Genomic DNA, 60,948 nt, shown 5'->3' with positions numbered 1-60,948 from the left:
TCATTAGAGCCATTTTCATCATAGCGCTTGATGGTTTTTGCTATTGCACTTGAAGAAACTTTTAAAGTTCCTGAAATATTCCGCATTGACTGAATGTGTCTTAAAGTAATGATGGATTGTTGTTTCTCTTTGCTTATTTGAACTGTTCTTAACAAAATATGGACTTGGTATTTTACCAAATATGGCAATCTTCTTTATACCACCCCTACCTTGTCACACTGATTGGCTCAAATGCATTAAGAAGGAAAGAAATTCCACAAATGATCTTTTAACAATGCACACCTGTTAATTGCAATGCTTTCCAGGTGACTCCCTCATGAAGCTGGTTGAGAAAATGCCAAGAATGTGCAAAGCTGTCATCAAGGCAAAGGGTGGCTACTTTGAAGAAACTCAAATATAAAATATATTTGGAGTTGTTTAACACTTTTTTTTGGTTACTACATGATTCCATATGTGTTATCTCATAGTTTTGATGTCATCACTATTATTCTACAATGTAGAAAATAGTAAAAATAAAGAAAACCCCTTGAATGAGTAGGTGTGTACAAACTTTTGACTGGTACGGTATACATTTTTTTTTTTTACAATACAAAGCATACACATACAAATAACAACATAAAGACGCTCACAAACATTCATATCACACCTGCCCAGACCCACCTGCTCACACTCTCATCTCCAGCGCCCGCATCACTCTTCGCCACATGGCCTCAAACGGCATCATTTAATTTCTCTCTATTGCCCACATACTTTCAACACTTGGTCAAATTGTGTATTGTCTATTCCATTGTGTTATCGATTGAGGATGGTTAGATTACCAATTTTGAACTATACGTTTTTTCAAGATGAGTATCCCTCTTATGCCATGTCTTGAAATATTCAGACAGACGGATTAAAAGTACATTTACATTGTAATACTTCTGACAGCCAACATTCTAACTCCGCCCATAACTTTTGGACTTTATAGCATTCCCAGAATGCATGGTTTATTGAGTCATTTTTTTCTCTCCATTGTTCTGTAGAATTTGTTCATTTTGTCTCGTGTAATAAATTCTATGCATAAATGTATATTGGATTAAGCGCACATCTTTTCTCTAACTGTTAGTTATGTTCCAACATTCCCTCCATCTTGTGCCTATATCAGTCATATATCTTTTTATGTATTGATAATATTTTCCCAGACTAAGTATAAGCCTACTCCTGGACTAAGATTAAGCCTACTCCTGGACTAAGATTAAGCCTACTCCTGGACTAAGCATGCTTAATAGAAAATCTCAAATGAAAGTGCTTTTTAGTCCAGGATTTAACTCAATCTGGGTCTGCGAACAGTGCCTAATCCGGCCCTGGGTTTGGTAAAGGAGGATGGGCATTTTCTTCTCATGAGACCAGGCACCTGAGTTTCCCTAATTCTATTTGTGTCAAACTAAATTGTAATAAAAAGTTAATTCCTCTCATGACTCTTTTTACCATGGTTGAGGTCGAGGAGATATCTTGAAATAGGGAGAGAAACTCTCTCAGATAATTGAGGTTAACAAACATTTGATTTTGCTATGTGACTGGCTCCATCGTATCCCCACAGCCCTGTCAGTCAGTTAGTCGGATATTCAATCGGATTGGTCTGTCTGTTACAGTCAGCTCAGTGCCATAGGCGTTTCATTCCTCGTTCTTGCTATTTATCCCGTCAATCCCTGATCCGTCTCAACCGAAAACGTCAAAGCGGCGGCTATTCACGTAGAAACTCACGGGGCTTTTACAGCGTAGTGACCAGGAAACATGCCTACATTACGCACTTAGCGCTAGAGATCCAACCGCCGCAGGTGAGGTCAAATGCAGAGGGAAGGGAAACCGCGTCGTTGTTGACAGGTGCAGTGAACAATCATGTCTAGCCTTACCCGACGCGGAGAAATGGAGACTGACAAAGTGGTGTTGTGTGAGAGCCTTGCTATATGGGTAAGTATGTCAATGATTTCCGCTGTTCATTCAGAGAGCGCTCTAAAAAGCGTCTGATTGCATGAATGTCTACTGTCTTACCGATGACGGTATCGTTTACCTATGGCAGGTAGATTAGTGTTTGCCCATTCATAAACGCAAACCTTTAGGCTAAGGAAGGTTGCGCTTTAGGAGCCACGACGCTTTCTCTAAACCAGGGATGGGCAACTTTGATGGGGGTGGGGGCCACAAAAAATCTGCAGTCATCATGACTCTGTTTACCCACATCCATACACACATGCAGTCACAGCTGGTCCTAGTTTTTTGGGGGCCCAAAGTGAAACGTTGTTGCAAGCAAAACGTTTTAGCAGCCCTCTTAACAGCAGAGAGAAACAATTTTAAGTATTACGGTTAATTACCTGCAGTTCTACACATTTTGCCATGGGATGTAGAGAAATGTGCAGTTTTATAGTTCAATTCTTGCAATTCTACACATTTTGCCTTAGGGTGGGGAGAGATTTGCAGTTTTGTATTTGATATCTCAGCGAGGGTGACTAACAAAATCAATGGTAAAAACCAGTAGGTAATTTAACCATGATTACTACAAGTTTACATACCTGGCTAAACTAATTTACCAATCTAAATAATGTTAGGTGACATGGGCTAATTGAGTGACTGTCAGTGACATAACATGAGAAAATGCTGATGCACAACCAAATTCCATAATTTATTCTACTATACTAACTCGAAACATACATTTTGGGTCAATTGATCTGCTGGTCTAAACATTAACACACATCACTAGCAGTATGGTTTTGGAAACTTATCTTTCATGTCAGTGAGAAATTTAAAAATTTCATAAATCAAAAGGTTCAATAACTACACACCTTTTTATAGGGTTATGGTTAGTGTTCCCACACGGCCATATCTCCATGTTACATCGCTTGTTGACAGAAGACAGACGACCACCTGTGTTAATTAGCTAACCTGCGCTTAAGCCTAACTGGGCAGGAAGGGTAGTTTGTCAATTAGAGGCACACAGCATATGGATCTGTGCAAATGTTATTGTTATTTTACCTTTACTTAACTAGGCATTTCAATTAAGAACACATTTTTACTTTCAATGACAACCCACTGTTCCTAGGCTAACTGCCTTCCTGTTCAGGGGCAGTACAACAGATTTTTACCTTGTCCGCTCGGGGATTCGATCTTGCAACCTTTCGGTTACTTGTCCAACGCTCTAACCACGAGGCTACCTGCCGCCCCAAATCTGCTACAGTAAGTGTATTTTTTATTTTATTTGAATAATTATTTCTTTCTGATATGAAACATGTTTCGAAAACCATTTTTCAAGTGATCATTTTTTACCTTTCTAAACGTTAAAACTAGGAGGTCGACCGATTATGATTCTTCAACGCTGATACCGATTATTGGAGGACCAAAAAAGCCGATACCGATTAATCGTCAGATTTATAAAAAAAAGAACATTTGATTTGCCATTTTTATTTGTAATAATGACAATTACAACAATACTGAATTAAAACTTATTTTAACTTAATATAAAACATCAATAAAATCAATTTAGCCTCATAAATAATGAAACGTTCAATTTGGTTTAAATAATGCAAAAACAAAGTGTTGGAGAAGAAAGTAATATGTGCCATGTAAAATCGGTCGACCTCTAGTATTAGCGCACACCCAGCTAACTAGCTAGCCATTTCACATTGGTTACACCAGCCATTATGCTGATTGGCTTGAAGTAATAAACAGCGCTGTGCTTGTGAAGAACTGCTGGCAAAACGCACAAAAGTGCTAGAGAAGAAAGTAATATGTGCCATGTAAAAAAACTAACGTAAGTTCCTTGCTCAGAACATGAGAACATATGAAAGTTGGTTCCTTTTAACATGAGACTTCAATATTCCAAGCTAAGAGGTTTTAGGTTGTAGTTAATATAGTATTTATAGGAATTTTTCTCTCTATACCATTTGTATTTCATATACCTTTGACTATTGGATGTTTTTATAGGCACCATAGTATTGCCAGTGTAACAGTGTAGCTTCCATCCCCCTCCTTGCCCCGAACCAGAAACACATAGACAACAGTCACACTCGAAGCATCGTTACCCATCGCTCCACAAAAGCCGCGGCCCTTGCAGTGCAAGGGGTATAACTACTCCAAATCTAAAAGCGAGTGAAGTTTGAAACAGTATTAGCGCACACCCAGCTAACTAGCTAGCCATTTCACATTGGTTACACCAGCCATTAGGTTGATAGGTTTGAAGTCATAAACAGCACTGTGCTTGCGAAGAGCTGCTGGCAAAACGCACGAAAGTGCTGTTTGAATGAATGATTACGGGCCTGCTGCTGCTCAGTCGGACTGCTCTATCAAATCAGACTTAATTATAACATAATAACACACAGAAATACGAAGCCTTTGGTCATTAATATGATCGAATCCGGAAACTATAATTTCAAAAACAAAAGGTTTTTATTTGAATTAAATACGGAACCGTTCTGTATTTTATCTAACAGGTGGCATCCCTAAGTCTAAATATTCTTGTTACATTGCACAACCTTCAATGTTATGTCATAATTACGTAAAATCCTGGCAAATTAGTTCGCAATGAGCCAGGCAGCCGAAACTGTTGCATATACCCTGACTCTGCGTGCAATGAACGCAAGAGGCTACTCGTGGCGTGCAATGGTTTGAGCGTTGGACTAGTTAACTGTGCGGTTGCAAGATTGGAACCCCTGAGCTGACAAGGTGAAAATCTGTCATTCTGCCCCTGAACAAGGCAGTTAACCCACAGTTCTTAGGCAATCATTGAAAATAAGAATGTGTTCTTAACCGACTTGCCTAGTTAAAGGGTATAATTTTTTAAATAATCGGAAATCGGGGCCCAAAAATACAGATTTCCGATTGTTATGAAAACTTGAAATCGGCCCCAATTAATCAGCCATTCAGATTAATCGGGTCGACCTCTAGCTGATACCATTCTCTTTTACATCTTACTTTGTAAAAATAAGCTGTTATGGTACTGTTTTATTGACTGACTATTATTAACCAAATGTATTGTAGTAACAGAAACGAAAACATGCTACGGTGTTGCAGTAGGCCTTTAGAATAATTGAAAACATCTTTGACGGTATCCAAGTTTATGAGCGGGAAACAAATGATGCCAGTCAACTTGCACCGCTGGCCCATCGAAACTATACTGAAACTAATTTCTTACATAATACGATTTGGCCTATAGACTTACAATAATCTGATGAGTGATATTAGGTTTATCAGTTATCAAATTGTACACGAAGAGAATGGCTCATCTTGTAATTGACAGATGCAGGGAAAGGAGCATCACTTTATCAAATCCTCCTTCAGTCACATGCAGGTAAAACATTTTCATTTATATAAAGTATCAGAAAGAGCATATTCTGCAGTTTCTATTACACTTTTGTCAAATAACTCAACTGTGACTGAGTTGAATGATGAACTGAATGATGATGGTGAAGAGGGTGATTGAATTTAGAACAATGTAGTGTAATGAGGAATTGTGGGCGGTCTAATTATTTTATTATGAATGGAAATGGAATATACTTTCCCCTGGGAGTGTAACGTGCAATGTGTGTAGTTCACAATGGCAATCCGGACCAAATGAATGGACGCACTGACACAATTTAGACAAGTTGGAGTCTGATGGCGCATCTGATATTGAGCTTGAAATCGACGTTGCTGATGAAGTCTTCATCTGATGTTGACTTTGAGCCTCCGCCTCCGATGCCTGAGCCTCGCCGCAGAAAAACCATAACAGAGCCAACGGAGTGAGGGATCCCAACTGCCACGGCGAGACAGGAGTCTGGGAGGGATGGCACGGTTAGGGTAGAAAAGAGTGACGAGTTTGTGACATGAAGATGTTGCAGCCCATCAGATTGGACTGTTGCTTATGCGCACAGAAAATTGAACAGTACGTGGGACATATCTATGGATGAACTCAAAGCATTTATTGCACTCTCGTACTGGATGTCCGCGGTGCCTACGGCGGAAAGAGCATGGATGTGGAGTCATTTTAGTCTGATAGGTATGAGGTGGAGTTTCACCATGCCGCGCAACCGATTCAGAGAGATTATGCGACACATGCGGCAGGTGTACACGAAACAAGGCCCATGAAAACTGTGTGCAGAGCGACCGATTTGTTTTTCGGTCTTGCGCACGCAAAGCCCAAAGCTGTGTGATGACTGTGGGCCGGAAGCATAAAGAGAAGACTAGATTGATTAATGCGTTAAGGCACGTGTATAAGAGCAAAACAGTGTTTGATACAGTCAACAAATTACTGTTGTATATCTTGTCATGAATATTTTTCTACAAATATTTATGCAATTCATCCTTTACAATTGTTCATGCACTGGTGCTCTTGTTTATGAATACGCAAATCATTTCACCTTGTGCAGCTGGCTGGTTATATTATCTTTTTTGTTTCTACTTTGTCAAAAGAAGCTGTAACTGGACTTGATGTACTATTCGTATCTACAAATAAAGTTGATCAAATGGATTACACTGTTTGTATCATATGGGAAACTAAAATGGGCTGGATGCCAAGGGAAGCCAGCCCCCCCCCCTAAAAAAAAGTGGCAATTTAAAAATATATATTTTCTTTCGGCATCCGTCTCTCTACGTGTAGGCCATCTGATGCTGTCTAGTCCAAACGAGGATGACATTGTTGCCGCCCGTAGCATTGAAGGCAAGGGAAGCCGGCGAGAATCTGGCCTCTGTAAGGAAGTGCTATTTCTTATGCAAATGACCAGCTTACTGCTATTAAATTGCTATAACTGAGACAACGTATTTTCACAGTGAAACATGTTAGGTCCCATACAGGATATCTTCCACACGCACACACACGTACACACACTAACTGCCGAGGACATACAGATAAGACATACACCCACACATTGGGGGGAAGAGACACAGCCTTGACTTGCAGACACAAGCACACACACACAATCTCCTTGCTAGCCGAACATTGTGTGACTGAGAACAGCCCGACGAGACCCGGAGGAACGACGGACGGCTCAACAGGACCAATCCAAGAAGACAACACCTCAACTGTGGCCAACCAAAAGACCGTGACTTCCAGACTCAACCTACTTTCTGTACTGTACATAACATGCTTGCAATCTGTTATCGGGGCTTCTTTCTGCTGGTTCCTTGGTAGCCAAATGAATGAGCCCGTATACGTTGTACCAGATATCTTTACTCTGAATAAACTGTCGCTTGTCATATAATTGACCACCTTGTCCGAATCGATCCTTGACCGACTCACCCTATCTACATATCCCATTATCAACACCTCCCTTGACAAAAAAAGTACACAATGTGTCAATCAGCGAACTAAACTGAGCGAGCTCGACTGTGAATGGTCCTGCCGCAACATGGGAAGCTCGCTTAGATTTTGGCGTCACTCCTATCAAATCCCATTGAGGACATACATCATTGACAGAAAAACTTGAATTGCTGTATCTCGTTGTGTTGTCCTCTGGCTGGTGGCTAGCGAGCTAGCTAAAATTGGGCCTTTCCATTAGCCATGGATGGAGATAAGGATTTGGACTTATAGTTTTACTTAATTCTCTGTACTGGCCAATGATTATAATCAAACCATCAGAATCGGCTTGGCTTTCCCAGTGATTTTACCCACACACCGCTACCGAGTGGGTATACGTTGTATACCTGCTGTGTATACCCTCAACTGTTAATAACCGAAACCCACGTTAATCACTCAGCACCACTGTTTTCTCAATTAAATTCAGCATAAAAAAGGAGCACATTTTTAAGTTTGTTCCAACTGAGCGAGTCTGACCACATACAATGCGCTTGTTACGAATCCCTTTTGGCCTGACAGTCTAGGGGGGATGGTAATGAGACCCGTAACATAACTCATGCAATTTATAATAGTGACAAAATGAGTGAGAACGAAATAACCACAACTTAAATCTACCATCAAACTCAGGGTTTATTGGAAAACACACGGTAAATGGGGGGAGCAGGAAAAAAGGGGCTGAGCTGGACCCAAGGAAATAAATAAGTATTCAAAAACACCCCTAAGAGACTCTTTCAACAACAACTAACTAACCAAAAAAATAGTGGGTGGTCCGCCCAGTTCTAACTAGTGTATTTAACAAAGTTTACCTACGGGTAGTGTATGCCCATGGGCGACTTGTCTTGTTTCCCCCTTTTCCCACCAGCAAACAAACACCATAACCAAAAACAATTCTCACAGGTGAGGACAAAGTGATATGGAGGTGCTCAAACAAAAAAGAGGTCAATACATAAAGAGAGAGTGAAACACAGAGACACGGCATTTACAGAGAGATCGAGCTCAAGAGCAAACAACTGAGAGGGGTTTTAAACCAAGGGAAAGGAACTGTGATTGGGTAGGAAACAGGAGGAGGTGTGTCTTATGATTGATTGGTGACTGATTGGGGAGTGATGATTTCCACCTGTGAGGGGAGAAGGAGAGAAAAGAAATACACACACAGGATACCTGCATCCGTAACAGCGCTTGATGGATACTTTTTGTCTTCTTCTAATGCCTCTTAAGGGGAAAGTAATCTGAAAGTAATCAGATTACGTTGCTGAGTTTGGATAATCCAAAAGTTACATTACTGATTACAATTAGAGGTCTCAACCTTTGTCACAGGCTTTCACCTCGTGAGCGAAGCCTGGGAGCTGAGGCTAGTGGTCACCTGACATCATGGAGAACAGTCCTGGAGGGTGAATTATTCACAAATCCACCATAACAGAGCCCATGACATGTGTTTGATGGTTCACGACAGGCTTTGCAACTTGATGCTATACGATGAATGCAAATGGAGATGGATATCAGTTTCTCCAACTGCCTCCCCCTTTTCTCATTCCTGTCCCAGCGTCTCCCCTTCTCCTCGGTCTCTACTCTAACCTGTGCTATTCTCACCGTTTGTATCACCCTCAGCTCCAGACCTTCAACACTGCAGCACCATGTACAACTGTAGAGGAGCTGACCACTGGAGCTGCCATTTCTCAGGCCCTGCATCAGATGTGAAGAACATGCATACACACACGCACAATTCACAGTATATGTCCAGGCTGCAGAGACATGAATTTATACTGACAGCCTTACCCTGGCTGAATATTAAACACACTGGAGTCGGTTATAAAGCCCAGTCAGATTCTGGGGTTGGATATTTTCTGATTTGAATACGGTTGTTTAGTAGACATTTTTTTTGTCCAATGCTTATGCGTGTGTGTGTGTGTGTGTGTGTGTGTGTGTGCGTGTGTGTGTGTGTTGTGTTATGCAATGCAGAGATCCAGCGTGGTTCAGTGAGAGTTGGCTTGGTCGCATTAAAGAAGATGCTGGGAATAACTGGAGACTGAAGGTGCTGAACTCCATACATACCTCTTTCTGTCCATCCCTTCTCTCCCCTCCCTCTTTCTCTCTGTACTTCCATCCCTAATTCCCTTGCAATCCTTCCTTCCTTCCTTCCTCCCTCCCTTCCTTCCTTCCTTCCTTCCTTCCTTCCTTCCTTCCTTCCTTCCTTCCTTCCTTCCTTCCTTCCTCTCTGCTTCCATCCCTCCTTCCCCTCTCCCTCCTTCTTTCCCTCCCTGCTGGCCCTGTCAGTATTTTAGCCAGCCATTGGCCTGTCAGATATCCTCTCCAGATCAGAGAAGACTCACTCTAAATGTTTCCATAGCTCACAGTGAGGAGATTCTTTGAGGTGTAAACTTAGTTTTTTTTGTAGAGTGAGTGTGTAACTTCTTTCTCCAGATGAACAACCTGAAGAAGATCCTTCAGATGATGGTGGTGGTGGTGGATTACTACAATGAGGTTAGTAGAAGCACAGATTTAAAACCCTTTATGTCTGGTTCTATTCTCTTTCTATGTCACCAGGTCCTGAGCCAGCAGATCTCAGACTTCTCCCTCCCAGACCTGGTCCAGGTAATAACTGTTTAATGTCTAGTTATAGCTGTTCTATTCTCTTTCTATGTCACCAGGTCCTGATCCAGCAGATCCAGGAGTTCCCCCTGCCAGACCTGGTGAAGGTGGCAGAACACTCAGACCCTATAGAACTGGGACGACTGCTGCAGCTCACACTGGGCTGTGCTGTCAAATGTGAACGCAAGCAAGGTATTACGCTTACACACACACACAATTCACAGTATATGTCCAGGCTGCAGAGACACACACACACACACACATGGTGCAGTCACAGACTGGCACCCAAAACAGAAACTATGTGTGCATATTAGTGTGTAATCCTCTCTCTTTCCCTTCCTTCCGCTCTCTCTCTTCCTCTCCAGAGTACATCCAGATAATCATGACTCTGGAGGAGTCCGTACAGCATGTGGTGATGACAGCCCTTCAGGAGGTGAGGCTTGGCCTGACCAGGGCCATTCTCTCTGATTGATTTCAAATAGTTTGTCATGCACGGTAAGATCTTACAATTACCCATTTGTGTTAAAAAAAAGCCAGTTACCAATACTGTGATGTCGATAAAGTATATGTCATGACATTTCTTTGGCTTTAGAAAGTCATTTTAGAACACCTGTGGTGTGTGAATGAGTAGGATTGACGTTGGCTCTAACCAAACCTGTACCATGTCTCTCTCTCTCTCTCTCTCTCTCTCTCTCTCTCTCTCTCTCTCTCTCTCTCTCTCTCTCTCTCTCTCTCTCTCTCTCTCTCTCTCTCTCTCTCTCTCTCTCTCTCTCTCTCTCTCTCTCTCTCTCTCTCTCTCTCTCTCTCTCTCTCTCTCTCTCTCTCTCTCTCTCTCTCTCTCTCTCTCTCTCTCTCTCTCTCTCTCTCTCTCTCTCTCTCTCTCTCTCTCTCTCTCTCTCTCTCTCTCTCTCTCTCTCTCTCTCTCTCTCTCTCTCTCTCTCTCTCTCTCTCTCTCTCTCTCTCTGTGTTAGCTGATGAGTAAAGAGAACATGGCCCAGTTTGGAGCAGAGCCACCGGGGGACGTAGAATCACAGCTGAGAGGAGGAGATCCACTGTGTTTGGCCTCTAATAGTCTGTTGTGGTGTTGCTGACAGTTCATATCTCTCTAATGTTGACACTGGAGGACCTGGAACAAGTGGTGAGAGGAGATCCACTGTGTTTGGCCTCTAATAGTCTGTTGTGGTGTTGCTGACAGTTCATATCTCTCTAATGTTGACACTGGAGGACCTGGAACAAGTGGTGAGAGGAGATCCACTGTGTTTGGCCTCTAATAGTCTGTTGTGGTGTTGCTGACAGTTCATATCTCTCTAATGTTGACACTGGAGGACCTGGAACAAGTGGTGAGAGGAGATCCACTGTGCTAGTATCTAATAGAATACTGTTGTCTTTATTATAGTTCTTGTTGTTTGCGTATCTCTCAATAGTTGACGGCTTGTCTTAGACTCTTTAATTAGGCCTGCGATATTGCTCATCTCTTCTTGGAGCTGCTGAAGTAGGCTTTAGAGCTGTATTGTTAAGTGTGTGTGTGTGTCTGTCTAGTTGAAGAAGGCTCTCGAGGACCTGGCAGATCTGATGGCAGAAAAGGAGGAGCTAGCCCAGCGCTGTCAGGAACTCGACGTACAGGTATATGCAGATTTTAAGTACTTTATTTGAATCCACAAATCACATTACCTCAAAGGATTCATACATTTCAAAGGTTGTTCATACGAGGACACTTAAGGAAACAAAAAGCACCTTCACCTCCACACAGCTAGGCTGCCCATAACGGCAGGCACGGCAATCTGAAGGTCACACACTGTAAGCCTATGTACGTGGCCGAGGATGCCAAATATCAATGACACACACACACACACACACAACCCTGGTACTGTATAAACTGGGTCTGTGTTATGTGCTGTGATGCCAGAGGCTATTGTCTGTGGCTGGTGTAGCAGAAGGGCTGTGGTTTTACAGACTAAGCCACTGCTCTCCCCCTACCTGCTCTCCCCGCCATACCCTGCTCTGCCTGGCTGGGGAAAACCATAGTACAGGACACATTTCTGCTACTGGTTACTGATTAGGTCAAGTCCATGTTGTATGGGCCTCTCGTGTCTCCAGATCGAGTTGTTACAGTAGATCACCAGTGTCTCTCTTCATGGACACACAGAGAGGTAAAGTCAACATGGCTACTCGTCGTCAAGGCGGACAAAAAACATCTAATGCCTGGTTGCAGAGGCGGATTAAAATATCTATACCCTGTCGTGCTCTCTGTCGCTAACGTATCACTCATTTAATCTACGTGGTGTGTTCATTTGTAGTGTTTGGGAACAGGTGGAGAGAAGACACTGGGTTGAATTACTTTTTTTTTAATGCACCCACACTCAAAGCTTCTATTCCCAAGTATTGTCTCTGACATAAAGCATGACTAATGAACAGAGGAGAGGCTGTGTCAGGGAGAATAACTAACCAGCCTTTCAACCTATTAGTCAAGATGTTGGTGTTGTTGAAGGTTTTGTGTGGCTTCACTGCACTGTACTTTCAGGGCGTAATAATGATGCTTTGTTTGTTGGAACAGTTGGCGAGAACGGGTCTTTCCCACTAGAGATCAATTGATGCTTATCACATCTCTCAGACTCTTTTAGTTACCTTTCTCCCCATTCTTCAGGCATCTGTGACCATGTGGTCCCTCCTTAATGGATAAACTGTAAAAAAAAAAAAAAATGGGGGTTGGAGCTTAATGTTCTCGCTACTAATTCATATTTTTGGATTGAGACACAGCCCACCTCTGACCCTAGTTTGACCCTGGTCAGGTGACGGTCCTTCAGGAGGAGCGGAACAGCTTATTAGCTGAGAACGACGTGCTGACGGACCGAGCCAATCAGCTGGACTCGTTTGATGACCCGAGCACGCCCTCCAGACGGAAACACAGCCAGCTACAGATACAGCTAGAGACACTACAGGAGGAGAACTTTAGGTGTGTTTGTGTCATGTGTCCGTGAAAACAAATCGCACTGGAACGACTCTTAGTTACTCATCACAGCACTTACAGATGTCTCTCTCCCTCTCTCTGTGTGTGTGTGTGTGTGTGTGTGTGTGTGTGTGTGTGTGTGTGTGTGTGTGTGTGTGTGTGTGTGTGTGTGTGTGTGTGTGTGTGTGTGTGTGTGTGTGTGTGTGTGTGTGTAGACTAGAGGCAGCTAAGGATGACTACCGTATCCACTGTGAGGAGTTGGAGAAGCAGCTGATCGAGGTTCAGCATCGTAACGACGAACTCACCAGCCTGGCAGAGGAGTCACGAGCACTTAAAGATGAACTCGATATCCTCAGGTGTGGTTGGTGGCGTTCTAGGTCGTTTATTTCAGTTGTAATCATCAGATCTTCTGAGATGTGCATCACTACCTGGAATGTGTATAAATGTGAGTGGGAGAGAGGAAGTGGTCAGTTTGATGTAAGGGTATGTAACCTTTATTTAACTAGGCAAGTCAGTTGAGAACAAATTCTTTATTTACAATGACGGCCTACAGTAGGAATGTGTTGTTTAGGCCCTTGCTTTAATCGATTTGCCTGTTTTATTTATTTATCTTTATAAATTCAATTAAATGTAATAAATTATAAATGTGTGTAGGAGCTGTTCGGACCATGCTGTGAAGCTGGAGGCGTCAGTGGAGAAATACAGGCGTAAACTGGAGGACCTGGGAGATCTGAGAAGACAAGTCAAACTGCTGGAAGAGAAGAACATGACCTACATGCACAACACTGTCAGTCTGGAGGAGGAGCTACGCAAGGCTAACACTGCCCGTGCACAGCTAGAGACATACAAGAGACAGGTGAGACATGCCTGAGAATATACTAGAAACAGAACACGTGGGTCTGACAGAACTGGGTTGGGAAAAACAATATGCCGGAACTTTGTGAAGCTTTTGCCCTTACTTAGCAAATCGTCTCTGAGGAGACATAATTTTGGAATGGCAAACAGCCAATCAGGGGGCTTACTAAATCTACTTCCTGTTTCCTACCAGGTCCAGGAGCTGTACCGGAAGTTGTCAGAGGAGTCTCGGCGGGCAGACAACCTTGCTTACGAAAAGAAGAAGTTTGAAGAGAAACATGACGCCGTGATGAGGGAGAAAGAGGTACAGACTGGATCCTAACACTTTCTATTCCAACCTACCTGGTCCCCCTGACATGCAAACACACATTAGGGGAAGGAATGTTTTAACAATAATCTAATGCTGTTGACTTGTCTCCTGATGATGATGGTCATCAGAAGATCATCATTGAGCGAGACTCTCTGAAGGAGACCAACGAGGAGTTGCGATGTAACCAGGCTCAACAGGACCAGCTCCTACAAGCAGGTAGCTCATTGGACCATCACATTGACAATGTAGACTGACTGGTGCTGCATATGATTGGAAAACAGATTTACTGTAGTTGAGGTTTGGTTTTCGTTGATAAAGTGTTGGCGCGTTCGACATTGCCGACGACTTTAAAGGCTAGTCGAGACTGACTGATCTACAAATCACCATGCTTCATACATTTTGGGGCTGCAGGTTGCAAGTTCAAACCCCGAGCTGACTAGGTACAAATCTGTCATTCTGCCCCTGAACAGGCAGTTAACCCACTGTTCCTAGGCCGTCATTGAAAATAAGAATTTGATCTTAACTGACTTGCCTAGTAAAATAAAGGTTAAATAAATAAATAACTACTCAATGTTATTTTCAGATCAGTTAGTCACAATTTACCCATGATGCATCACGGTTTTGAACACCGCCCGTGTCTTTCTGAAGCCTACAGAGACACATGGCTACTGATCTGCTCTCTGTTTCTCCACAGGGATGGCAGGGATGCCAGCTGGTAGTCCAACCCATGATAACCTTGCTGCTGAGATCCTACCTGTAGAGTACAGGTAGTAATTTAATAGTTGTTTGTTTTGTGTGTGTGAGACACTGACTGCACTAACTGTGTGTGTCCTTGTCCATACAGGGAGAAGTTTATCCGGCTCCAGCATGAGAATAAGATGTTGCGTGTGCAGCAGGAGGGATCAGAGAATGACAAGATCTCTGAACTACAGACACTGCTAGAGGTGGCACACAGAACCTGCTCTGAACTGGACACTGACAACAGGTAAGCTGTGTGTGTGTTTTTTACTTCCGGTTTGACTGTGATGTACTTCCTGTGTGTCTGATGTACTTCCAGGTTAAGCAGGGAGAGGGTCACTGAGCTGCAGCAGCAGGTAGAGGATTTACAGAAAGCCCTACAGGGCCAGGGAGCCAAGACTGATGACGTGAGTTCAACCAGACATATGACTTTATAGTATACCGCTATATCAAACATTAACCCTAAATATAGCATAATACTGCCTCTCATATGTACAGTAGCAGCTGTGAGGTAACAGTATCTGTGTGTTCGCTATCTTACAACTGCTCTTTGTTTGCAGTCTCACCTGAAGAGGAAATTGGATGCTCATATGTAAGTATGGTCCATACTGCTTTTTGAGATCTCTATGGCTGCGTTTACATCGGCAACCAAATTCTGATATTTTTTTTCACTAATTGATCTTTTTGACCAATCAGATCAGCTCTGAAAAATATCTGGTGTGAGTAGATCTGATGTGATTGGTCAAAATGACTGGGGAAATGATCAGAATTGGGGTGCCTGTATAAACACAGCCATACTTCCTCCTGACAGAGACATTTAAAAAGTAAGGTGTTTTATTATCCAGGGTGCAACTGAACGAGGCGCAGGATGAGATCACGAAGAAGAAAGAACTCCTGGAGGACTTGCAGCCAGACAACACACAGACCTGTGAGTACAACTACAACAACCATAACGCGACCACAACACTGGCGGTATAGTACGGAGTAACCCCAGTGAGTGTTGTCCGTCTGTCCCTTAGTTCTGAGACTGGATGAGCTGATGGCTGCTCTGAAGAAGAAGGATGATGACATGAGAGCCATGGAGGAGAGATACAAGATGTACCTGGAGAAAGCACGCAATGTGATTCCTTAATCATTCATTCTTCTCACATTCAACTAGCAGCTGGACAAAAAATAACAAGTGCAGAAAAAGAACATGCCTCTCTTTGCTGCTGCTCCCACCAGTGATATCTGTCTCGGTGCTGTAGGTGATCTGTGCATTGGACCCCCAGCTGAACCCTGCCACAGCAGAGATCCAGGCTCTAAAGAAGCAGCTGACGGACAGAGACAAGAGGATCCTCAGCCTGGAGGTAACACGGATCTTTAACCCCTGGCCCTGACCTTTGGCCCTTAACCATTAGCCATGAGGCACTCATTCACATGGGGAACCATAGTACTTATCTCACAATGCACTCACAACCTCTTGTATTGATCGTCTCTCTCGTTCTCTCTGTAGAGGGAGTGTGAGCAGGCAAAGCTGAGAGAGTATGAAGAGAAGCTGATTGTAACAGCATGGTACAACAAGGTTAGAACATGTAGTCAGAATAGACACGTTGTATTTTCTTTTGAAAATAAAGGACAGGAATGTACCTTTTTACAAATGTTACTTATACAGAGCTTTTGTTCCAACTCAATTAAACATTGCTGTTGCATGTCTTCCGCCCCCTTCAGAGTCTGAGCTTCCAGAAGCTGGCGATCGGGGGTCGCTCCACCTCCATGGTGCCCCCAGGTCAGTCCTTCCTGACCCAGCAGCACCAGGTCACCAACGCTGCCCACAGGAACCTCTCTGTCAGCGTGCCTGCCACCACCACTAAGTAGACCTGGGATGGGTGACTACTGAGGTGGGCCAGCGTGTGTACAGGCTTCTTTTATTAATGTTGAACCATGATTAGTTCAATCAGGTGTGTTAGTGCTGGTCTGGAACAAAGTCCTGCTGACACTGCAGCCCTCTAGGACTGGGATCTCCTACATCTGACGTAAACAAACAAATGGCTCCTCTCTAACTCCTTTCCAGAAATGTACACTCAAGTGACCTTAAGCACATTAGTTCTCAGTCCCTGGAGAGGGGACAAGCATGCACTGACTGACTTGAACATGAGCACTTACTCAAACCAGGTTCCCTCCTCACTGATACACCAGACGGTAACAGTTATACTCCTCACTACAGTTTAGGATGTTTATTATCTCCGGTAATGAGTTTGGTCTGGCAACCCTACCAACATGCTTTATCAGCTTAGCACATAGCCTAGCACATAACACTGACTGAGCCCTACAATATACCTGTGTTAGCCTAGCTAGCAGCAGGCTCTGACTAGCAGTGATTCCTAACCTTGACATATCCTGACATGTACACTGAGTGTACAAAACATTAAGAACACCTTCCAAATATTGACTCCTATGCCTCCCACAGTTGTGTCAAGTTGATCTGGATGTCCTTTTGGTGGTGGACCATTCTTGATACACATGGGAAACTGTTGAGTGAGAAATCCTGCACCTTTGCAGTTCTTGACACAAACCTGTGCTCCTGGCACGTACTACCATACCCCATTCAAAGGCACTTAAATATTTTGTCTTTCCCATTCACCCTCTGAATGTCACACATAAACAATCTATGTCTCAAGGCTTAAAAATCCTTCTTTAACCTGTCTCCTCCCCTTCATCTACACTGATTGAAGTGGATTTATCAATAAGGAATCATAGCTTTCACCTGGATTCACCTGGTCAGTCTACAGTTGTGGCCAAAAGTTTTGAGAATGACACAAATATTATTTTTCACAAAGTTTGCTGCTTCAGTGTCTTTAGATATTTTTGTCAGATGTTACAATGGAATATTGAAGTATAATTACAAGCATTTTATAAGTGTCAACGGCTTTTATTGACAATTACATGAAGTTGATGCAAAGAGTCAATAATTGCAGTGTTGACCCTTCTTTTCAAGACTTCTGCAATCCACCCTGGCATGCTGCCAATTAACTTCTGGGCCACATTCTGACAGATGGCAGCTCATTCTTGCATAATCAATGTTTTGAGTTTGTCAGAATTTGTGGGTTTTTGTTTGTCTACCCGCCTCGAGGATTGACCACAAGTCCTCAATGGGTTTAAGGTCTGGGGAGTTTCCTGGCCATGGACCCAAAATATCGATGTTTTGTTCCCCGAGCCACTTTGTTATCACTTTTGCTTTATGGCAAGGTGCTCCGTCATGTTGGAAAAGGCATTGTTCGTCACCAAACTGTTCCTGGATGGTTGGGAGAAGTTGCTCTCGGAGGATGAGTTGGTACCATTCTTTATTCATGGCTGTGTTCTTAGGCAAAATTGTGAGTGAGCCCACTCCCTTGGCTGAGAATCAACCCCACACATGAATGGTCTCAGGATGCTTTACTGTTGGCATGACACAGGACTGATGGTAGCGCTCACCTTGTCTTCTCCGGACAAGCTTTTTTCCGGATGCGCCAAACAATCAGAAAGGGGATTCATCAGAGAAAATGACTTTACCCCAGTCCTCAGCAGTCCTGTACCTTTTGCAGAATATCAATCTGTCCCTGATGTTTTTCCTGGAGAGAAGTGGCTTCTTTGCTGCCCTTCTTGACACCAGGCCATCCTACAAAAGTCTTCGCCTCACTGTGTGTGCAGATGCACTCACACCTGCCTGCTGGCATTCCTGAACAAGCTCTGTACTGGTGGTGCCCCGATCCCGCAGCTGAATCAACTTTAGGAGATGGTCCTGGCGCTTGCTGGACTTTCTTGGGTGCCCTGAAGCCTTCTTCATAACAATTGAACTGCTCTCCTTGAAGTGCTGAATATAGCTGATATTATAAAATGTTTTTATACTACAACAAAACGATGAATGAACCGCACTATGCAGTTAAAGGATGTTACAATCATCTTATCAACCATTGGACGACAAAGAGAGTTTTACCTCTGTGATCTTCCTCTTCTGTGTTTCACAATCACCAGAGTGAATATGGAATTCAGGAGAAATGGGTGTATTTGGTGCTGGCAACCAAAAGTTGGTATTGCAGCACAGATCGATCCATTACTAGTTTCTTACACAAAAGCAGTCTATACTGCAGACCTGTGTCAACATCCTGTAATGCCATACTGACACAAGCATCTCTGGTGCGGCAACAACAACTAATCATTCAATCAACTCAGAAATCCAGGACTTTTTAATGGTGTTTATTTTTGATACTGTGATCTATCGGAACACGGTTGGGCTTTTACAGTGCCTTCAGAAAGTATTCATCCCCCTTGACTTATTCTACATTTTGTTGTGTTACAGCCTGAATTCAAAAATGTATTTTAAAAAACACACACATTACCCATCTCCACACAATAGCCCATAATGACAAAGTAAAAAAACATGTTTTTAGAATTTTGTAAATGTATTGAAATTTAATTTACAAATATTACAGTGGTGAGTCTTTCTGGGTAAGTCTCTAAGAGCTTTGCACACCTGGATTGTACAATATTTACTCATTCTTTTTATTTTTTATTCTTCAAGCTCTGTCAAGTTGGTTGTTGATCATTGCTAGACAGTCTTGCCATAGATTTTCAAGCAGATTTAAGTCAAAACTGTAACTACTCAGGAACATTCAATGTTGTCTTGGTATGCAACTCCAGTGTATATTTGGCCTTGTGTTTTAGGTTATTGTCCTGCTGAATTTGTCTCCCAGTGTCTTACTGTAAACTAAGATTTTGCTTATGTTTAGCTCTATTCTTTTTACCCCAAAAACCTCCCTAGTCCTTGTCCATGACAAGCATGCCTGTAACATGATGCAGCCACCACAAGGCTTGAAAATATGAAGTGTGGTACTCAGTGATGTGTTGTGTTGTATTTGCCCCAAACTTAACGCTTTTTATTCAGGACATGAAGTTAATTTCCTTGCCTCATTTTTTTGCAGTTTTACTTAAGTGCCTTATTGCAAACAGGATGCATGTTTTGGAATCTTATTATGTACAAACATCCTACTTTTGAGTCTGTCATTTAGGTTAGTGTTGTGGAGTAGCTACAATGTCGTTAATCCATCCTCAGTTTTCTCCTATCACAGCCATTAAACTCTGTAACTGTTTTAAGTTAACCATTGACCTCATGGTGAAATCCTTGAGCGGTTTCCTTCCACTCCGGCAACTGAGTTAGGAAGGACGCCTGTGTCTTTGCAGTGACTGGGTGTATTGATACACCATCCAAAGTGTAATTAATAACTTCACCATGCTCAAAGGGATATTCAATGTCTGTTTTTTTTTTTTTTTTTTTACCCATCTACCTATAGGTGCCCTTTGTGACGCATTGGAAAACCTCATTGGTCTTTGTGGTTGCATCTGTGTTTGTAATTCAATGCTCAACTGAGGACCTTACATATAATTGAATGTATGGGGGACAGAGATTAGGTAGTCATTCAAAAATCATGTTAAACACCCTTATTGCACACAATGGGTCCATGCAATTTATGTGACTTAACTAAATGTTTACTCCTTAACATATTTGGGCTTTCCATAACAAAGCGGTTGAATACTTATTGAGTTAAGGCATTTCAACTTTTCATTTTTTATTCATTTGTAAAAATGTCTAAAAATATCATTTCACTTTGACATTATGTGTATGCCAGTGACACAAAGTCTCAATTTAATCCATTTTAAATTCCGACTGTAATGCAACAAAATGTGGAAAAAGTTAAGGGGTGTGAATAGTTTATGAAGGCACTGTGTGTTGTGTCTGGATGAGTAGAAGGGAATCAACTGTATAATAATCTATACAGCACTACTGTAATCAGGGCATCAACAGTATAATAATCTATACAGCACTACTGTAATCAGGGCATCAACAGTATAATAATCTATACAGCACTACTGTAATCAGGGCATCAACAGTATAATAATCTATACAGCACTACTGTAATCAGGGTTCCAACACCAGAGTGGGATTTTAGAACTGCTTTCACACACCCCCAATTTGTTATTGTTGTGCTATGAAATATTGAAATGTGGATGAACTAAACCAGAATTAAACCTAGTCCTGGATGTATTTAATCTGCATTTGTGAAACAAGCTCCTAGATGAAATATTGTTCCTCTCTGATGAAACAAAAACGCAGTGACAACTTTTTAATTTCTTACAAATGTGTTTGGGCATGTTGGCCCTCTAGGGTGCACTGGGATCTCTGAATGAAACATGAAAAGCTCTGTAAAATAGCTATCAATTGATTTGATCATTTTCTACAATCCCTACTGGTTTGGATTCCTAGCCTTGTAGTGAAGCTTAACATAGCTCAAAGCTAGCAGTTAGCTAGATGTTGGATTTGCTCTTTTGTGGGAAATGTGATATTCCAGTAAAACAATGTGGTATCTGGACTCGTGCCTCTAGGTCAAATCACATTTTATTGATCACATACACATATTTAGCAGATGTTATAGTGGGTGTAGAAAAATGCTTGTGTTCCTAGCTCCAACAGTGCAGTAGTATATAACAATACACACATCTTAAAGTAAAATAATGGAATTAAGAAATATATAAATACTGGGACGAGCAATGTCAGTGACACTGACTAAAATACAGTAGATGTATATACAGTTGAAGTCGGAAGTTTACATACACCTTAGCCAAACACATTTAAACTCAGTTCTTCACAATTCCTAACATTTAATCCTAGTAAAAGGTCTTAGGTCAGTTAGGATTACCACTTTATCTTAAGAATGTGAAATGTCAGAATAATAGTAGAGAAATTTAGTTCTTTCATCCCATTCCAAGCGGGTCATAATTTTACATACACTCAATTCGTATTTGGTAGCGTTACCTTTAAATTGTTTAACTTGGGTCAAATGTTTAGGGTAGCCTTCCACAACATTCCAACAATAAGTTGGGTGAATGTTGGCCTATTCCTCCTAACAGCGCTGGTGTAACTGAGTCAGGTTTGTAGGCCTCTTTGCTCGCACACACTTTTTCAGTTCTGCCCACAAATTTTCTATGGGATTGAGGTCAGGGCTTTGTGATGGCCACTCCAATACCTTGACTTTGTTGTCCTTTTTTTGCCATTTTGCCACAACTTTGGAAGTATGCTTGGGGTCATTGTCCATTTGGAAGACCATTTGCGACCAAACTTTAACTTCCTGACGGATGTCTTGAGATGTTGCTTCAAGATATCCACATAATTTTCCTCCCTCATGATGCCATCTGTATTGTGAAGTGCACCAGTCCCTTCTACAGCAAAGCACCCCCACAACATGATGCTGTCACCCCCGTGCTTCACGGTTGGGATGGTGTTCTTCGGCTTGCAAGCCTCCCCCTTTTCCTCCAAACATAATGACATTATGGCCAAACAGTTCTATTTTTGTTTCATCAGACCAGAAGACATTTCTCCAAAAAGTACAATCTTTGTCCCCATCTGCAGTGGCAAACTGTAGTCTGGCTATTTTATGGCGGTTTTGGAGCAGTGGCTTCTTCCTTGCTCCGTGGCCTTTCATGTTATGTCGATATAGGACTCGTATAACTGTGGATATAGATACTTTTGTACTTGTTTCCTCCAGCATCTTCACAAGGTCCTTTGCTGTTGTTCTGGGATTGATTTGCACTTTTCGCACCAAAGTACATTCATCTCTAGGAGATGGAACACGTCTCCTTCCTGAGTGGTATGACGGCTGCGTGGTCCCATGGTGTTTATACTTGCGTACTATTGTTTGTACAGATGAACGTGGTACCTTCAGGCATTTGGAAATTGCTTCCAAGGATGAACCAGACTTGTGGTCTACAACTTTGTTTCTGAGGTCTTGGCTGATTTCTTTTGATTTCCCTGTGATGTCAAGCAAAGAGGCACATAGTTTGAAGGTAGGCCTTGAAATATATCCACAGGTACACCTCCAATTGACTCAAATTATGTCAATTAGCTTATCAGAAGCTTCTACAGCTATGACATCCTTTTCTGGAATTTTCCAAGCTGTTTAAAGGCACAGTCAATTTAGTGTATGTAAAATTCTGACCCACTGGAATTGTGATACAGTGAAATAATCTGTCTGTAAACCATTTTTGAAAAATTACTTGTGTTATGCACAAAGTAGATGTCCCAACTGACTTGCCAAAACTATAGTTTTTTAACAAGAAATTTGTGGAGTGGTTGAAAAACGCATTTTAATGACTCCAACCTAAGTGTACGTACCTTTCCGACTTCAACTGTAAGGAAATAAGTGAAACAGTATGTAAACATTATGAAAGTGACTAATGTTCCATTTTATTAAAGTGACCAGTGATTCCATATGGTAGCAGCCTCTAAGGTGCAGAGATGAGTAACCGGGTGGTAGCTGGCTAGTGATGGCTATTTAGGTTCTCTTGCAGTGGATGGTACTTGTACATCTACTGATTATTCACATATACAATACCATGTATACAGAGATCAGCGCAGCACTAGGCAATGAGATTGCGACAAAGCTGTTCAGATAGTACTCATTGATTGTGTTAGTGGAAAGATAAGGAAGTGTGAATTATGAAATGAAAAATAAGCCTTTGGTTTTCATGTATTGCAAAGAATAAACACAAATGTCTTTTTCTAAGTGCTGTTGAATTAGTGTTATGGGTTGAGAAACCCGTGTCATCCTGTGTCCATATTTAGATTTTTACTCACTTTCTAATCAAAACAAAGTGATTCTCCACAACACATGTTGTCATTGCTCACATTTCCTTTGATCCACATTTATATTGTTTTTGAGTGCACAAACCGAAAAAATTCAGAAAAGCAAACTTACTTGTATAACTTACTCAGGCTACTCTTTCAGTTATTAGTATATTGACACTACTGTACTGGCTTACATGCTGACCACACCACCCACGTTGCAAAATAAATGTACACGTTATTTATTCATGCACCAACACTGCTTGCGCACATCAACGAGGGTCTGCATAGTCAGGCGCTAAAATAGAACTTGGTTCTATTTGTGATGATTGATGCGCTGCAAGTCCTGCCTCTCCCGTCCCCTCATTGGTTTTTAGGAGCATATGTCGGTAATTGAAAGATGAACTGAGCTCCACACTCCAGCCCAGTTGGTGGTGGTAATGCGCCTTTAAAGTTGGTTGCCAACCGCCATATAACCTTGTGCATTTCAGGTAAAATAACAACCCAATGTTTATATCCCAGGACAAATTAGCTAGCAACAGCAAGCTAGCTAGCTAAATTGCCATAAATGGTTAATGTTTTTCGACCTGTCCCCAAATTAATATAGATGGTTCAGAGTTTGCTTTGATATTTCAACCTGATTGCGTCTGGTGTGGGTGGATAAAATCAACATGCTTGTGATGGCACACGCACGCCCGGTCTAATCAGCATATTAGACTACATTTAAAGCTAGAATCCTTAGTTGCTACATCCATATATGGATGTATAAATGTATACCCATTGATTCTTGAAGAATATAACTTCCAAATGCCTCATGAGTTTAGTTCAACTGTCGTACCCCACGAGAACACAAAATATAAGCTTGTTTTACTCCAACGTTTGTAAACAATGTAAATTTAAGCAAACACTGTATAGCCTCAAAACATGATTAAAACTATGTATGGCGAGTCGCTGCATCCATAGCTCTGTCTATGAAATTGAGAGTGGTCGCATTTCTCCAGGCACATCCCTCAGCTTTCTACCAAAACCGAGGTAGGGTGACTGCTTTGTTATTGTTTCAGAATAGGATTCTAGATCTAAACTCTGTATAGAAATGCTAATGTAGAGATTGTTTACATTGCAGTTGGAAGCTAACCCTCTGTTTACATTCCTTACTCCTTTTTTAACCTGGCAAGTCAGTTAAGAACAAATTCTTATTTTCAATGACGGCCTAGGAACAGTGGGTTAACTGCCTGTTCGGGGGCAGAACCAGATTTGTACCTTGTCAGCTCGGGGGTTTGAACTTGCAACCTTCACGGTTACTAGTCTTAACACTAACCACTAGGCTACCCTGCCACCCCTTTCACTACTGTGAGCGTACCAAGTAATTAGGCGTCACTCTAAAGCGGGAAGGTGGAATAAACGAGTCAGGAGTAGGTTCTTGATTGAACACAGTTCTCTATTGAGGGCATTTTGTCAACAAAAACATTCTAACATATTCAATGAAAAATCTTCCAAGGAAAAACACACTTCTTCTCCAGATGAAACAAGAACACAATAGGATTATCTTTAAACTACAACAAACATAAATCACGGGTTTGTCACCGTCTTAGTGGTTCTTTCAGCACAGCTTCTCTCTCTCTCGGTGGCCATCTTCCAGATATAGTTTCCCCCTTCTCTGCTGGTTCCATTCTCTCTCTTATAGGGGAAAGAGAGTATGTCATTAGTACCGTCAGCTGTGCTTAATTGCCTCTGGTTACCTTGTCTCCCATGCCTTGTTGGGCTACTATCCATGAACCCAGCCTGCCCTCTGGTGGTCCTTCCACACTACCTACATAGAAACTGATGCTCTTTTAAACACTTTATGTAATCTCAGGTCATTGAACAGACTTGTATCACCATCATTAGCTTTGTTGATCAGCACAAGCTCTGGCCCAAAGGTAAATGTGGTAGAGGTGAATTCAGATGTATCTCAGGGTGTGTAATGGCCCTGAAGTACTGCTCTAACTATCATCGCTTGGCGCATTAAATTGAGGTTTAGGATGAAGTTAGGATAGGATAAATTGAGGGTTAGGACCAGCATAGACTAGATGAAATCAGATTGACATCCACATAGTGTTGTTTTGACATTGTTGGAGGTGGAACTGTATTACAGCTGTCAAATCAACAAGTGGCTGATTGCGTTACCTTATCGTGGACGCTACCATTGGATGCAACGAAACCACACCTGATTCAAATCTAAACAAATCCCATGCAGCCACGTTACAGGTTCAAACACTTAAATTAGACTGGTACACAAATGAACATGAAAACATGCATAACACACTGTAAATAGTTTGACATTATTTCTAACATCTGTAGAGAGCGGCAGGTAGCCTGGCGGGGAGGAGTGTTGGGCCAGTCACCAAAAGGTTGCTTGAACGAAACCTAGAGCTGGCAAGGTAAAAATCTGTTGTTCTGCTCCTGAGTAATGCAGTTAACCCACTGTTCCCCGGGCTCTGAAGATGTGGATGTCGATTAAGGCAGCCCTCCGCACCTCTCACTCTGATTCAGAGGGGTTCTAACAAAATGGTTGTCTTTTCCTAACAGCTTGATGGTCAAGACTTTCTTACACAAGGGGAGGTTAACTTGGCCTCAGACAATCCATCTGAGATCAATTTCAGTCGAGGGATTTTTGGGGGGGCTTTAACCCCTGGATCCAAGTGATTTTTAATTGAAGAATTCCCAAATATTCCCACGCATAATGGGGAGATGTGATCGAATACAAATGTGAGCAAGGATAGAAATGATCATGTTTTAGTCAACATTATTGGCATTCTTGCGATCAGTGTGCAGTCTACAAATGATTTCTAATTATGTTCTGTCCCCCTGACCATCCACTAAAGAACAAATAGTCTCGCGGCTGATGTAATATGCAAGGGAGAAATGTATACTGTAGCTAAGAAAGTAATACTAAGTGTATGTTGTGTAGTAAGCTGTTAGTAGCTCATGTGCCTCACCCTAATGATTTTGTCTATTTTCACCAACGCGGTATTGTAAACACATCGTTTGGTATGTGTGCTTGTTTGGCAACTTTCTTTGTACAGCTTTGACAATGCTACTGATATTAGTTGTGTGCAAGCCGAGGAACTTAAAACTTTCCGGCCTCTCCACTACTGTCCCGTCGATGTGGATAGGGGGCTGCTCCTTCTGCTGTTTCCTGAAGTCCACGATCATCTCCTTTGTTTTGTTGACATTGAGTGAGAGGTTATTTTCTTCACACCACACTCTGAGGGCCCTCACCTCCTCCCTGTAGGCCGTCTCATTGTTGTTGGTAATCAAGCCTACCACTGTAGTGTTGTTTCCAAACTTGATGATTGAGTTGGAGGTGTGCATGGCCACCTAGTCATGGGTGAACAGGGAGTACAGGAGAGGGCTGAGAACGCACCATTGTGGGGCCCCAGTATTGAGGATCATTGGGGTGGAGATGTTGTTACCTACCCTCACCACCTGGGGGTGGCCCGTCAGGAAGTCCAGGACCCAGTTACACAGGGCAGGGTGTAGACCCAGGGTCTCGAGCTTAAGGACGAGTTTGGAGGGTACTATGGTGTTAAATGCTGAGCTGTAGTCAATGAACAGCATTCTTACATAGGTATTCCTCTTGTCCAAATGGGTTAGGGCAGTGTGCAGTGTGATTGCGTAGTCTGTGGACCTATTGGGGCGGACAGCAAATTGGAGTGGGTCTAGAGTGTCAGGTAGGGTGGAGGTGATATGGTCCTTGACTAGTCTCTCAAAGCACTTCATGATGACGGAAGTGAGTGCTACGGGGCGGTAGTCGTTTAGCTCAGTTACCTTAGCTTTCTTGGGAACAGGAACAATGGTGGCCCTCTTGAAGCATGTAGGAACAGCAGACTGGGATAAGGATTGATTGAATATGTCCGTAAACACACCAGCCAGCTGGTCTGCGCATGCTCTGAGGACGCGGCTAAGGATGTTGTCTGGGCCTGCAGCCTTGCGAGGGTTAACACGTTTAAATGTTTTATTCACATTGGCTGCAGTGAAGGAGAGCCCGAAGGTTTTGGTAGCATGCCTGGTCAGTGGCACTATATTGTCCTCAAAGCGAGCAAAGAAGTTGTTTAGTTTGTCTGGGAGCAAGACATGGTGGTCCGCAACGGGGCTGGTTTTTCTTTTGTTGTCCGTGATTGACTGTAGACCCTGCCACATACCTCCCGTGTCTGAGATTCACTGCTACACTGAAGGAACTTACATAACTGTATGTGTGGGTTACAGAGATGGGGTAGTCATTAACAAATCATGTTAAACACTATTATTGCACACAGGGTGAGGCCATGCAACTTATTTTGTGACTTGTTAAGCAAATGTTTACTCCTGAACTTATTTAGGCTTAGCAAATTTGTAAAACATTCTAAAAACATAATTCCACTTTTGACATTCTGGGGTATTGTGTGTAGATCAGTAACACAAAATATTTTAAATTCAGGCTGTAACACAACAAAATGTGGAAAAAGTCAAGTGGTGTAAATACTTTCTGAAGCCACTGTAAATATTTGGTCAAACGATTCATTTTGTATATGGTTTCCTAGAAACATGGGGTGGTTCAACTAACCCGATTTCCCCACTTTCCCCTACTGACCATAACTAAACACAGGTCACTGCTTTCAAATCAACCTTAAGTCATTCACCTTTGCATATCTTTATTTGATACAAAGTACACAGTTGTATGACAGGGAAATCAATATTCTGTTCAAAAGTGTAAAAATGTTAAAGACACCAAGAACATTATGTTCAGAACGTATATTGATAGAATCTATAATTGGACCTGGAAAATGTGTAATTTCAGTAAATCTGCATTAGTAAATTGCTATTGGTTCAGTATTGAGTGCTCCGTAAATTGCAGTTACCTGTAGTTGAATCAATAAAATACACAGTAATTATATCCTGTAGTCTACTTCTCCCTGTCCAGTGAATCGCAACACTCACAGCTGTTTCCTGCTTCTTCCAGCCAGCCAGTTTGGAGACATCATGTGATGCTCTATGTTTTGATCAGAGTGAGGGGGAAATGGTCAATGTGAGGATGTGGTCACCGTGGCAGGGCTCGGATCAGGAACTCTGCTGGGGAGTGAGTGAACCCCAGGACACCCTCCAAACTGGGCATGGCTCCAGGGACCGGAGACAAGGAGAAACGCTGGAGCAAGGAGGAGAAGAACAGGAACAGTTCCATACGAGCCAGATGCTCCCCCGCACACGCACGCTTACCTGGAGAGACACACACACATTTCATCTGAGGAGACACACACGCTTACCTGAAGGAGAAAGATATGTGACTGACTGGGTTTGAACCCGGATCATTTGTCAAAAGCTCAGGAGTGGCAGATATCCAAGTGGTTTGAGAGGCGAGCCAGCAACCGGAGGGTTCAACTGAACAAAATCTGTCCGGAAGTGAGCTGGCAACAGGAGAGTAGCTGGTATCAAATCCTAGATGCTATTGCCTACCGTTGTAACCCTGAGCAATGCACTTAACCCCCCAAAACAACAGCTCCCTGGGCACTCAGTGTGGAAGCCCCCCACCTCTCCAAAAAACCTGTATACGTGTGTCTTTCGGACGAGTTCTGATAAAAGCAGATGTCAAATTTCAGTTGGACCTTCTGTCCAATTGACCCATAAAGAGCTCTTAATCTTAATGTTAAGTTTTCCGGTCACAGGCAAGGTTACTCATCACACAAGTTTGTAATAAAAACATGAAAACACAACCCACAGAGATCATAACCTGAGCAACAAACAATACATGTTGTACGGGTAGTCTGTTGTATCACCTGCTGAGAAAGGCAGGAAGGCATCTCTCCTTCTGAACTGTCCTTCAGAATCCAGGAAGTGCTCTGGGTTGAAAGTGTTTGGAGTTTCCCACTCGTCTTTGTCAAACAGCACCGAAGACAGGTTGGTGGTGACAACCGTCCCCTGAATAGCACAGAGATATTGTAACTCACAGACTGCCCACCTGCCCAGCAATGTGCAGAGCAGGACTATAGCCTATTATCAGTTGTAGCAGCCATATGGTTAAGTTGGTACATTAATGACTAACTGTACAAATCATCCATGGATTTTGGTAGCTATTGTTTGTATTCTACTAGCCTTGAGAGCTGAATGTCACAAAAATTCAGTGACAAGTATCATTCACTTGACACATGGAGGGACTCATGACTGTTAATGCTGTATCTCACCTTGGGTATGAAATATCCCCCAAGTTTCGCGTCTTTGCTGGCCATCTTGGGGAAACCCAGCGGCACAACGTTTCCTATCCTCTGTGTCTCATGGATGACAGCGTCAGTGAAGGGCATGTTGGGTCTGTCAGCCGTGGTGGGCTGGCGGGACTGTCCTATCACTCTGTCTATCTCAGCCTGGACCTTCTCTGGAGGGATAAAGGAGAAGGGATCAATCAATTGATCAATCAAACTCAGTGGTGCTGTGGAAGAGTTGACTCACCCTGTATCTCTGGGTAGTTCATCATGTAGACCATTGCCCAGCGTAAGGTGGTGGCAGCGGACTCCATCCCAGCCTCGATCAGGTCCAGAGTACACACCACCAGAGTCTCTGTGTTGAAGCCAGCTTTAGGGTCCTCCTTCCTCTGAGAATGTTTAAGGAGAAGGTGGATTGGAATGTGTCAAAATAATACAAAACATGACTTGTCTGTCTGGTAGAAGTGGTTTGCAACATTCACGTGATGTGTGTCTTTGACATTTGTCTTAGTGTTGGCTACTATTCTGGTACCTTACCTTGTTAATCTCTGTGAGGTATGTGTCTATGTAGTCCCGGGGGTCCTCTGGATCCCAATCCTCCTGATGCTTCTCTATCTCTGCCCGCAGGAAGTCGGTGATCTGTTGGTAGTTGGAGTGGATGGTCTGGTGGGGACCAGGCAGGTATTTCATGATGTGTGGGAAGGCATCATACAGCTGGGACAGGGAGGGACAGAGTTACACATACAGATAAAACTACAGGAGAACAGTTATGTTTATTTTCCTGTTTATACTGTATGTGCATAATAGTTATGATAAAAGGATAGGATTTTTCAGGTAATTCCCCAAAATAGTTTTGCGAGGGACAGGGACATGAGCTCTGACAACTGAGAGCTAGGCTCTAAGTTTAACATCCCATCTGATGGAGTTAAGACCATTGACCAGCTAATAACTTGACACCCACCTGAGCCCGAGCAGTGCCGGATAATATCACAACCTCGTTGTCCAAGCGTAGGAGCTTCTGGAAGTTTTCATCGCTGTACTCGAAGCGATGGCCGAACACCACAGAAGAGATAATGTTCCCCACCGCGTTGTTCAGGATGTAATGGGGGTTGAACCCTCCCCCTGAAAGTAACACATACTGGCTATGCAAAGCGTGGATGGATTCTCTCATCAACTGTTGTCCTGCATGTGACTTTATTATTATTTATTATTATTATTATTAGTAGTAGTAGTAGTAAGTAAAGTATAAGTGGACCAAAGGCACATGAAGGTTACACTTATTCTATAGGGGACACAGTTGACATGATATATTGATAGAGTGTGCAAGTATCAAGTGTGTTCTCACAATGTTATGACAGGAATGTGTACAGTACATGTCCGGTGTATGTCTACAGTGCAGTGTTGTTATTTCTATAAAATAAAAAGCAGTAACACTAACCCTACATATACTGTACCATATACATACCCTGCTCCTCTCTGAAGGCCTCACACAGGAAGTTACTCTCCAGCTGGATGTAGTGCTCCAGTCCCTTCTTCCCTTCTCCGAAGTATCGCAGGTGGGTATGAGCAAACTTTCTCTGGCTCTTCCACATGAGACCGTTGCTTAGAGCGATACCTGAGGTCAGAGGAGAGGTGGAGATTAAGAGCCACACATACTCATTAAGGGTTCTTCTTTATTTGTACTATTTTGTACTATTTTGTACATTGTAGAATAATAGTGACGACATCGAAACTATGAAATAACACATATGGAATCATGTAGTAACCAAAAAAGTGTAAAAGTGTTATATTTGATTAATTTGAGATTCTTCAAAGTAGCCACCCTTTGCCTTGATGACAGCTTTGCACACTTTTGGCATTCTCTCAACCAGCTTCATGAGGTAGTCACCTGGAGAATGCATTTCAATTAACAGGTGTGCCTTGTTAAAAGTTAATTTGTGGAATATCTTTCCTTCTTAATGCGTTTGAGCCAATCAGTTGTGATGTGACAAGGTAAAGGTGGAATACAGAAGATAGCCCTATTTGGGGGGAAAAACAAGTCCATATTATGGCAAGAACAGCTCAAATAAGCAAAGAGAAATTACAGTCCATCATTACTTTAAGACATCAGAAGGTCAGTCAAGTTTATTAGAGCTAACTGCACCTCAGATTGCAGCCCAAATAAATGCTTCACAGAGCTCAAGTAACAGACACATCTCAACATCAACCGCTCGGAGGAGACTGTGTCAATCAGGCCTTCATGGTCAAATTGCTGCAAAGAAACCACTACTAAAGGACACCAATAAGAATAAGAGACTTGCTTGGGCCGAGAAACACAAGCAATGGACATTAGACCAGTGGAAATCTGTCCTTTGGTCTGATGAGTCTAAATTTTAGATTTTTGGTTTCAACAGCCGTGTCTTTGTGAGACGCAGAGTAGGTGAACGGATGATCTCCGTATGTGTGGTTCCCACCATGAAGCATAGAGGAGGAGGTGTGATGGTGTGGGGGTGCTTTGCTGGTGACACTCAGTGATTTATTTGGTATTCAAGGCACACTTAACCAGCATGGCTACCACAGCATTCTGCAGCGATACGCCATCCCATCTGGTTTGTGCTTAGTGGGACTATCATTTGTTTTTCAACAGGACAATGACCCAACACACACTTCCAGGCTGTGTAAGGGCTATTTGACCAAGAACAAGAGTGATGGTGTTCCATCAGATGACCTGGCCTCCACAATCACCCAACCTCAACCCAATTGAGATGGTTTGGGATGAGTTGCCAAGGCAGCAGCTACTCTTCCTAGGGTACAAACATGTTAAAGCACCTACATTACATATAAAACAAAAGATGAAACAGGACATCACATAACATTATTACACCACTACATATCTACAATACAAAATGTTGAATACTACCATACAACAATATCACTATGTATGCATGTGTCTGTACCTTTCTGTGTGTCTCTTCACAGTTCCCATTGTTCCATAAATTGTATTTTTTCCTGTTAAAAAAAAATCTGATTCTACTGCTTACATCAGTTGCCTGATGTGGAATAGAGCTCCATGTAGTCATGTCTCTATGTAGTACTGTGCGCCTTTCAGTCTGTTCTGGACTTGGGGACTGTGAAAAGACCTCTGGTGGCATGTCTTGTGGGGTATGGCTGTCCGAGCTGTGTGCAAGTATTTTAAACAAACAGCTGGGTACATTCAGCTTGTCAACACCTCTTACAAAAACAAGTAGTGATGAAGTCAATCTCTCTTCCACTTTTAGCCATGTGAGATTGACTTGCATGTCATTATTGTTAGCTCTCTGTGTACTTTTAAGGGCCAGCCGTGCTGCCCTGTCCTGAGCCAACTGTCTTTTTCAATAGTCCCTCTTTGTGGCACCTGACCACACTACTGAACAGTAGTCTAGGTGTGACAAAACTTAGGTCTGTAGGACCTGCCTTGTTGATAGTGTTGTTAAGAAGGCAGAGTAATGCTTTATTATGGACAGATATGACAGTGTACAATCCGGTGTTACTCCAAGCAGTTTAGTCACCTCAACTTGCTAAATTTCCACAATATTCATTAAGAGATGTAGTTGAGGTTTAGGGTTTAGTGAATGATTTGTCCCAAATACAATGCTTTTAGTTTTGTAAATATTTAGGACTAACTTATTCCTTGCTACCCATTTTGAAACTAAATGCAGCTCTTTGTTAAGTGTTGCAGTCATTTCAGTTTCTGTAGTAGCTGACGTATATAGTGTTAAGTCATCCGCATACATAGACACACTGGCTTTACTCAAAGCCAGTGGCATGTCGTTAGTAAAGATTGAAAAAAGTAAGGGGCCTAAACAAAACAACAATTCCTGATTCTAACTGGATTATGTTTGAGAGGCTTCTATTAAAAAACACCCTCTGGGGGGCTACTAGGGGCGCAATGTGCGACCGACGTGTTTTCCGTTTGCTACTGCAGTATTCTTACAGTTTATGTACGTAGAATGTATGCACACATGACTGTAAGTTGCTTTGGATAAAAGCGTCTGCTAAATGGCATTTATTATTATTATTATTATTATGTGTATTTTGCAGCAAAATCGTCTCTATTTACAAATATTAGTTTGGTGATCGCTTTCCGTAAAACGCAAGACCACTTTGCTTTCCAATGTCAGCATGTCGACGAAACATAAGGCCAAAAACATGACTTTGAGAAAACTCGGACTACAAGACGCACTCTTATCACCATCCTCTCCTGAGTCTGAGGGCCCGGAGACTCATACTTTACCCAGGGGGTGCGGCTTGGCCTGGAATGAACATTCTTGAGGCCATCAAACTACTACGCTCTGAGATAGTTGAAATACGGGAGGTTTCTGATACTTTAAAAGCAGATCTAACCATCCTGCTGAACGAGACGGTGACGGTGCCAGCAATCACATCACCCAAAACAACGCGGACTGCAGCACTGGAGACTTCTGCTACCAGTGTCTCAGACCTAACTACCTCCCTGGGTGCTTACGTAAAATGCCTGGCTTCAGATCTGAAAAAGGTACAGGAGAGTTGTGTGAGTTAAGAGTGTTTCTCTCGTTGCAATAACCTAAGACTGGTATCGGTCCCAGAGTCAGCAGAAATGTCTCGCGCCACATGTTTTGTATCTGGGCTGCTGAAGCATGTTCTTGCCATGGATGAGAAGCCCCTGATTGATCGTGCCCACCGGTCACTGCGCCCAAAGCCCCGGGATGATGACAGACCCCGTGACATCATTCTTCGAGTGCATTCTTCGAGTGCACAGCCATCTATGGCTTTCTCCTACGAGCCCGCAATACTCCTCTGAGCTTTCAAGGACAGATCTTCTCTATCTACCAGGACTACTCCCCCCACTGTGTCCAGGCAGCGTGCAGATTTCGGGCAGGCCAAATGACTGCTACGGGACCTTCCAGGTGTGAAGTATGGACTGCGATTCCCAGCCTTCTATGGCTTTCTCATGATGGTAACGACTACACCTTTGATTCTCCGGATGAGGCTATGGCTCACATTCAACGTCCCATCAAGAAGTCTTGAACTTGCCCATAGATCAGCAACTGTTGCTTGTGAACTGTGGATAGTAAGTAAGTAGCCCACCTGTGGTACAACTATGTTGAGTTATAACGTACTAATTTGGCTTATTTGACGTGAACTAATATTTTGATCATCTAGTGTGCTTGCCTTACAAGCATTTTAATTTAATTGTATTAAGGGTTTATTTAACTCCTTTGTTTCCATGCTGTCTAATTCACATATTCAGTTTGTTTACATAATGTCTCAGTGACTCAAAATATCTTTGGTTATTTGTTTACTGCATATGTTTGTACTAACCCAGTAAACAGTAAATGTTCCGAGGCTACACGTTTTGGGGGGTCTTCACGTCAATGTCAAAGGTTTTGAACGTCATTTATGCCCAGCAAACTTTCACCGTTGCACATACGTCGTTTTTTTGGTCCTGGCTGTAAAGTTGTCTTATATATATATATATTTTGTCATCTTACCACAATTTGCTTACATCAAAATAGTTTTTTGGTTGAGAGCCTTGATACATTTAATTTATTTTCTCTCTCAATGCCTGTTATAAGACTGGGAATATAATTATATCCATCTACAAGTGGTGCTTTTCTAACTTCAATTGCACACGGGATTCACAATTTATTTTTTCTCTCTTTTTGCTGCTTGATCCACTAACACAAAACGCGACTTTAAAGAGCAGGACTGTGGGTTTGGGTTTAACACTGCACTCTCACAGACATACTGTGTGAAGAGAACATATCCTATTTAGGCTTCTACCTTGTTTGGGGAGGTATTGTCTGGGATGTGGGGAGGTGGTTGGGGGGAATTGGTCAGTTCTAATGTTGTCATTCTGTCTTCTTTTTAGTTTTTTTTCATGTACTTTTCCAAGTATTTTACACTGTACATTATTACTCGGAGACAAGTTATACTGGGGTTTTTGGGCATTCATTGCTTTTCCACACTATGCTCTAATGACAGGGTTGTATAATGGTGAGTGCTCAGGTTGGCCAAATTAATACGTCCAAGTACATTTCGTGGAACATCAAAGGGGCTAACAACCCTGTGAAGCGTAAGAGGGTGCTGACACACGTAAAGGGTTTGAATGCAAATTTTCTACTAGAGACTCACTTGAGGACTGGTGAGCACTTTAGGATGCGTAGGGACTGGGTTGGTCAACTGTTCCACTCTAACTTTCATAGTAAATCAAGAGGTACTGCCATTTTAGTTGATACATCTACTCCCTTTGTAGCTTCTGCCTAACCTTCGGAGGAGTACTTATGAGAGTATTGTTATCAACAACCACCTGAGCCACTGCCTGTTCACCCCACTATCATCCAGAAGGCGAGGTCAGTACAGGTGCATCAAAGCTGGGACCGAGAGACTGAAAAACAGCTTCTATCTCAAGGCCATCAGACTGTTAAACAGCCACCACTAACATTGAGTGGCTGCTGCCAACACACTGACTCAACTCCAGCCACTTTAATAATGGGAATGGATGGGAAATGATGTAAAATATATCACTAGCCACTTTAAACAATGCTACCTAATATAATGTTTACATACCATACATTATTCATCTCATATGTATATGTATATACTGTACTCTATATCATCTACTGCATCTTTATGTAATACATGTATCACTAGCCACTTTAACTATGCCACTTTGCTTACATACTCATCTCATATGTATATACTGCACTCAATATCTTGCCCATGCCGCTCTGTACCATCACTCATTCATATATCTTTATGTACATATTCTTTATCCCCTTACACTTGTGTCTATAAGGTAGTAGTTTTGGAATTGTTAGCTAGATTACTTGTTGGTTATTACTGCATTGTCGGAACTAGAAGCACAAGCATTTCGCTACACTCGCATTAACATCTGCTAACCATGTGTATGTGACAAATAATATTGGATTTGATTTATTTCTGACCATTCACCATTAGTGCTTGACCTACAGTTTCCCCAGTAAGCTCCTGTGTTATCAATGGCGTTTTAACCCCATTTTACTCTCAGGTAAGGAGTTTGTCAATTTAATTTCTTCTGAAATCACCTTATTCCTGGAAATTAATTCAATTATGTCCTGCTCTTCCACATGGAAGTCTCTCAAAGCATGCCTAGGTGGCCAAATAATTTCTTATACAGCCAACAAAATCAAAGGTCGCTCTCAGCAGCGTTGAGACCTGGGTGAAGCCATAGCAACATTGGAAGAGAAGTATGCTACAGATCCTTCCTCTGATCTACACTTGAAGTCAGAAGTTTACATACACCTTAGCCAAATACATTTAAACTCCGTTTTTCACAATTCATGACATTTAATCATAGTAAAAATGCCCTGTCTTAGGTCAGTTAGGATCACCACTTCATTTTAAGAATGTGAAATGTCAGAATAATAGTAGAATGATTTATTTCAGCTTTTATTTATTTCACAATCCCAGTGGTCAGAAGTTTACATACACTCAATTAGTATTTGGTAGCATTGCCTTTAAATTGTTTAACTTGGGTCAAACGTTTCGGGTAGCCTTCCAGAAGCTTCCCACAATAAGTTGGATGGATTTGGGCCCATTCCTCCTGACAGTGCTGGTGTAACTGAGTCAGGATCGTAAGGCCTCCTTGATCGCACACGCTTTTTTAGTTCTGACCACACCTTGACTTTGTTGTCCTTAAGCCATTTTGCCACAACTTTGGAAGTATGCTTGAAGTCATTGTCCATTTGGAAGACCCATCTGCGACCAAGCTTTAACTTCCTGACTGATGTCTTGAGATGTTGCTTCAATATATCCACATAATTTTCCTCCCTCATGATGTCATCTATTGTGTGAAGTGCACCAGTCCCTCCTGCAGCAAAGCGCTGCCACCCTGTGCTTCACAGTTGGGATGGTGTTCTTCGGCTTGCAAGCCTCCCCCTTTTTCCTCCAAACATAACAATGGTCATTATGGCCAAACAGTTTTATTTTTGTTTCATCAGACCAGAGGACATTTGTCCAAAAAGTACAATCTTTGTCCTCATGTGCAGTTGCAAACTGTAGTCTGTCTTTTTTATGGTGGTTTTGGAGCAGTGGCTTCTTCCTTGCTGAGCGGCCTTTCAGGTTATGTCGATATAGGACTCAGTTTTACTGTGGATATAGATACTTTTGTACTCGTTTCCTCCAGCATCTTCACAAGGTCCTTTGCTGTTGTTCTGGGATTGATTTGCACTTTTCGCACCAAAGTACGTTCATCTCTAGGAGACAGAACACGTCTCCTTCCTGAGCTGTATGACAGCTTCGTGGTCCCATGGTGTTTATACTTGCGTACTATTGTTTATACAGATGGTGCCTTCAGGCATTTGGAAATTGCTGCCAAGGATGAACCAGACTTGTGGAGGTCTTGGCTGATTTCTTTTGATTTTCCCATGATGTCAAGCAAAGAGGTACTGAGTTTGAAGGTAGGCCTTGAAATACATCCACAGGTACACCTCTAATTGACTCAAATGATGTCAAATAGCATGTCAGAAGCTTCTAAAGCCATGACATCATTTTCGGGAATTTTCCAAGCTGTTTAAAGGCACAGTCAACTTAGTGTATGTAAACTTCTGACCCACTGGAATTGTGATACAGTGAATTATAAGTGAAATACTCTGTCTGTAAACAATTGTTGGACAATTTACTTGTATCATGCACAGAGTAGATGTTCTAACCGACTTGCCAAACCTATAGTTTGTTAACAAGAAATTTGTGGAGTGGTTGAAAAACGAGTTTTAATGACTCCAAACTAAGTGCATGCAAACTTCCAACTTCAACTGTACATAAAGAATGCCAGGTACTCCAATCTGAATTTGATGAGCTTTCTACCAGACAAGGTGAACAATTAATCTAACAAGCTCGATACAGAGTGTATGAATAAGGTGACAAAGCCAGTAAACCCCTTGCACATCATATCTGTAAATCTGAGGCCTCACGTTTAATTCCACCAATAAGAACCCTGTCTGGTACTACCACAGTTATACATAAATAAATAAATGATCGATTCAAACAATTTTACTCTGAGCTATACACCTCTGAATCTCCTCAATACCCTTTGCTGATGGATTATTTAATGGTCTGAATATGCCTTCAATTGATACCGACTCCCTGACTGTTTAGAAGAAGAATTTACACCTATGGCATTCTTATTAAAACAAAAATAACTCTGTATCTGACACCCCTGTGACTTAAGGGTTGGATGAGCATTTCTTGGTGTGGATGCCTTGTTCATCTTGCCCTGTCAGAGACTAAAATGTGAGCTTGTTTTGCGCTGTTTTTTATTTTGTTTACACCTACATAAGAAAAACATTGTAAACTTTATTTTTGGTCCAGTGGATGGTCGGTCTGTGGCCATGACTGTCTGTGAGTGTGAGTGGTTACATTTCTCCACCCATATCCCTTGTCTGTTTACAGGAACAATGGTGACTCTGTCCCTGTACTACAGATTGCACTTTAACCTTTGTAGCCTTCTGCCTGGAGTGTTTAACTTGTCTAAAGTACGGTATCTTTATAGCTAGTCTTTTTTTATTTTTTTGTAGTTGTATATTATTTATATTGTTTTGTGTTGTCTTATGTGTGTAAAACTGAATAAAGAGTAAAAAAAACACCCTGTTCTGTTAGACAAGTAACCATTTATCCACATTATAACAGGGGGTGTAAAGCCATAAAACATAAATTTTTTAGGCAGTAGACTATAATCGATAATGTCGAAAGCTGCACTGAAGTCTAGCAAGACAGCCCCCACAATAATTTTATCATCAATTTCTTTCAGACAATCTTCAGTCATTTGTGTAAGTGCTGTGCTTTGCTGAGTGTCCTTCCCTATAAGCGTGCTGAAAGTCTGTTGTCAATTTGTTTACTGTGAAATAGCATTGCATCTGGTCAAACAATTTGTTTTCCAGAAGTTTACTAAGGGTTGGTAACAGGCTGATTGGTTGGCTATTTGAGCTAGTAAAGGGTTCTTTACTATTCTTAGGTAGCGGAATGACTAGCTTCCCTCCATGCCTGAGGGCACACACTTTCTAGTAGGCTTAAATTGAAGATGTGGCAAATAAGAGTGGCAATATTAATATTAATTTTACATCCAGATTGACCCCGGTGGCTTGTCATTATTGATAGGCAACAATAATTTTTTCACCTCATTCAAACGGACTTTACGGAATTCAAAAGTACAATTCTTGTCTTTCATAATTTGGTCAGATATACTTGGATGTGTAGTGTTAGCGTTTGTTGCTGGCATGTCATACCGAAGTTTGCTTATCTTGCCAATGAAAAGGTCATTAAAGTAGTTGGCAATATCAGTGGGTTTTGTGATGAATGAGCCATCTGTTTCCGTGAATGATGGAGTTGAGTTTGCCTTTTTTCCCAAAATTTCATTTAAGGTGCTCCAAAGCTTTTTACTATCATTCTTTATATAATTTATTTTTGTTTTTATCATAGTATAGGTTATTTTTCTTTTTATTCAGTTTAGTCACATGATTTCTTAATTTACAGTATGTTTGCCAATCAGTTGGGCTGCCAGACTTATTTGCCATACCTTTTGCCTCATCCCTCTAAACCAGGTATTCCCAAATTGCAGTACGCCAAATAAAAATGTGATTTTTTTTTTCACATTTTCAAACATTCCATTTATATTTTCCAACGGGGCTATACATTTGGGTAAGGTTTTTTTCTTGCCTGATTAGCCTCATTTCCCTGCCAAAAATCAAATTAAACCATCTAGTGTTCAGTGAAATAACAACACAATGTGAAGTACAGGTAGCCTAGTCAAATAATTAATATCCAATCACATTAACCATTACTCTCTCGCGGGAATTCCACTAATTGTCCATATGTAGCCAAATGTAGCTGCTGCTCATTCCGTTTGATCGAAAATTAATAAATGGTTAAATAAAGTAAGGTCTGCGTCCATAGAGACACATACCAGTTCTACAGGTAGTACTGCTACTACCAGAAGTACTACACCTGCACCTGTCGACGACACAAGTTGTTCTGCTTCCATGAGTACATGCAAAGCTAGCATCAGTAATTCTACATTTGTTGTTACCCTAGCTAGCATGGACACTGACAGTTGTGAATCTGATGCAGCCGAAGAGCTACTGCCACCTTACCCGGGAAAGCACCGAACAACAGACTTGGACGTTAGACCATCGAAGAGGAGCAAATATGATGAGAACTACATTGATTTGGGGTTAACTTACAGTGGGGAGAACAAGTATTTGATACACTGCTGATTTTGCAGGTTTTCCTACTTACAAAGCATGTAGTCTGTCATTTTTATCACAGGTACACTTCAACTGTGACAGACGGAATTTAAAACAAAAATCCAGAAAATCACATTGTATGATTTTTAAGGAATTAATTTGCATTTTATTGCATGACATAAGTATTTGATACATCAGAAAAGCAGAACTTAATATTTGGTACAGAAACCTTTGTTTGCAATTACAGAGATCATACGTTTCCTGTAGTTCTTGACCAGGTTTGCACACACTGCAGCAGGGATTTTGGCCCACTCCTCCATACAGACCTTCTCCAGATCCTTCAGGTTTCGGAGCTGTCGCTGGGCAATATGGACTTTCAGCTCCCTCCAAAGATTTTCTATTGGGTTCAGGTCTGGAGACTGGCTAGGCTACTCCAGGACCTTGAGATGCTTCTTACGGAGACACTCCTTAGTTGCCCTGGCTGTGTGTTTCGGGTCATTGTCATGCTGGAAGACCCAGCCACGACCCATCTTCAATGCTCTTACTGAGGGAAGGAGGTTGTTGGCCAAGATCTCACAATACATGGCCCCATCCATCCTCCCCTCAATACGGTGCAGTCATCCTGTCCCCTTTGCAGAAAGGCATCCCCAAAGAATGATGTTTCCACCTCCATGCTTCACGGTTGGGATGGTGTTCTTGGGGTTGTACTCATCCTTCTTCTTCCTCCAAACACGGTGAGAGGAGTTTAGACCAAAAGGCTCTATTTTTGTCTCATCAGACCACATGACTTTCTCCCATTTCTCCTCTGGATCATCCAGATGGTCATTGGCAAACTTCAGATGGACCTGGACATGCGCTGGCTTGAGCAGGGGGACCTTGCGTGCGCTGCAGGATTTTAATCCATGATGGCGTAGTGTGTTACTAATGGTTTTCTTTGAGACTGTGGTCCCAGCTCTCTACAGGCCATTGACCAGGTCCTGCAGTGTAGTTCTGGGCTGATACCTCACCTTCCTCATGATCATTTATGCCCTACGAGGTGAGATCTTGCATGGAGCCCAATACCAAGGGTGATTGACCATTATCTTGAACTTCTTCCATTTTCTAATAATTGCGCCGACAGTTGTTGCCTTCTCACCAAGCTGCTTGCCTATCTGTCCTGTAGCCCATCCCATCCTTGTGCAAGTCTACAATTTTATCCCTGATGTCCTTACACAGCTTTCTGGTCTTGGCCATTGTGGAGAGGTTGGAGTCTGTTTGATTGAGTGTGTGGACAGGTGTCTTTTATACAGGTAACGAGTTCAACCAGGTGCAGTTCAAACAGGTAATGAGTGGAGAACTGGAGGGCTTCTTAAAGAAAAACGAACAGGTCTGTGAGAGCCGGAATTCTTACTGGTTAGTAGGTGATCAAATACTTATGTCATGCAAGAAAATGCAAATTAGTTTCTTAAAAATCATACAATGTGATTTTCTGGATTTTTGTTTTAGATTATGTCTGTCACAGTTGAAGTGTACCTATGCTAAAAATTGCAGACCTCTACATGCTTTGTAAGTAGGAAAACATGCAAAATCGGCAGTGTATCAAATACTTGTTCTCCCCACTGTATATTGGGAGTAGTGCTTTCCTCAGCCACAGTGTGTTAAAGGTGCAAAAGTACTATCTCACAACTCGATGAAACCCTCACCCTTCCGCAGACATTTAGAAACAAAACATGCCCATTTGAAAAATAAGCCACAGGAGTTTTTTGAGCAAGAATTAAGATGACTTTTGAGTAGTAAGACATGTAAAAAAGCAACAGATATCATTCATAAGAAGGGGCTAGAAGCATCTTATATGGTGAGCAACTGAGTGGCTAGGACATGCATGCCCCAAACTATTGTGGAGGGCTTAATTCTTCCTGCTGCCGCGGATATGGCTGGGACAATGCTGGGGGAAAAAGCCCCAAAAATTATACAGACAATGCCTTCATCAAACAACACTGTTTCACGACGCATCAGTGACATGGCAGGAGATGTTTTGAAATAATTACTGCTTCGCATACAAACCAGTGAATCTTAGGCAATAAAGCTGGATGAGTCAACAGATGTGGTGGGCCTGGCACAGCTCCTGGTATATGCCTGTTACCTTTATGGGGGGTCAATTAAGAAAGACATCGTCTTCTGGAAACCAGGACAACAGGAGAGTATATTTTTTAAAGTACTGGACAGCTTTGTGACATCAAATAGACTTTGATGGTCAAGAAGGGTTGGTATCTGTACTGATGGCGCAAAAGTCATGACAGGGAGACATAGTGGAGTGGTAACGCTCGTGCAAGCAGTTGCTCCCATGTCACTTGGGTACACTGCAGGATCCACCAAGAGGCTCTTGCTGCCAAAGGAATGCCTGACAGCTTGAAAGACTTTTTGGACACCACAGTGAAAATGGTTCATTTTTTTAAAGCAGGGCCCCTGAACTCTTGTTTATTTTCTGCACTATGCAATGATACGGGCAGCGACCATGTAACGCTTTTACAACACACAGAAGTGCGCTGGTTATCAAGGGGAAAAGTATTGACATGTTTTTTTTTTAATTGAGAGACAAGCTTAAAGTTTAATTTACTGACCATCATTTTCACTTGTCTAACAGCTTGCATGATGATGAGTTTCTCACACGACTGGCCTATCTGGGTGATGTTTTTTCTCGCCTGAATGATCTGAATCTAGGATTACAGGGACTCTCCGCAACTATATTCCATGTGCGGAACAAAATTGAGGCTATGATTAAGAAGTTGGAGCTCTTCTCTGTCTACATTAACAAGGAAATACACAGGTCTTTCCATTTGTGTGCAAATTAACTCAAGCTTACGGACAATGTCAAATGTGATATAGCGAAGCACCCGGGTGAGTTGGGTGCGCAATTACTCAAGTACTTTCCCGAAACGAATTATACAAACAACTGGATTCGTTATATCTTTCATGCCCTGCCTCTAGTCGACTTACTGATATCTGAACAAGAGAGCCTAATCGAAATTGCAACAAGCGGTTCTGTGAAAATGTTATTTAATCAGAAACCACTGCCAGATTTCTGGATTGGGCTGCGCTCAGAGTATCCTGCCTTGGCAAATCACGCTGTTAAGACACTGATGCCCTTTGCAACCACGTACCTATGTGAGAGTGGATTCTCAGCGCTCACTAGCATGAAACTAAATACAGGCACAGACTGTGTGTGGAAAATAATTTAAGACTGAGATTCTCTCCAATACAACCGAACATTGCAGAGTTATGTGCATCGTTTCAAGCACACCCTTCTCATTAACCTGTTGTGAGTTATTCACAATTTTTGATAAACAAATAAAGATTTATATGTAAGATGGCTAAATAAAGAGCAAAATGATTGATTATTATTACATTATTATTTGTGCCCTGGTCCTATAAGAGCTCTTTGTCACTTCCCACAAGCCGGGTTGTGACAAAAACTCACACTCATTCTTATGTTTAATAAATGTATCGAATGGTGTGTGTGTGTGACAGGCTTACAATGATGGTTCAAAAAACAACATTTGAGAGTGCACTGACCCTGGTGCTAGAGGGGATACGCAGCTGGAGGTTGAATGTTTGAAGGGGTACGGGACTATAAAATGTTTGGGAACCACTGCTCTAAACCATACAATTTTTCAATTCCTCATCAATCCAAGGGGATTTAACAGGTTTTACAGTCATTTTCTTAATGGCCGTGTACTTATTAGTAACTGGAATGAGCAATTTCATAAATGTGTCAAGTTTAGCATCTAGTTGCCCTCATTACACCCCACAGACCAGCAAATATTCTTTACATCATAAACATACGAATCCCTACAAAACTTATTGTATGACCTCTTATGCACTAAATTAGGCCCAGCCTTTGGAACTTTGGTTTTCCTAGATATGGCTACTATATTGTGATCCCTACATCCTATGGATTTGGATACTGCTTTAAAGCAAATTTCTGCAGCATTAGTAAAGATGTGATCAATACATCTTGATGATTTCATTCCTGTGCTGTTTGTAAATACTCTGGTAGGTTGACTGACAACCTGAACCAAGTTGCAGCCACTGGTTACAGTTTTTTTTAAATTGAGTGGGAAGCTTGATGAGAGTCAGTCAATATTTAAATCCCCCAGAAAATATAGCTCTTTTGATATCATTTACATTATCAAGCATTTCACACATATTATCCAGTGTGGTGGCAAAAGTGCAAGATTATGTTCTAATACTTTTATTGCATCAAATGGTTGTTTTTATTTCAACAGAATAGACTATTCTTAACTATTGTGTGTGTGTTCTCCTGAGGATGGGCCTCTGGGAGATAACACTGACAGGAGATTTACCATGTTGTTTGGGTGATAACACCTAAAGATCATTCCAGAGCATGGGTTAATGTTTTCTGTTTATACCGTACCAGGGAGAGATGGTTCCAGTTTGGAGTCGGAGGGCCAGACACTGGTCTATACAATGAAAACTGTTGACACAGCAGATACTGTCTGCTATGTATTATAGGTATCTTTCATACAGATCTTAACCTTGTGACCCATTCTGTACTGTATCATTTTAATCATTTTAGTCAATAAGATTCTTGCTACGTAAGCTTAACTTTCTGAACATTCGAGACGTGTAGTCCACTTGTCATTCCAATCTCCTTTGCATTAGCGTAGCCTCATCTGTAGCCTGTCAACTATGTGTCTGTCTATCCCTGTTCTCTCCTCTCTGCACAGACCATACAAACGCTCCACACCGCGTGGCCGCGGCCACCCTAATCTGGTGGTCCCAGCGCGCACGACCCACGTGGAGTTCCAGGTCTCCGGTAGCCTCTGGAACTGCCGATCTGCGGCCAACAAGGCAGAGTTCATCTCAGCCTATGCCTCCCTCCAGTCCCTCGACTTCTTGGCACTGACGGAAACATGGATCACCACAGACAACACTGCTACTCCTACTGCTCTCTCTTCGTCCGCCCACGTGTTCTCGCACACCCGAGAGCTTCTGGTCAGCGGGGTGGTGGCACCGGGATCCTCATCTCTCCCAAGTGGTCATTCTCTCTTTCTCCCCTTACCCATCTGTCTATCGCCTCCTTTGAATTCCATGCTGTCACAGTTACCAGCCCTTTCAAGCTTAACATCCTTATCATTTATCGCCCTCCAGGTTCCCTCGGAGAGTTCATCAATGAGCTTGATGCCTTGATAAGCTCCTTTCCTGAGGACGGCTCACCTCTCACAGTTCTGGGCGACTTTAACCTCCCCACGTCTACCTTTGACTCATTCCTCTCTGCCTCCTTCTTTCCACTCCTCTCCTCTTTTGACCTCACCCTCTCACCTTCCCCCTACTCACAAGGCAGGCAATACGCTCGACCTCATCTTTACTAGATGCTGTTCTTCCACTAACCTCATTGCAACTCCCCTCCAAGTCTCCGACCACTACCTTGTATCCTTTTCCCTCTCGCTCTCATCCAACACCTCCCACACTGCCCCTACTCGGATGGTATCGCGCCGTCCCAACCTTCGCTCTCTCTCCCCCGCTACTCTCTCCTCTTCCATCCTATCATCTCTTCCCTCTGCTCAAACCTTCTCCAACCTATCTCCTGATTCTGCCTCCTCAACCATCCTCTCCTCCCTCTCTGCATCCTTTGACTCTCTATGTCCCCTATCCTCCAGGCCGGCTCGGTCCTCCCCTCCCGCTCCGTGGCTCGATGACTCATTGCGAGCTCACAGAACAGGGCTCCGGGCAGCCGAGCGGAAATGGAGGAAAACTCGCCTCCCTGCGGACCTGGCATCCTTTCACTCCCTCCTCTCTACATTTTCCTCCTCTGTCTCTGCTGCTAAAGCCACTTTCTACCACTCTAAATTCCAAGCATCTGCCTCTAACCCTAGGAAGCTCTTTGCCACCTTCTCCTCCCTCCTGAATCCTCCTCCCCCCTCCTCCCTCTCTGCAGATGACTTCGTCAACCATTTTGAAAAGAAGGTCGACGACATCCGATCCTCGTTTGCTAAGTCAAACGACACCGCTGGTTCTGCTCACACTGCCCTACCCTGTGCTCTGACCTCTTTCTCCCCTCTCTCTCCAGATGAAATCTCGCGTCTTGTGACGGCCGGCCGCCCAACAACCTGCCCGTTTGACCCTATCCCCTCCTCTCTTCTCCAGACCATTTCCGGAGACCTTCTCCCTTACCTCACCTCGCTCATCAACTCATCCCTGACCGCTGGCTACGTCCCTTCCGTTTTCAAGAGAGCGAGAGTTGCACCCCTTCTGAAAAAACCTACACTCGATCCCTCCGATGTCAACAACTACAGACCAGTATCCCTTCTTTCTTTTCTCTCCAAAACTCTTGAACGTGCCGTCCTTGGCCAGCTCTCCCGCTATCTCTCTCTGAATGACCTTCTTGATCCAAATCAGTCAGGTTTCAAGACTAGTCATTCAACTGAGACTGCTCTCCTCTGTATCACGGAGGCGCTCCACACTGCTAAAGCTAACTCTCTCTCCTCTGCTCTCATCCTTCTAGATCTATCGGCTGCCTTCGATACTGTGAACCATCAGATCCTCCTCTCCACCCTCTCCAAGTTGGGCATCTCCGGCGCGGCCCACGCTTGGATTGCGTCCTACCTGACAGGTCGCTCCTACCAGGTGGCGTGGCGAGAATCTGTCTCCTCACCACGCGCTCTCACCACTGGTGTCCCCAGGGCTCTGTTCTAGGCCCTCTCCTATTCTCGCTATACACCAAGTCACTTGGCTCTGTCATAACCTCACATGGTCTCTCCTATCATTGCTATGCAGACGACACACAATTAATCTTCTCCTTTCCCCCTTCTGATGACCAGGTGGCGAATCGCATCTCTGCATGTCTGGCAGACATATCAGTGTGGATGACGGATCACCACCTCAAGCTGAACCTCGGCAAGACGGAGCTGCTCTTCCTCCCGGGGAAGGACTGCCCGTTCCATGATCTCGCCATCACGGTTGACAACTCCATTGTGTCCTCCTCCCAGAGCGCTAAGAACCTTGGCGTGATCCTGGACAACACCCTGTCGTTCTCAACTAACATCAAGGCGGTGGCCCGTTCCTGTAGGTTCATGCTCTACAACATCCGCAGAGTACGACCCTGCCTCACACAGGAAGCGGCGCAGGTCCTAATCCAGGCACTTGTCATCTCCCGTCTGGATTACTGCAACTCGCTGTTGGCTGGGCTCCCTGCCTGTGCCATTAAACCCCTACAACTCATCCAGAACGCCGCAGCCCGTCTGGTGTTCAACCTTCCCAAGTTCTCTCACGTCACCCTGCTCCTCCGCTCTCTCCACTGGCTTCCAGTTGAAGCTCGCATCCGCTACAAGACCATGGTGCTTGCCTACGGAGCTGTGAGGGGAACGGCACCTCAGTACTTCCAGGCTCTGATCAGGCCCTACACCCAAACAAGGGCACTGCGTTCATCCACCTCTGGCCTGCTCGCCTCCCTACCACTGAGGAAGTACAGCTCCCGCTCAGCCCAGTCAAAACTGTTCGCTGCTCTGGCCCCCCCAATGGTGGAACAAACTCCCTCACGACGCCAGGACAGCCGAGTCAATCACCACTTTCCGGAGACACCTGAAACCCCACCTCTTTAAGGAATACCTAGGATAGGATAAGTAATCCCTCTCACCCCCCCCCTTTAAGATTTAGATGCACTATTGTAAAGTGACTGTTCCACTGGATGTCTTAAGGTGAATGCACCAATTTGTAAGTCGCTCTGGATAAGAGCGTCTGCTAAATGACTTAAATGTAAATGTAAATGATTCTATTTATCTGTTGTTCGTCATGTAGGTTGAAAGGGGTGTATCTTGGCTATAAAAGACATTTGTACTTTTGTCTCGTTGCTCTCAACGGATCATCAGAGATGGTGATTCGTCGACCAGCCATCGCTATTGCAAAGCTCTCACTATTAAAGATTTAGTTGAAGTACAACTCTGACTTGTGTGATAAGATTGTCTCTCCTCATTTGATAGTAAAGAAATGAACCACCACACCAGTTACTGACTGTTGGCACTTGGTGTCATGTTTTGTCATTTATTATCTTGTCTTGTCCCTGTGCTTCCCATTCTATTCGTTTCCCTCTGCTGGTCTTATTAGGTTCTTTCCCTCTTTCTATCCCTCTCTCTCCCCCTCCCTCTCTCACTCTCTCGCTCTCTCTTCTCTCTATCGTTCCGTTCCTGCTCCCAGCTGTTCCTATTCCCCTAATCAATCATTTAGTCTTCCCACACCTGTTCCCGATCCTTTCCCCTGATTAGAGTCCCTATTTCTTCCTTTGTGTTCCGTTCCTGTCCTGTCGGTTCCTTGTCTAGAATTCACCGTGCTGTGTTTGTGTATCGCCCTGTCGTGTCGTGTTTTCCTCAGATGCTGCGTGGTGAGCAGGTGTCTGAGTCTGTCTGGTTCAAGTGCCTTCCCGAGGCAACCTGCTGTTCACCTGCTGTTCAAGATCGAGTCTCCAGTTTGTCCTCGTCATTTCGAGTGAAAGTTGTGTTTTTTGTTTGTATTTACTTTACTGGATTAAAGACTCTGTTTTCGCCAAGTCGCTTTTGGGTCCTCTTTCACCTGCATGACAGAAGGAACCGACCAAGGAATGGACCCAGCGACTTCAGACGCTCGTTACACTGCCGTCGAGATCCAAGGAGCCATGCTCGGCAGACACGAGCAGGAATTGTCTGCTGCTCGCCATGCCGTGGAGAACCTGGCCGCTCAGGTTTCCGACCTCTCTGGACAGTTCCAGAGTCTACGTCTCGTGCCACCTGTTACTTCCTGGCCTGCCGAGCCTCCAGAACCTAGGGTTAATAACCCACCTTGCTACTCCGGGCAGCCCACTGAGTGCCGCTCCTTTCTCACGCAGTGTGAGATTGTGTTCTCTCTCCAACCCAACACATACTCTAGAGAGAGAGCTCGGGTTGCTTACGTCATTTCACTCCTTACTGGCCGGGCTCGAGAATGGGGCACAGCTATCTGGGAGGCAAGGGCTGATTGCTCTAACAAGTTCCAGAACTTTAAAGAGGAGATGATTCGGGTTTTTGACCGTTCAGTTTTTGGTAGGGAGGCTTCTAGGGCCCTGGCTTCCTTATGCCAAGGTGAACGGTCCATAACGGATTATTCTATTGAGTTTCGCACTCTTGCTGCCTCTAGTGAGTGGAACGAGCCGGCGCTGCTCGCTCGTTTTCTGGAGGGACTCCACGCAGTGGTTAAGGATGAGATTCTCTCCCGGGAGGTTCCTTCAGATGTGGACTCTTTGATTGCTCTCGCCATCCGCATAGAACGACGGGTAGATCTTCGTCACCGGGCTCGTGGAAGAGAGCTCGCATCAACGGTGTTTCCCTGCTCCGCATCGCAACCATCTCCCTCCTCTGGCTCAGAGTCTGAGCCCATGCAGCTGGGAGGGATTCGCATCTCGACTAAGGAGAGGGAACGGAGGATCACCAACCGCCTGTGCCTCTATTGCGGAGTTGCTGGACATTTTGTTAATTCATGTCCAGTAAAAGCCAGAGCTCATCTGTAAGCGGAGGGCTACAGGTGAGCGCAACTACTCAAGTCTCTCCATCAAGATCCTGTACTACTTTGTCGGTCCATCTACGCTGGACCGGTTCGGGTGCTACATGTGTCATGTTTGTCATTTATTGTCATGTCTTGTCCCTGTGCTCCCCATGCTATTCGTTTCCCTCTGCTGGTCTTGTTTGGTTCTTTCCCTCCTATCCCTCTCTCTCCCCCTCCCTCTCTCACTCTCTCGCTCTCTCTTCTCTCTGTCGTTCCGTTCCTGCTCCCAGCTGTTCCTATTCCCCTAATCATCATTTAGTCTTCCCACACCTGTTCCCGATCCTTTCCCCTGATTAGATTCCCTATTTATTCCTTTGTAATCCGTTCCTGTTCCGTCGGTTCCTTATATTGTATTCACCATGCTGTGATTGCGTTTCGCCCTGTCCTGTCGTGTTTTTTGCCGTGATTGTGTATCACCCTGTTCTGTCGTGTTTTGTGCCTTCATCAGACGCTGCGTGTGAGCAGGTGTCTCAGTCGACTACGGCCTGCGCCTACCCGAAGCGACCTGCAGTCTGTGGCCGCTTCTCCAGTTGTTTTCCCCTCTACAAATCTAGAGGATGTCAGTTATTCCGTTTTGAACATTATTAAACTCTGTTTCTGTTAAGTCGCTTTTGGGTCCTCTTTTACCTGCATGACAGAAGGAACCGACCAAGGAATGGACCCAGCGACTTCAGACGCTCGTTACACTGCCGTCGAGTTCCAAGGAGCCATGCTCGGCAGACACGAGCAGGAATTGTCTGCTGCTCGCCATGCCGTGGAGAACCTGGCCGCTCAGGTTTCCGACCTCTCTGGACAGTTCCAGAGTCTACGTCTCGTGCCACCTGTTACTCCCTGGCCTGCCGAGCCTCCAGAACCCAGGGTTAATAACCCACCTTGCTACTCCGGGCAGCCCACTGAGTGCCGCTCCTTTCTCACGCAGTGTGAGATTGTGTTCTCTCTCCAACCCCACACATACTCTAGAGAGAGAGCTCGGGTTGCTTACGTCATTTCACTCCTTACTGGCCGGGCTCGAGAATGGGGCACAGCTATCTGGGAGGCAAGGGCTGATTGCTCTAACAGATTCCAGAACTTTAAAGAGGAGATGATTCGGGTTTTTGACCGTTCAGTTTTTGGTGAGGAGGCTTCTAGGGCCCTGGCTTCCTTATGCCAAGGTGAACGGTCCATAACGGATTATTCCATTGAGTTTCGCACTCTTGCTGCCTCTAGTGAGTGGAACGAGCCGGCGCTGCTCGCTCGTTTTCTGGAGGGACTCCACGCAGCGGTTAAGGATGAGATTCTCTCCCGGGAGGTTCCTTCAGATGTGGACTCTTTGATTGCTCTCGCCATCCGCATAGAACGACGGGTAGATCTTCGTCACCGGGCTCGTGGAAGAGAGCTCGCATCAACGGTGTTTCCCTGCTCCGCATCGCAACCATCTCCCTCCTCTGGCTTTGAGACTGAGCCCATGCAGCTGGGAGGGATTCGCATCTCGAATAAGGAGAGGGAACGGAGGATCACCAACCGCCTGTGCCTCTATTGCGGAGTTGCTGGACATTTTGTTAATTCATGTCCAGTAAGAGGCCAGAGCCCATCAGTAAGCGGAGGGCTACTGGTGAGCGCTACTACTCAGTCCTCTTCATCTAGATCTTGTACTACTATGTCGGTCCATCTACGCTGGACCGGTTCGGGTGCTACATGCAGTGCCTTGATTGACTCTGGGGCTGAAGGTTGTTTCATGGACGAAGCATGGGTTCGGAAACATAACATTCCTTTCAGACCGTTAGACAAGCCTACGCCCATGTTTGCCTTAGATGGTAGTCATCTTCCCAGTATCAAATTTGAGACACTACCTTTAACTCTCACAGTATCTGGTAACCACAGTGAGACTATTTCTTTTTTGATTTTCCGTTCACCGTTTACACCTGTTGTTTTGGGTCATCCCTGGCTAGTATGTCATAATCCTTCTATTAATTGGTCTAGTAATTCTATCCTATCCTGGAACGTTTCTTGTCATGTGAAGTGTTTAATGTCTGCCATCCCTCCCGTTTCTTCTCTCCCTACTTCTCAGGAGGAACCTGGCGATTTGACAGGAGTGCCGGAGGAATATCATGATCTGCGCACGGTCTTCAGTCGGTCCCGAGCCAACTCCCTTCCTCCTCACCGGTCGTATGATTGTAGTATTGATCTCCTTCCAGGGACCACGCCTCCTCGAGGTAGACTATACTCTCTGTCGGCTCCCGAACGTAAGGCTCTCGAGGATTATTTGTCTGTGTCTCTTGACGCCGGTACCATAGTGCCTTCTTCTTCTCCGGCCGGGGCGGGGTTCTTTTTGTTAAGAAGAAGGACGGTACTCTGCGCCCCTGCGTGGATTATCGAGGGCTGAATGACATAACGGTTAAGAATCGTTATCCGCTTCCCCTTATGTCATCAGCCTTCGAGATTCTGCAGGGAGCCAGGTGCTTTACTAAGTTGGACCTTCGTAACGCTTACCATCTCGTGCGCATCAGAGAGGGGGACGAGTGGAAAACGGCGTTTAACACTCCGTTAGGGCATTTTGAGTACCGGGTTCTGCCGTTCGGTCTCGCCAATGCGCCAGCTGTTTTTCAGGCATTAGTTAATGATGTTCTGAGAGACATGCTGAACATTTTTGTTTTTGTCTATCTTGACGATATCCTGATTTTTTCTCCGTCACTCGAGATTCATGTTCAGCACGTTCGACGTGTTCTACAGCGCCTTTTAGAGAATTGTCTCTACGTAAAGGCTGAGAAGTGCTCTTTTCATGTCTCCTCCGTTACCTTTCTCGGTTCCGTTATTTCCGCTGAAGGCATTCAGATGGATTCCGCTAAGGTCCAAGCTGTCAGTGATTGGCCCGTTCCAAGGTCACGTGTCGAGTTGCAGCGCTTTTTAGGTTTCGCTAATTTCTATCGGCGTTTCATTCGTAATTTCGGTCAAGTTGCTGCCCCTCTCACAGCTCTTACTTCTGTCAAGACGTGTTTTAAGTGGTCCGGTTCCGCCCAGGGAGCTTTTGATCTTCTAAAAGAACGTTTTACGTCCGCTCCTATCCTCGTTACTCCTGACGTCACTAGACAATTTATTGTCGAGGTTGACGCTTCAGAGGTAGGCGTGGGAGCCATTCTATCCCAGCGCTTCCAGTCTGACGATAAGGTTCATCCTTGCGCTTATTTTTCTCATCGCCTGTCGCCATCTGAGCGCAACTATGATGTGGGTAACCGTGAACTGCTCGCCATCCGCTTAGCCCTAGGCGAATGGCGACAGTGGTTGGAGGGGGCGACCGTTCCTTTTGTCGTTTGGACAGACCATAAGAACCTTGAGTACATCCGTTCTGCCAAACGACTTAATGCCCGTCAAGCTCGTTGGGCGTTGTTTTTCGCTCGTTTCGAGTTTGTGATTTCTTACCGTCCGGGTAGCAAGAACACCAAGCCTGATGCCTTATCCCGTCTGTTTAGTTCTTCTGTGGCTTCTACTGATCTCGAGGGGATTCTTCCTTATGGGCGTGTTGTCGGGTTGACAGTCTGGGGAATTGAAAGACAGGTTAAGCAAGCACTCACGCACACTGCGTCGCCGCGCGCTTGTCCTAGTAACCTCCTTTTCGTTCCTGTTTCCACTCGTCTGGCTGTTCTTCAGTGGGCTCACTCTGCCAAGTTAGCTGGTCATCCCGGTGTTCGAGGCACTCTTGCGTCTATTCGCCAGCGCTTTTGGTGGCCGACTCAGGAGCGTGACACGCGCCGTTTCGTGGCTGCGTGTTCAGACTGCGCGCAGAAGAAGTCTGGTAATTTTTTTCTGCTTCTGCTCCTGGTCTTGCTGGGTCTCAGTCTGTTCCCTGCCATCGCATCTCTCCTGTTCTTGTCCCTGCCCTTGCTGTGTCTCAGTCTGTCCCTAGTTCTCATTTTTTTTTTTAGAGTAGTACCCTAGTTTCCCTTTTTATCGTTTTTCGTTACGGTCCTGAGGAGAGGAGTTGGGTTCTTTCTCGGGACGTGCTGGACCGTTTGATCTATGATTTCCTCCGTTGCTGCCAGTGTTCCTCCTCGAGAGCGCCAGGAGGCGCTCGGTGAGTGGGGGGGGTACTGTCATGTTTGTCATTTATTGTCATGTCTTGTCCCTGTGCTCCCCATGCTATTCGTTTCCCTCTGCTGGTCTTGTTTGGTTCTTTCCCTCCTATCCCTCTCTCTCCCCCTCCCTCTCTCACTCTCTCGCTCTCTCTTCTCTCTGTCGTTCCGTTCCTGCTCCCAGCTGTTCCTATTCCCCTAATCATCATTTAGTCTTCCCACACCTGTTCCCGATCCTTTCCCCTGATTAGATTCCCTATTTATTCCTTTGTAATCCGTTCCTGTTCCGTCGGTTCCTTATATTGTATTCACCATGCTGTGATTGCGTTTCGCCCTGTCCTGTCGTGTTTTTTGCCGTGATTGTGTATCACCCTGTTCTGTCGTGTTTTGTGCCTTCATCAGACGCTGCGTGTGAGCAGGTGTCTCAGTCGACTACGGCCTGCGCCTACCCGAAGCGACCTGCAGTCTGTGGCCGCTTCTCCAGTTGTTTTCCCCCTCTACAAATCTAGAGGATGTCAGTTATTCCGTTTTGAACATTATTAAACTCTGTTTCTGTTAAGTCGCTTTTGGGTCCTCTTTTACCTGCATGACAACATGTAGTGCCTTGATAGACTCTGGGGCTGAGGGTTGTTTCATGGACGAAGCATGGGTTCGGAAACATGACATTCCTTTCAGAGAGTTAGAGAAGCCTACGCCCATGTTCGCCTTAGATGGTAGTCATCTTCCCAGTATCAGATTTGAGACACTACCTTTAACCCTCACAGTATCTGGTAACCACAGTGAGACTATTTCTTTTGGGTCATCCCTGGCTAGTATGTCATAATCCTTCTATTAATTGGTCTAGTAATTCTATCCTATCCTGGAACGTTTCTTGTCATGTGAAGTGTTTAATGTCTGCCATCCCTCCCGTTTCTTCTGTCCCTACTTCTCAGGAGGAACCTGGCGATTTGACAGGAGTGCCGGAGGAATATCATGATCTGCGCACGGTCTTCAGTCGGTCCCGAGCCAACTCCCTTCCTCCTCACCGGTCGTATGATTGTAGTATTGATCTCCTTCCGGGGACCACTCCTCCTCGGGGTAGACTATACTCTCTGTCGGCTCCCGAACGTAAGGCTCTCGAGGATTATTTGTCTGTGTCTCTTGACGCCGGTACCATAGTGCCTTCTTCCTCTCCGGCCGGGGCGGGGTTCTTTTTGTTAAGAAGAAGGACGGTACTCTGCGCCCCTGCGTGGATTATCGAGGGCTGAATGACATAACGGTTAAGAATCGTTATCCGCTTCCCCTTATGTCATCAGCCTTCGAGATTCTGCAGGGAGCCAGGTGCTTTACTAAGTTGGACCTTCGTAACGCTTACCATCTCGTGCGCATCAGAGAGGGGGACGAGTGGAAACGGCGTTTAACACTCCGTTAGGGCATTTTGAGTACCGGGTTCTGCCGTTTGGTCTCGCCAATGCGCCAGCTGTTTTTCAGGCATTAGTTAATGATGTTCTGAGAGACATGCTGAACATCTTTGTTTTTGTCTATCTTGACGATATCCTGATTTTTTCTCCGTCACTCGAGATTCATGTTCAGCACGTTCGACGTGTTCTACAGCGCCTTTTAGAGAATTGTCTCTACGTAAAGTCTGAGAAGTGCTCTTTTCATGTCTCCTCCGTTACTTTTCTCGGTTCCGTTATTTCCGCTGAAGGCATTCAGATGGATTCCGCTAAGGTCCAAGCTGTCAGTGATTGGCCCGTTCCAAGGTCACGTGTCGAGTTGCAGCGCTTTTTAGGTTTCGCTAATTTCTATCGGCGTTTCATTCGTAATTTCGGTCAAGTTGCTGCCCCTCTCACAGCTCTTACTTCTGTCAAGACGTGTTTTAAGTGGTCCGGTTCCGCCCAGGGAGCTTTTGATCTTCTAAAAGAACGTTTTACGTCCGCTCCTATCCTCGTTACTCCTGACGTCACTAGACAATTCATTGTCGAGGTTGACGCTTCAGAGGTAGGCGTGGGAGCCATTCTATCCCAGCGCTTCCAGTCTGACGATAAGGTTCATCCTTGCGCTTATTTTTCTCATCGCCTGTCGCCATCTGAGCGCAACTATGATGTGGGTAACCGTGAACTGCTCGCCATCCGCTTAGCCCTAGGCGAATGGCGACAGTGGTTGGAGGGGGCGACCGTTCCTTTTGTCGTTTGGACAGACCATAAGAACCTTGAGTACATCCGTTCTGCCAAACGACTTAATGCCCGTCAAGCTCGTTGGGCGTTGTTTTTCGCTCGTTTCGAGTTTGTGATTTCTTACCGTCCGGGTAGCAAGAACACCAAGCCTGATGCCTTATCCCGTCTGTTTAGTTCTTCTGTGGCTTCTACTGATCCCGAGGGGATTCTTCCTTATGGGCGTGTTGTCGGGTTAACAGTCTGGGGAATTGAAAGACAGGTTAAGCAAGCACTCACGCACACTGCGTCGCCGCGCGCTTGTCCTAGTAACCTCCTTTTCGTTCCTGTTTCCACTCGTCTGGCTGTTCTTCAGTGGGCTCACTCTGCCAAGTTAGCTGGTCATCCCGGTGTTCGAGGCACTCTTGCGTCTATTCGGCAGCGCTTTTGGTGGCCGACTCAGGAGCGTGACACGCGCCGTTTCGTGGCTGCTTGTTCGGACTGCGCGCAGACTAAGTCGGGTAACTCTCCTCCTGCCGGTCGTCTCAGACCGCTCCCCATTCCTTCTCGACCATGGTCTCACATCGCCCTAGACTTCATTACCGGTCTGCCTTTGTCTGCGGGGAAGACTGTGATTCTTACGGTTGTCGATAGGTTCTCTAAGGCGGCACATTTCATTCCCCTCGCTAAACTTCCTTCCGCTAAGGAGACGGCACAAATCATTATCGAGAATGTATTCAGAATTCATGGCCTCCCGTTAGACGCCGTTTCAGACAGAGGCCCGCAATTCACGTCACAGTTTTGGAGGGAGTTCTGTCGTTTGATTGGTGCGTCCGTCAGTCTCTCTTCCGGGTTTCATCCCCAGTCTAACGGTCAAGCAGAGAGGGCCAATCAGACGATTGGTCGCATACTACGCAGCCTTTCTTTCAGAAACCCTGCGTCTTGGGCAGAACAGCTCCCCTGGGCAGAATACGCTCACAATTCGCTTCCTTCGTCTGCTACCGGGTTATCTCCGTTTCAGAGTAGTCTGGGTTACCAGCCTCCTCTGTTCTCATCCCAGCTTGCCGAGTCCAGCGTTCCCTCCGCTCAAGCGTTTGTCCAACGTTGTGAGCGCACCTGGAGGAGGGTGAGGTCTGCACTTTGCCGTTACAGGGCACAGACTGTGAGAGCCGCCAATAAACGCAGGATTAAGAGTCCAAGGTATTGTTGCGGCCAGAGAGTGTGGCTTTCCACTCGCAACCTTCCTCTTACGACAGCTTCTCGTAAGTTGACTCCGCGGTTCATTGGTCCGTTCCGTGTCTCCCAGGTCGTCAATCCTGTCGCTGTGCGACTGCTTCTTCCGCGACATCTTCGTCGCGTCCATCCTGTCTTCCATGTCTCCTGTGTTAAGCCCTTTCTTCGCACCCCCGTTCGTCTTCCCTCCCCCCTCCCGTCCTTGTCGAGAGCGCACCTATTTACAAGGTACATAAGATCATGGACATGCGTTCTCGGGGACGGGGTCACCAATACTTAGTGGATTGGGAGGGTTACGGTCCTGAGGAGAGGAGTTGGGTTCCGTCTCGGGACGTGCTGGACCGTTCACTCATTGATGATTTCCTCCGTTGCCGCCAGGATTCCTCCTCGAGTGCGCCAGGAGGCGCTCGGTGAGTGGGGGGTACTGTCATGTTTTGTCATTTATTATCTTGTCTTGTCCCTGTGCTTCCCATTCTATTCGTTTCCCTCTGCTGGTCTTATTAGGTTCTTTCCCTCTTTCTATCCCCTCTCTCTCCCCCTCCCTCTCTCACTCTCTCGCTCTCTCTTCTCTCTATCGTTCCGTTCCTGCTCCCAGCTGTTCCTATTCCCCTAATCAATCATTTAGTCTTCCCACACCTGTTCCCGATCCTTTCCCCTGATTAGAGTCCCTATTTCTTCCTTTGTGTTCCGTTCCTGTCCTGTCGGTTCCTTGTCTAGAATTCACCGTGCTGTGTTTGTGTATCGCCCTGTCGTGTCGTGTTTTCCTCAGATGCTGCGTGGTGAGCAGGTGTCTGAGTCTGTCTGGTTCAAGTGCCTTCCCGAGGCAACCTGCTGTTCACCTGCTGTTCAAGATCGAGTCTCCAGTTTGTCCTCGTCATTTCGAGTGAAAGTTGTGTTTTTTGTTTGTATTTACTTTACTGGATTAAAGACTCTGTTTTTGCCAAGTCGCTTTTGGGTCCTCTTTCACCTGCATGACACTTGGTGGTCTATAGCAGCTTCCCACAAGAATAGGCTTAAGGTGAGGCAGATTAACCTCTAGCCATATTACTTCAACAGTATTTAACATGAGATCATCTCTAAGCTTTACAGGAATGTAGTTCTGAATATAGACCGCAACACCGCCCCCTGTTGGCATATCTGTCTTTTCGGTAGACGTTATAACCATGTGTTGCTACCACTGTATCACCAAAGGTATTATCTAAGTAAGTTTCAGAGATCAGAATATGAATGTCATCTGTAACAAGCAAGTTATATACTTCAGGGACCTTGTTTCTCAGGCTGCACATGTTAACATGGGTTGTTTTGAGCACTTTTCTGGTTTGGTTGATTGTCTTTAATGCTTTACTGGGAAGCTTATCAGAAGTAGACTTGCTCATGTTATTTATATTGGAGCTGATAGTGCAGGGTGAGCTGCACACAGTGGTCTGCCTACTAGGGCACACCACCTAAATGCTAACAGTATAACTGTTGGACCGTAGAGCGAAGGAAAAGCAGCCAACAAGTCCTTAGCATATGTGGGAACTCCTTCAAGACTGTTGAAAAAGCATTACTCATGAAGCTGGTTGAGAGAATGCCAAGAGTGTGAAAAGCTTTCATCAAGTCAAAGGGTGACTACTTTGAAGAATCTAAAACATATTTTGATGAACACTTTTCTGGTTACTACATGATTCCATATGTGTTATTTCATAGTTTGATGTGTTCACTATTATTATACAATGTAGAAAATAGTTTTAAATAAAAAAATATAAAAAACCTTGAATGAGTAGGTGTATCCAAACTTTTGACTGGTAATGTACATAATGCAGAATTTTCATATCTAACATGTTTATCCTTTCCAAAAAAGCAACAGGAGTACATTCTAGTGCTCACAGCCTTTCTCACTGGAGCCTGGCCTGGTCAGAAGTGGTGCACTATTTAGGGAATAGTGTGCCACTCACTCACTCACTCACCAATGCCTTTGAAGGTGACATGAAACAGAGGGACAATGGGCCGGTCATAGAAACTGTCCAGTTGGTTGACCAGAGCTTCCTTCACCATCTTATACCCTGAGATAAACACTACCCTGTCACTGCCTCGACGCAGGCTGAACACTGGACCATAGTCCTCAGCCATCTACAGGGAAGGAAGGAATGGTTGTGACACATTTATTACATTTTTATAAAATGTTTAACCTCTATTTAGAGAATCCCAATTGAGACCACAGTTATTTTTCAATGGTGCCCTGTGTAAAAACACGCCACATGCAAGTCAAACCTGTCAATTATTTCACTGCACTAGTAAAGATATAGTATTGGTAACATAAGTCATTAGTAATCAAATATTTCTGATTAATATTAGCAATGATTATATGAGTATTTTTCTGACCTTGTCAATGGTCTTGAAGTCGAGCCCTGTGAAGATATTACCCAGGAAAGGAACAGACCAGGGTCCAGGGGGGAAGTTAGTTGGAGGTCTGTTTCTGACGATGTCCACCACCAAGAGAAACACAAAGATAAACACCAGCCAGCCCTTCACATCGAAACAGTCCAATGCAGCCAGCAGAATCATGGTGAGAACAGCTGTTCTTGCAGACTCTAAAACCGGTTGAAATGCTCTCTGTGATACTCTCTCTCTCTGTCTTTCTCTCTCAGTAGCCTCTCTCTCTCCGTTTCTGTCTTTCTCTCTCTGAAGCCCTCCTCTTTCTGTCTCTCTTTCTCTTAGCAGCCTCTCCACTACCAAGCCTATCCTTGGCAGTAGTAACTATAAGAGTCAGTGATAAGGAGGAAAACGAGGCTGCTCGACCATTAACTTGTGGTCTCAGGAGTAGTGTTGTTCTGTAATGGGAAACCTTTCAGAGTTTATGAGAAAAACAAAGGAATACCAGACACGCAGGAGAGGGAGCACAAACTTTCTCCCTAACATGCACTTTTGTAAATGTTTTCAGAAGCTGTAAAACTAGCAGTGATCTTGTTACAAGAAGGCTATCTACAGAATAAACCAACAGACAAGTTTAACTACAATAACATTCTCAGTAACATTTATTTATTTTTGGTATTACTGTGGAATGTTGGTGTTTATATACAGTTGAAGTCGGAAGTTTACATACACTTAGGTTGGAGTCATTAAAACTTGTTTTTCAACCACTCCACAAATTTCTTGTTAACAAACTATAGGTTTTGGCAAGTCGGTTAGGACATCTACTTT

General features: G+C 44.0%; 2 protein-coding genes across 3 annotated transcripts; one reads left to right on the top strand and one right to left on the bottom strand.

The window, feature by feature from the left end:
- The first annotated feature begins 1,828 nt into the window (after nucleotides 1-1,828).
- Nucleotides 1,829-17,229, top strand: LOC124037802 (protein Hook homolog 1-like). The gene is made up of 22 exons (XM_046352875.1): nucleotides 1,829-1,950; nucleotides 8,909-8,994; nucleotides 9,260-9,332; nucleotides 9,722-9,781; nucleotides 9,949-10,081; nucleotides 10,255-10,322; nucleotides 10,861-10,921; nucleotides 11,427-11,512; nucleotides 12,679-12,842; nucleotides 13,052-13,192; nucleotides 13,491-13,692; nucleotides 13,885-13,995; nucleotides 14,130-14,217; nucleotides 14,696-14,768; nucleotides 14,846-14,986; nucleotides 15,059-15,146; nucleotides 15,300-15,331; nucleotides 15,585-15,667; nucleotides 15,759-15,859; nucleotides 15,987-16,088; nucleotides 16,235-16,303; nucleotides 16,450-17,229. The coding sequence occupies exons 1-22, from the start codon at nucleotides 1,879-1,881 to the stop codon at nucleotides 16,594-16,596; spliced, it is 2,181 nt and encodes a 726-aa protein (XP_046208831.1). The 5' UTR covers nucleotides 1,829-1,878; the 3' UTR covers nucleotides 16,597-17,229.
- Nucleotides 17,230-28,030: 10,801 nt separating this feature from the next.
- LOC124037800 (cytochrome P450 2J2-like) lies at nucleotides 28,031-60,476 on the bottom strand. 2 transcript variants are annotated; one of them, XM_046352873.1, is made up of 9 exons: nucleotides 60,130-60,476; nucleotides 59,715-59,877; nucleotides 31,052-31,201; nucleotides 30,548-30,708; nucleotides 30,124-30,300; nucleotides 29,834-29,975; nucleotides 29,572-29,759; nucleotides 29,167-29,308; nucleotides 28,031-28,609 (listed from the first exon to the last, which is right to left on the bottom strand). In XM_046352873.1, exons 1-9 carry the CDS (start codon nucleotides 60,310-60,312, stop codon nucleotides 28,434-28,436), a joined length of 1,482 nt encoding a protein of 493 aa, XP_046208829.1. In that variant the 5' UTR covers nucleotides 60,313-60,476; the 3' UTR covers nucleotides 28,031-28,433. The 2 variants fall into 2 exon arrangements, with proteins under 2 accessions (XP_046208829.1, XP_046208830.1); XM_046352874.1 differs by lacking the exon at nucleotides 28,031-28,609 and adding an exon at nucleotides 28,643-28,797.
- Nucleotides 60,477-60,948: the final 472 nt, after the last annotated feature.

This window comes from Oncorhynchus gorbuscha, linkage group LG06 (genome assembly GCF_021184085.1).
Source record: "Oncorhynchus gorbuscha isolate QuinsamMale2020 ecotype Even-year linkage group LG06, OgorEven_v1.0, whole genome shotgun sequence".
Taxonomy (NCBI): Eukaryota; Metazoa; Chordata; class Actinopteri; order Salmoniformes; family Salmonidae; genus Oncorhynchus; species Oncorhynchus gorbuscha.
The sequence above is the reverse complement of the archived record's forward strand: the minus strand, read 5'-3'. Positions and strand labels throughout refer to the sequence as shown.

Bases quoted from the DNA above. Each gene is read 5' to 3' on its own strand.
- LOC124037802 (XM_046352875.1), top strand. From the start codon at position 1,879: ATGTCTAGCCTTACCCGACGCGGAGAAATGGAGACTGACAAAGTGGTG. The intron at 1,951-8,908 runs GTAAGTATGTCA...TATCACCCTCAG, and splicing joins GTGAGAGCCTTGCTATATGG to CTCCAGACCTTCAACACTGC. The intron at 8,995-9,259 runs GTGAAGAACATG...TATGCAATGCAG, and splicing joins TCTCAGGCCCTGCATCAGAT to AGATCCAGCGTGGTTCAGTG.
- LOC124037800 (XM_046352873.1), bottom strand. From the start codon at position 60,312: ATGATTCTGCTGGCTGCATTGGACTGTTTCGATGTGAAGGGCTGGCTG. The intron at 29,309-29,571 runs GTGAGATACAGC...TGTGCTATTCAG, and splicing joins GGGGATATTTCATACCCAAG to GGGACGGTTGTCACCACCAA. The intron at 28,610-29,166 runs GTGATACAACAG...GTGTCTCTCCAG, and splicing joins CTTCCTGCCTTTCTCAGCAG to GTAAGCGTGCGTGTGCGGGG.